Genomic DNA, 72,089 nt, shown 5'->3' with positions numbered 1-72,089 from the left:
CCAGTGAGACAAGAAAGAAGGGGAGGAACAGAAACCAAGATGGATTTGAAATATCTGCAAACATCAACCCCTCACCCTGGTTGCTGAGCATACTTCACCTTACTTCTATTTGACAATCCTCCAGTTTAAGTTAACATGAAGTCATACTGGACTAGGGTGGGTCCTAATCCAATACGAATGGTGTCCTTATAAAGAGACACAGAGAAACACACAGAGGGAAGACGGCCATGTGAAGATGGGGACAGAGATTGAATTGATGTATCTACAAGCCAAAGAATGCTAAGAATTTTCAGCTATCACCAGAAGCTAGGAGACAGACATGGAACAGATCCTCCCTCAGAACCCTCAGAAGGAATCAACGTGGCCAACATTCTGATTTTTAACTTCTAGCCTCCAGAACTGTGAGATAATACATTTCTGTTCTTGTAAACCACCCAGTTGGCGGTTCTTTGTTACGGCAACCCTACTTAACTAATGTACCAGAGGTGGTCTGTAGATGTTGACGGACAAACGCATATGTGCAAAGTCTTCCCAGATTAACTTGAATTTTAACAGTGGCCTTTAAGAAACAGTACTTTAACCCAAAAGTTTAAAGCTAATGGCAGGGACTTTAGGCACAAGGTAAAGGTGGTGAAACAAGCAATGCAGCCAGCTGGCTTTTCAGAGACCTTCGCATCACATTAGAGGAGTAATTGTCTAAAGTCAACTTTTCCGTAGGATTGGATTTGCTGACAATAGCTCCTACAATTTCTACATAATATCTAAGGGTCAGTGAACCAAAATGTAAGAACCAGATGACTGCTTAATGATCTTGGCTGATCTTTTGGCTGGGTATATTGGGAAGCTTAACTGATAACATCTTCAAAGATTCTATTTCCAAATACATCTTTTTGCGGACACAATTCAATCCATAACATCTGGCCAGAGCTATGCTACAGGTGCGGTCCCCCAAGGGCAGGACAGGTTTTTATCAACAAATATGAAACAGAAAACACTCTTGCAAGAGAACACAAGCCACAACGGGTTAAATTAACCCAAACGCTGAGGGTCCAGAAGGACACTTGGGGAGTGGTCAAGAGTGAGAAGAGAGGAATCAAGGCTTTGTAGATGTGATTTTTTGAACCAGGTCTTGAAGGAGGGAAGCCAGATAAGTAACCAAAACTCCACCACTGTGCAGAGTTTTATTTTGGTAGACACTTTATGCTCACATAAGGCAAACGTAGGTTTTCTGAATCTTAGATTTGAAATTTCTTCTCAGGAGCTGGATGATGGTCAAAATAGTGGCAAAACATGCCTGACCTTGCCTCAGAGCTCCATGAAGGGGTGGAGGAAGAGTGTGTGTTATGTGGGACTTTAAAAAGGGAGCCGGGTTGTACTCAGAAGAGCCTGGGAGAAGACTGCAGATCTGGGTTCTAATCCTAGTATCTTCCCTTGAGATCTGAGTAAACTCGGACAAGTTTCTAAACTTCTTTGGGCTTCCCTCATCTGTGGCTGGTGTAGATAGCCTGAGCTTCAGGAGCCTCTGACCATAGCTAATACATGTACATTGTGTCAGGTGTGAGGTATTTGTTAGTTTCGGATTTGTTGTGATTGTTCTTTAGGTTTTTCTGTGTATAAGGTCATGTCATCTGAAAACAGAGATACTTTTACTTCTTCTTTGCTAATTTGGATGCCCTTTATTTTTTTTATCTAGCTTAATAGCGCTGGCTAGGACCTCCAGCACAATATTGAATAAGAGTGGTGATACTTTGGAAATCTATCTGGCGTTTTCCTAAAAAGTTAGAAATAGAACTACCATACAACCCAGAAATCCCACTCCTCGGAATATACCCTAGAGAAATAAGAGCCTTTACACGAACAGATATATGCACACTCATGTTTATTGCAGCTCTGTTTACAACAGCAAGAAGCTGGAAGCAACCAAGGTGTCCATCAACGGATGAATGGGTAAATAAATTGTGGTATATTCACACAATGGAATACTACGCATTGATAAAGAACAGTGATGAATCTGTGAAACATTTCATAACATGGAGGAACCTGGAAGGCATTATGCTGAGCGAAATTAGTCAGAGGCAAAAGGGCAAATATTGTATAAGACCACTATTATAAGATCTTGAGAAATAGTATAAACTGAGAAGAACACATACTTTTGTGGTTACGAGGGGAGGTGGGGAGAGGGTTATTTACTGATTAGTTAGTGGATAAGAACTACTTTAGGTGAAGGGAAGGACAATACTCAATACACGGGAGGTCAGCTCAACTGGACTGGACCAAAAGCAAAGAAGTTTCCGGGATAAACTGAATGCTTCGAAGGTCAGTGGAGCAAGGGCGGGGGTTTGGGGACTATGGCTTAAGAGGACTTCTAAGTAAATTGGCAAAATAATTCTATTATGAAAACATTCTGCATCCCACTTTGAAATGTGGCGTCTGGGGTCTTAAATGCTAACAAGCAGCCATCTAAGATGCATCAATTGGTCTCAACCCACCTGGATCAAAGGAGAATGAAGAACACCAAGGTCACACGACAACTATGAGCCCAAGAGACAGAAAGGGCCACATGAACCAGAGACTTACATCATCCTGAGACCAGAAGAACTAGATGGTGCCCGGCCACAACCGATGATTACCCTGACAGGGGGCACAACAGAGAACCCCTGAGGGAGCAAGAGAACAGTGGGATGCAGACCCCAAATTCTCATAAAAAGACCAGGCTTAATGGTCTGACTGAGACTAGAAGAATCCCGGCGGTCAGGGTCCCCAAACCTTCTGTTGGCCCAGGACAGGAACCATTCCCGAAGACAACTCATCAGACATGGAAGGGACTGGACAATGGGTTGGAGAGAGATGCTGACGAAGAGTGAGCTACTTGTATCAGGTGGACACTTGAGACTGTGTTGGCATCTCCTGTCTGGAGGGGAGATGGGAGGGTAGAGAGGGTTAGAAACTGGCAAAACGGTCACGAAAGGAGAGACTGGAAGGAGGGAGCGGGCTGACTCATTAGGGGGAGAGTAAGTGGGAGTATGGAGTAAGGTGTATATAAGCTTATATGTGACAGACTGACTTGATTTGTAAACTTTCACTTAAAGCACAATAAAAATTATTAAAAAAAAAAAAAGAAGAATGGTGATAAAGGGCATCCATGTCTGGTTCCTGTTCTCAAGAGGAATGCTTTCAGTCTCTCTCCATTTAGGATGATATTGGCTGTTGGCTGTGTATAAATGCCCTTTATAATGTTTAGGAATTTTCCTTCTATTCCTATTTTGCTGAGAGTTTTTATCATGAATGGGTGTTGGACTCTGTCAAATGCCCTTTCTGCATCAATTGATAAGATCATGTGGTTCTTGTCCTTTGTTTTATTTATGTGATGGATTACATTGATTGTTTTTCTTACGGTGAACCATCCCTGCATACCTGATATGAATTCCACTTGGTGGTGGTGAGTTATTTTTTTTATATGTTGTTGAATTCTACTGGCTAGAATTTTGCTGAGGATTTTTGCATCTAAGTTCATGAGGGATATTGGTCTGTAATTTTCTTCTTTTTTGTGGAGTCTTTACCTGGTTTTGGTATCAGTGTTATGCTGGCTTCAAAAAATGAGTTTGGGAGTATCCCACCCTTTTGTATGCTCTGAAATACCTTGAGCAGTAGTGGTGTTAACTCTTCTCTGAAAGTTTGGTAGAATTCTCCAGTGAAGCTGTCAGGGCCAGGGCTTTACTTTGTTGGAAATTTTTTAGTTACTTTTTCAATCTCTTCTTCTGTTATGGGATTGTTTAGTTGTTCTGCTTCTGCTTCTGTTCGTTTAGGTGGGTAGTGTGTTTCTAGAAATTTGTCCATTTCCTCTAGGTTTTCAAATTTGTTAAGAGTACAACTCTTCATAGTACTTTCTTATGATTCTTTTAATTTCCTTTGGGTCTGTTGTGGTATCGCCCATCTCATTTCTTATTCGGGTTATTTGCTCCATCTCCTGTTTTTCTTTTGTCGGTCTGGCCAGTGGTTTATCCATTTTGTAAATCTTTTCGAAGAACCAGCTTTTCGTCTTGTTAACTCTTTCAATTGTTTTTCTGTTTTCTATCTCATTTAATTCTGATCTAATTTTTATTATTTGCTTTCTTCTGGTGCCTGAAGGTTTCTTTTGTTGCTCTCTTTCTATTTGTTCAAGTTATAGGGATAATTCTTTGATTTTGGCCCTTTCTGCTTTTTGTATGTGTGCATTTTTTTTTTAAATATAAATTGACCTCTGAGCACTGGTTTCGCTGTGTCCCAAAGGTTCTGATAGGCAGTGTTTTCATTCTCATTGGATTCTATGAATTTCTTTATTCTGTCCTTAATTTGTTCTATAATCTAATCGTTTTTGAGCAAAGTGTTGTTCGGTTTCCATGTGTTTGATTTCTTTTCCCTGATTTTTTGGTTATTGACTTCTAGTTTTATGGCTTTATGGCCAGAGAAGATACTTTGTAATATTTCGATGTTTTGGATTCTGCTAAGGCTTGCTTTATGAACTAATATGTGGTCTATTCTAGAGAATGTTCCATGTGCACTAGAAAAGAAAGTATACTTGGTTGCTCTTGTGTGGAGGGTTCTGTATATGTCTATGACGTCAAGTTGGTTAATTGTGGCACTTAGCTCTTCCATGTCTTTATTGAGCTTCTTTCTGGATGTTCTGTCCTGCACTGAAAGTGGTATGTTGAAGTCTCCTATTATTTCTGTGGAGCTATCTATCTCACTTTTCAATGCTGTTAGAGTTTGTTTTATGTATCTTGAAGCCCTGCTGTTGGGTGCATAAATATTTAATATGGTAATATCCTCCTGGTATATTGTCCCTTTAATCATTATATAGTGTCCTTCCTTATCGTTTGCGGTAGATATAAGTTTGAAGTCTGTTTTGTCAGAAATTAGTATAGCCACTCCTGCTCTTTTTTGATTGTTGTTTGCTTGATATATATTTTTTTCCATCCTTCGAGTTTTAGTTTGTTTGTGTCTTTAAGTCTAAGGTGTGTCTCTTTTAGGCAGCATATAGACGAATCGTGTTTTTTAATCCATTCTGCAACTCTGTCTCTTTATTGGTGCATTTAGTCCATTTACATTCAGGGTGATTATAGATAGGTATGAGTTTAGTGCTGTCATTTTGGTGCCTTTTTTGTGTGTTGTGGACAGTCTCATTTTTCCACTGATTTTTTTTGTGCTGAGTAGTTTTTCTTTTAAATTGTGGGTTCTTCTTTTTCATCGTAGTTGCTTTTGCTTTTGCTGAGTCTTTATGTTTTTCATGTTTTTTATTTTGATGTGTAGGACTGTTAGTCTTCTTTATGGTTACCTTAATATTCACCCCTATTTTTCTAAGTTTAAACCTAACTTGTATCTCCCTATATTGCCTTGATTTCCCTCTCCACATGGAAGATCTATGCCTACTTTATTTAGTCCCTCTTTATTGATTTAATGCTGTCATCTTTTACATAATGACATCCCTGATTCCCTGTTTTGAGCATTTTTTTAAAAATCTTAATTTATTTTTGTGATTTCCCTATCTGGGTTGATATCTTGTTGCTCTGTCCTGTGTTCTAGTGTTGGGTTGATAACTGATATTATTGATTTTCTAACCAGAGAATTCTCTTTAGTATTTCTTGTAGTTTTGGCTTGGTTTTTGCAAATTCCCTAAGCTTCTGTTTATCTGGAAATGTCTTAATTTTGTCTTCATATTTGAGAGACAGTTTTGCTGGATATATGATTCTTGGCTGGCAATTTTTCTCCTTCAATGCTTTATATACGTCATCCCATTGCTTTCTTGCCTGCATGGTTTCTGCCAAGTAGTCTGGACTTATTGATTCTCCTTTGTAGGTGACATAGGTGACATTTCACTTATCCCTGGCTGCTCTAAAAATTTTCTCTTTATCTTTGGTTTTGGCGAGTTTGATTATAATATATCTTGGTGACTTTCTTTTGGGATCTACCTTTTATGGGGTTTGATGAGCATCTTGGATAGATATCCTTTCACCTTTCACAATGTCAGGGAAGTTTTTGCCAACAAATCTTCAACAATTCTCTGTATTTTCTGTTATTCCTTCCTGTTCTTGTATTCCAACCACTCACAAGTTATTCTTCTTCATAGAGTCCCACATGATTCTTAGGGTTTCTTAATTTTTTTTTAAGTTTTTATTGTGCTTTAAGTGAAAGTTTACAAATCAAGTCAGTCTCTCATACAAAAATTTACATACACCTTGCTATATAGTCTTAATTGCTCTCCCTGTAGTGAGACAGCACACTCATTCCCTCCACTCTCTCTTTTCGTGTCAATTCAGCCATCTTCTGACTCCCTCTGCCCTCTCATCTCCCCTCCAGACAGGAGATGCCAACATAGTCTCATGTGTCTACTTGATCCGAGAAGCTCATTCTTCACCAGAATCATTTTCTCTCCCATTGTTCAGTCCAATCCGTGTCTGAAGAGTTGGCCTTGGGAATGGTTCCTGTCTTGGGCTAACTGAAGGTCTGGGGAACAGGACCACCAGGGCCCTTCTATTCTCAGTCAGACCATTAAGTCTGGTGTTTTTAGGAGAATTTGGGGTCTGCAACTCACTGCTCTCCTGCTCCCTCAGGGGTTCTCTGTTGTGTTCCCTGTCAGGGCAGTCATCAGTTGTAGCCGGGTACCGTTTAGTTCTTCTGGTCTCAGGCTGATGTAGTCTCTGGTTTATATGGCCCTATCCATCTCAGTTTTGTAAAAAAGTCTTTTATCTGGTATTTCTTCAAATATATTGTTGCCAAGTGTTTTATCTTCAATCTACTAATTCTGCCTTCCACTTCCTCAATTCTGCTCCTCTGGCTTTCTATTGTCTAATTCTGTAATTTTATTGTTAATCTTCTGAATTTCTGATTGCTGTCTCTCTACAGATTCCTGCAGCTTATTAAATTTTTCATTATGTTCTTGAATAATCTTTTTAATTTCTTCAACTGCTTTATCTGTGTGTTCCTTGGCTTGTTCTGTGTTTTGCCTGATCTTGTTCCTGATGTCTTGAAGAGTTCTGCATATTAATCTTTTGTATTCTACATCTGGTAATTCCAGGAATATATCTTCATCCAGGAGAGTCCTTGATTCTTTGTTTTGGGAGTTTGTTGAAGCAATCATGGTCTGCTTCTTTATGTGATTTGATATCGACAGTTGTCTCTGAGCCATCTATAAGTTATTGTATTAATTTATTTTATGTTTGCTCACCGTGTCCTAGCTTCCTGCTTTGTTTTGTTTTAATATACCCAAATAGGCTACTAGAGTGAGCTAACTTGATTACTAGAGCTGTTGAAGCACTAATGTCCTGTTACGAGATGGCTAGAGCTGTTACCAGGTATATGAGCCTAGGAGTTCACTCACTGTTCTTCTATGGATTCAATTCAGATGTCCTGATAGTCGGCCACCTAGAGTGTGGTGTAGGCTCTCACCTACTATCTTAGAGGAGCAGTGGTGGTTGGTGTATGCACAGGTTTCTGGTAGCAGCAGGGGGTCATACTCTGAGGAAGGCAGAGGGCTGACAACCTTCCCCAGAGTTCCTGTTCTCTAGAGCACTTTGGTGGGTGGGCTTTGCAGGTGTACCATAGGCACCCAATGCTTTTAAGTGTAAGGACTGGTACGCACCATTTGGAGCTCTTTTGTGGGTGGCTAGGTGGCATGGTCAGAGCCTCCATTCTTCAGACCCCTGCTGTGGGTAGGTGAAGGCCCTGTTTAATAGGCAGAGCAGTATCAAACATCCAAAACCTGCCTCTCCACTGCACAGCTGAAACAGTTAGAGTCAGCCCTCAAACAGATTTGCCCTTGCAATATAACAGCCAGACTCTATCTGGTGTGGTGTAGCCACCTGGATCCATGCAGGGGTGAAAGACAAAGCCTGTGGATCGCTTGTGCCTGGACTAGAGCTGCTTCTGCTCTGAGTTTCCAGATTAGGGGAGTCAGCAGAGTATTTTTCCCCCATTTGTTAATTTGTTCCTTCTCCAAGGCCAGGAGAATGGCTCAGGCAGTGCAGCAGGACCTATCTCACACCCAGGGAAATCAACTGTTAATGAAGCTGGCTAGGGCAGAGGGAGGAGGGATCAGATAGATAGGAGAGGGTTCTTTCAAAAGGAGGAGCTATTAGATCTCCATGATAAATTAGACAAGATCACTTATCTTGTGCTGAAAGCACTGTTTTATCTCAGATGCCAGAGGTGTGTGTAGCCTGTGTGGGCTGGCTGGGTCCCCGCCGAGATCACCCCAGGGGGTTTCTTTCACTGAAACTGCCATGTCCTTAACACCATGGCCAGCCCTGCTGCAGACACCCCACAGGGTCAGAGGCGCGGCACTTTGCTTGCCTTCTTTTGCTGATGCAGCTGTGTCCCCCAAAACTACCATCAGCCCCACAGCAGTCACACTGAGGAATCAGGGCTGGAGCACTGCCGCGGGCTCGGCAACTCCTTGCTGCTTCTACACCATCTCTCTCTCCCCTGTCACTCAGTCCGATTTCTTAACTTTGCCTTTGATGCTCAGGGTTCCTAGCTTGTCATATAATCGATTCACTTGTTTCCTCTGGTCTTTGTTGTAAGAAGGATCACCAGAAGCATATGACTATTCCGCCATCTTGGCCCCACCTCCCATGATTGTTCTTTAAAACCACCCCTTAAAGCTGATGTTTTGCCCACCTGGATAAGATCTATACATCATAATTTCTTATATGGCATAAAGTTGTGAGGTCAACAGAGGGATGAAATTTCAATGATTCACTACTACAAGGGTAGAGTGAGTTTGAATAACGGGAAGGCAATGATCCCAAGGTCAGTCTAGTGAGAGACTTTGAGTGTCTGCACCAGAAACAAAGAAACTCTTCTGTTTGAGAGTGTGCCTGAGGTGTCATCACAGATATAGTTTGCAGTGCCACTGGGGACAAGGACAGCATTGTGGATAGGAATGTGGCATAAGGAAAAATACAATACAAAGTGTGTGCAAACAGAATGTGGGAGATGCAGAAGGATTGCATTAGTCTATGGAGGAAGGTTGTGTCATAGAGAAGGGATCTTATTGGGGGACTGAATAATTCACTGAAGATTTTTTTTGATGGACTACATCTTGAGCCAGAAAAATGACACTATGACAATAGGGTTAGGAGTCGTTCTGACAGACATGGGTCTACAGCTCTAAGGCTCTCTAGTCACATTGGGAGCTGACTATCTCTGTGATGGTGGGAGACACTGGGACTTGATATTCCTTCCGTATTTTTTTTTTTCAAAAACAGACTCAGAAATATTCATCTAGGACTCCCTTGGCCTTGGGATGGCAAGAAATTTCTATTCATATGCTAATTCAGACTAATTAGCATCAGTTCCCTGGAGTGTTGTGATGAGTGGGGCTCTAAGGCAGATTCAGGGTTCATGGGCAAGAAGACTATTATGGATCAGTGGTGTCCTACCTACGGTGGCAAGTGTGCTGACTACATTACTGACCTTGTGAAGACGCCAGAGCCCTGGTGATAAGCCTCATAAGTTGGGGGTACAGACTTCTTCTGCTTTGTTTCCTGATCACTTGCTTTCTTGTATATTCTGCTGTTGTCTAGTTCCAGCCCACCCTCTCCCACTACTTCCAGCTCACCTTTCTCTTAGCTCTTATCTGGTAATATCTTAATTTCTCCTTCATTCTTGAAGGATAGTTTTGCTAGATATATAATTCTTGGTTGAAAGTTTTTTTTCCCCAGCACCTTAAATATGTTGTCCCTCTGCCTTCTGGCCTCCATGGCTTCTGATGAGAAATCAGCTATTAATTGTATTGAGGGTCCCTTGTATGTGATGGTGAGTCTCTTCGCTTTTACTGCTTTCGAGATGCTCTCTTTGTCATTCACTTTCTACAATTTGATTATAATGTGTCTTGGTATGGACCTCTGAGTTTATCCTGCTTGGAGTTTGTTGAGTTTCTTGGATGTGTAGACTTATGTCTTTCATCAAATATGGGAAGTTTCTTCAATATTTCTTCAAATATCCTGTCTGCACCTTTTTCTGTTTCCTTCTGGGACTCAATGTATATTTTGGTCTGCTTTATGTTGTTCCACAGGTCCCTGTTAACTTTTCTTCATTCTTTTTCTTTCTGCTACTCAGGCAGGAATTGTTCTATCTTCAAGTTCACTGATTTATTCTTCTGCCTGGTCAAATCTGCTGTGGAAACACTCTTGTGAACTTTTAATTTCAGTTATTGTACTTTTCAGTTCTTTTTCATAATTGCTATTTCTTTCCTGATATTCTTATTTTGTTCATACTTTGTTTTCCTGGTTTCTTTTCCCCATGTTTTCCTTTACCTTTTTGAGCATATTTAAGACAGTTGATTTAAAGTGTTTGTCTAATAAGTCCAATGTCTGAGTTTCCTCAGGAATAATTTCTGTAAAATTATTATTTGTTCCTTTGAATGGGCCACAGTTTGCTTTTTTCTATGCCTTGTGATTTTTTTGTTGAAAACTGGGTATTTGAATATTATACTGTGGTAACTCTGGAAATCAGATTTTCTCCCTTCCCCAGGGTTTGCTGTTCTTGATTGTTGAAGGCTTTAGTCATCTGTTTGATTAGTGAGTTTTCCAAACTATTCTCACAAAGGTTGTATTCCTTGTCATGTATAGCCACTGAAGTCTGTTTCTTAGCTTGTGTTCAGTGTTTTGATAGAGATTTCCTTGAATACCAGGGGCTAAAAACAAACTCACAAGAAAACAAAAACATAAAAACAGCTCTCCCAGTCTTTTCAGATTGAGTTTGTACTGTGGCTCTCCTTTAACACTTAGTCAAATGATTTACAACTCTGCCTCAGCCTTCACTTCATGCTGGTACTGAGTCTAGAGGTCAGCCAGTGGTGAACACACAGAGTCCTCTCATGTATTTTCTGAATATGTGTCCTGTCCTGGGCATACTTGTGGATTTCTAAATTCTCCAGTATACACAGGCACTTTTGAGTGCTCTAATTTTCCCAAAAAACTCTCTCCCTGGGTTTTCCTTCCAGGTTTTAAACAATCTATTGTATGTCTCAATAGTAATCTTTTGCACCAGGTGGCTGCAAATTTTCCATTCACCTTACAATGCTTTCGAGCAATGTCTGCTGCTTTTCCATCCTGAGCGGGCTCCGAATTAGATGAAACAGAGATAAGCTATTCTATCAGTCCTTTGGGTAACCTCTAGAGAGGTTAAAACAGAAAAACACAATGATTTGCAAACAAGCTCTGCTCTGCTCCCTCCAATACCAAGGATCAGGGTCTCACACTGGGAACACAGGGCTGCCATCTTCAAGGTTGCTGCAGAGCCACGGAGAGGGTGGGACAAGGGCAAGTAAAATGCTATAGAGCTTTTCTTCCAATTTTAAGTTTCTTTTTTCTTGATTCAGTGTTCATTTGGTTGCTGTAATCCTTTGGCTGTTTTCCAGGATTCTGAAAAAGTTGATTCTGACAGATTCTACTTGTTTTTTGACGTTTCTGTGGAGGAATGGGTGCTTGCAGCTGCCTACTCCGCTATTTTGTTGACATCACTCCCCACAATATGTCTTTTATATTCCGTGTATCTGTTCCTGTGGGAACTCAGGTGGGGAGGCCAAGGTTTCTACCTGCTATTATTTCAAGAGGAGCAAAACTTCTCAGACTTACCTATAAAACTCAATTCTGTGGATGTCCAGAACCAGTTACCAGATGGCAAACATCAGCCCCTACCCAGTCATACACACTTTCTCACTTTGGAAATTGGAATAGTATTTGGACCATATGCTGTGGTCTTCTTCCATCCGTAATTCCCATCGCTCTGGATGGCCCCTAAGTTGGCTAGTATGATAAAGCAGATGGTGGGGCAGGGGAGAAGCCAGGAGGAGACAACTTATCCCTTTACTATCTAATCCACATACAAGGGCTGATCAAATGCACTGTCAATACCTAGACCAGTGATTGTCAAACTTTAGTGCACATGAGTACCCCCAAAGGGCTTATTAAAACACTGATTGATAGGCTCCATCCCCAGAGCTTCTGATTCAGGAGATCTGGGTGAGGCCTGAGAATTTTCATTCTTCCCCAGATGATGCTGATGCTGCTAGTTCAGAAACTACACTTGGAGAACCCATGACCGAGGCTGTTGGTTTTTAACTTTGGCTACATGTTAAAATCACCTGGAAAGTCTAAAAAAGAAAAAAAAAATATCCTACAGTTAGGTCATATCTCAGACCAATTTCAACAGAATCTATGTGGGCGGCATTAGACATCAGTATTTTTAATGATCCCCAGGTGATTCCAACATGCTACCAAGGTTGAGAACCACTGATATAGCCTCTTGACGCAGAAGCCTCTTAATGTAAGTATAGTGGATAAAAATCAGTGGCACCAAATGTCTTTTACCCTTGGTTCTGAGGCAGGATACTCTTGAAGTCTGGGTATCTTTCCTTGGGATGAATGTAGCTGGCAATGACTGTGATGGTAATTGACTCCTCTTGGACCATGGCTTGCACAAACGTTTGAGCAGAGTAAAGAAAGTTGAAACGATAATCATGGAAAATGGTAGACAAGCTGTTTACAGAAACAGAAAATGGTTTCTAAGCAGTAGTGAAAAACCTCTGTGAGGTAAAGACCATGGATTTATCCTGAAGCTCTTCTGGAAAATGTATGGTTCTTTCCACTAGCTGTTAGCAGCCTGGGCAAGGAAATTGAACATCTGGATGGATCCAAAGTTAACAAACTTCTCAGGCAGTTGCAGACAGTAAGGCAAGGAAGTTAAGGAAATTGGTAAGAGTGGCTAAAGTGATGAACTCTGGAGACTAGGGCCTAATTCCAATGACAAACAAAAGAGAACGTGTTCCTTTCTGCTGAATTGTGTACTGGATATACACACAACATCCCCTTCTGAGGGGAGTTACTCCCTTCCCTGTTCCTCAGGGTTATAGTGGGACAGACACAGAAGCCGGCCCTCACCATTGGGGCAGACAGGTGATGCAGGCTTGAGTAATCATACCACCCCTTTCCTTTGAATACAAGGATTGGTCCAGGGATATGCACACGACCCAAACAGGGCCAATCATAGTTCTTCCCTGCGATCGATACATGAGAGGGGTGCTGTAGTTTGAGAGAACATTAGATAGGATGGACGGCCTCTCCAAAGCAGTGACATTTAAACTGAAACTAGAATAAGAAGAAGCTTGCTGTGCAAAGAGGAAGGGCAGAGGAAGTAACAAGTACAAACGTTTTGAGGCAAGAATGGCTAAGCTTATTGAAGGGAGATAAGGTCAGTGTAAAGTGCTGTTCCCATTGCTGAACCGCTCTCCTCACTCTTGTTAGCTGCCTTTCAGTTGGCCCTAACTGAAGGTGACTCCATGCACGACGGACTGTTGTGATCCATAGCGTTTTTGGAAAGCAGACCGCCAGGCATTTCTTCCAAGTCTATTTGAGTCTGGCAGCGCCACTGGAACTTGTTCAGCATCACAGGGACACACAAGCCGCCAGTGACTGAAGGGTGGTGGATTTGCTTGAGGCGCACTGACCGAAAATCCGGGGCTCCCGCATGGAAGGTGAGAATTCTACCGTTTAACCACCACTGCCCTCCCCTCACTCTTAACCTAAGGAATTCCTGCTCGCACCTCAGACTTCAGCTCGCATGTCACTCCCTCAAGTAAGGCCTCCCAGATGGCAGGGCATGTCTCCCTCCGCCTGCAGCAGATGACAGGCTTGCTTCTAGGGTCTAGGTGTCTGTGTTTACCAGACCCACGGAGGTCGGCAAAAGGTGTGACGGGACAAGAAGATGTGGACTGAGGGCACGAAGGGGGTCGCACAAACCTCCTTGCGGGAAAGCGAAGGCGCCTTCTGACTCCTGGACCCCAAAGCAGCGCGTTGAGAGCGACGCCAGCGCGCAGAGCGGCCGCTCACGGTACGGAAGTGCATCCCCGGAGCCCCTCTAGGAAATCCGGAGGACCCGGCTTGTCAGTGATCCTGGGGCTGAAGCGGACAGGGCACGGCGCACAGGACATTCCAGGGAGCCGACTCGGTAGGAGGAGGCTAGGTGGGGCTCGTGTCGGGGCGGGAATCCGCAAACAGCAACGCCGGAAAAAGTGAGGGGGTGTTGGCAGGATCGACCACCTGTTCCTCAGCGGCGTGCGGCACCGCTTGATTGGCTGAGAGCCCCCCGGGTACCGGAAGTGGCCGATGCCCGTCGCCCGTGACACCGAGACAACAGCCGCGGGCTCGGAGAGAGCGGGCGGAGCGGCGCCAGGAGCCCGAGCGGACTGAGCGTGGGGCGATACGGCCTGCGGTGAGCTCTCCTGCCGTCCCGGCCCGGGGGGAGGAGGGCGTTGGACTCCCGACTCCCCGGCCCGCGAGCGGAGTGTAAACCCCACATTTAGATCCGTTCCTGAGCCGAGCGCGCCGTGTGACCTTGGACTTCATGGTTCCCAGGCCACCATTTCCCCACCTGCACACAGAGGGTGTGGGGCCTGCACGTTGCCAGGGCCTGTCCCAGCTCTGGTTCTTTGCCTGGCAGCCGCAGAAGCGGGGGACAGCCCGTTCCTCGGTCCTGACTTGGGGGCCGATGTGAGCTGTAGTTTCTCAGACAGTCCATCCTCAGGTGACTCACGGGGACTTAATGGCGGGGCACTGTCAAAACTTAGGGCCCCAGTGGCAGGTTGTGCCCTGTTCTGATTTATGAGGGTTAGGTATGTAAATGAGACAAGTTTGAACACTGTTGATAGAGAGCCCTCTTGATTGCGGGAACGGGGCGCGGGGGAGCGGGAGGAAAGGAGGATAACATCATTAAATATCATCCAAATGGGGAGAAGGAACTTATTTTTACAAATAGTTATTGACACCAGCTATGTGTCAGAGAACGCCCTAGGTTCTTTAGATACCAAGATGATTGAAATCTCCAGTTAGTCATCAAGGGTATTACAGACTAGTTGCATAGATAAGACATTTACACAAATTAACAAACATTTGCTAGGTAGTGGGAATACCACATCATCCTTGCTCACAGTCTAAAGAAGAAAACAGACAAGAAAATAAACTGTAGCAGCATAGTGGGGGTTCGTACAAGGTGACAGAGCTGTCTCTGTCTTAGGGGCTGGAGTCAGGGAAGAAAATAGAGGTGTCCATGCTTGAGGTGAGTCCTGTAGATGTTTGTTAAGTGCACAAGATGCGGAATAGTATTTCAGGAAGTGGGAATAACCTGTTCTCAAAGGCAGAGACGCTTTAAAGAATAGGGAGTATTTGAACTGCAGGCAGCTGAGTGTGACTACAGCTTCTTACAGTCATTGGAGATTGTAGGACAGGTGATGGACAAGGGAGACATGGGCCTAACTTGGAGGGCAACAGGAACCATGTTAAGAAGTTTTTATTCTGTAGGTCTTGGGGAGCAATAAACAGGAAGTGACGTGATAACTATTATACAAAGAGATGAGAGAAGGGCCAGTGAAATCCTGGTTCAAAGGACCGAGAACTTCCTTCCTTCCTGCAGATATTAGTGGAGACTTTGGGAGGATGTAATCTTTGTACTAAATATTGAGTGTTTGGTAGGATCTGGTCTTTCAGAGTTAGGGGAAAGCGTTTGTATCTGTTAGGATGAAAATGCTTTAGTCTGTAAGTAACAACCCAACTCAAGCTGGCTTAAAAATATGCAAGGGTTTAAGCTCACATAGCTAGGAGTCAAGAGGTATAGCAGTTTCAGGACTAACTTAATCTAGTGTCTCTGGCTCCATTTCCTCTCGATTTTCTTAGCTTTTCCTGCCTTCATCCATAAGCTGCTAGTGAGATGGCAGCAGCAGTTCCAGGCAACAATATACAGAGGAAGTCTTTTCCCGTGGCTCTCTCAGGATGCAGTAGACTATTCCCAGAAGCTCTCAACAAACTTCCTTAGAATATCATTGACCCAGATGAAGTCATGTCTATTCCTGAACCAATCCCTGCTGTTTCTCAACCAGTCACTTAACAAGAGTTGTTGTTAGGTGCTGTTGATTTGGTTCCAACTCATAGTGACCCTATGTACAACAGAATGAAACACCGTCCAGTCCTGTACCATCCTCACGATCACTGCTATTCTTGAGCCCATTGTTGCAGTCACTGTGTCAGTCCATCTTGTTGAGGGTCTTCCTCTTTTTCATTGACCCTCTACCAAGCATGATGTCCTCCAACAGGGACTGATCCCTCCTGATAAAATGTCCATTTACAAGGGGATGGTATTAATTTGACTCAATAGGGGCTCACTTCTGGAGCTCTTGAGTGAGGTCAGATCTCTTGCAAACAGAGCAAGGCCTCTGTAAACTTTTTTGCTCAAATACCCCACAGAGTAATTTTGAAAGCTTTGTATCTCTGTACACATCGGTAAGCTCCAAAATGTCTCATCATTTTTCATCATAAGGTTGAATAGTTTCAATGGATGTTATATATTTTGACATTTCAAAATAAAATTTTCAGGTTTTCATGAGTTTAGTTTTGAAGAGTAACCTCATCACAATTTCCTGGATACTTTCTCTTGGTTCTGTGTGTTCATCACATTCTACTCCTTTCTGTACTCTTCATCTGTTAGCAACCACTGTATACACACGCGCACGGGCACACAGACTTCATTTACCTCCCTATCTCACTCAGTCATCTCAACTATGTCCTGGCCAACATCTTCAGGTCCTCACTCCTTCAGTCTTCCACATATCTTCCCAGAGTCCCAGCCTGCTTTGGGTCTGCCAAACATGCTGTTGGAGAAAGCCAGGAAACCATGCCGATATGCCGATAGGCTCATCTTCTCATACTTGTCTCATAAGGAGATTGCAAGGATTAAACAAGAGAAATTCCATAAATCGCTTAGCACAGAACACATAGGAAGTGCTCAGCATGACTCCTCACAGTAAAACATCCGTGCATCTTCACTTATCTTCTCTCCTTTCTTATCTATCCCAACCTTGCACATGCTACACTGAAGTCAAAATGTTCTTCTCTCTTTTCCTTTTTTTCCGTCTTCTGAACTTTCTGGCCTCAGAGGCTTTGGTTACCCATTCTTCGTTTAGAATACTGTAGTGCCACAGTCTTCAAGCTGGAGTATGTGGAGGAGGCACACAAACACTTTCTGAAATATTCATGGGTACCCAGATTGTTGAATGGAAATCGATTTCCTGATGCTTGACTTCAGTTTGTATCCTTGCCTACAATTTAACTGCTTGAGAATGGGCCTGTGGCCTGTAGGTCTCTTCTTACCTCCTCTTCCACAATTGCTCTTTTCCTCCTTTACAAAAGAAGACAGACTTCTCACCCACCCCATCTTAGTTTTACTATGTACATCATCATAGGGTGAAATTGTCCCAACAAAGGGACAATTTGTTGGAGTCCCAATCTTTGCTTTCAACAAAATTTAAAGAAGACCCAATCAGACTATCAGATCGTAGATCATTTATTAATATTTTTACTACAAATCACAATGTGATTTTTGGCATATGGCTCAGATAATATCAAAGAAATAAATGATATTGCTATCACAAGGGATCGCTGTAAATGCTGATTCAGGCAGTTTGAGCAAACTCGGGTCCAGTCAGAATGGCTAGAGTTAGGCTAGCATAACAAATGTGATTTTTAACTCAGAAAAGGGTATGTAGTCAATTGTATTATATCTGTCCTGTGTGTTCTCCGAAGTCTAGGATAAGAGGGGCAATCAAGATGGAGGGTAGAAAGAAAGAAGTCTGAGCAAGAATTACGATGTTTCTAGAGTCCTGGTGCTTGATCTGCTTGTAGACCAGAGGGAGGATGGAGATGGACCAACCAGATTGAGAGTGTGGTAACTGCAGACATTAAGACTGACTAACACAGTGGTTTCCAGACCTGATTGGGCATCAGAATCACCTACGGACTTGTTAAAAATGACCTTACCCCGGGGGTTCTGATTCTGAGAGATCTGAGTTGGGACCTGGAAATTGTTATTTTAAACAAACTTTCCAGTTGATTCTTATGCAGCTAGCTTAGACCCAGGCCAAGAACCATTATTTAAGAATCACTAATCTAAATAGATTTTCCTGCTGTGATTGCAGGCCTACCAAAGAATTTTTAGAGCTTTTTTTTTTTGATTGATTTTCATCCAGCCAGTGTGTTTGTTTTGAAGTTTTATTTGTAATTGTTAATTAACAGGACTTTCTGGTTTATACATCAGTATTTTGTGACTGAGGCTTTCTGAGCTTGCTCTCCTAAGGCGCATTGAAAAAACAAATCCACAACACTGGGCAAGCCAATACAACTTGACCAAGGCAAGGTCATGGAAGCTTCATAGACGTATCCAAACTCCATAAGGGACTGAATTACTGGGCTGAGAGCTGGGGACCATGATCGCAGGGGACATCTAGCTCAATTGGCAAAAGTTTATAAAGAAAATGTTCAATATCCTACTTTGGTGAGTAGCGTCTGGGGTCTTAAAAGCTTGTGAGTGGCCAGCTAAGATACTCCACTGGTCTCACCCCATCTGGAGCAAGGGAGAATGAAGAAAACCATAGATACAAGGGAAAGATTAGTCCAAAGGACTAGTGGACCACAACTACCACAGCCTTCGCCAGACTGAGTCCAACACAACTAGATGGTGCCTCGCTACCACCACCAACTGCTCTGACAGGGATGACAGTAGAGGGTCCTGGACAGAACTGGAGAAAAATGTGGAACAAAATTCTAACTTACAAGAAAAGATCAGACTTACTGGTCTGGCAGAGACTGGAGAAACCCTGAGAGTATGGCCCCCAGACACCCTTTTAACTCAGTACTGAAGTCACTTCTGAGGCTCACCCTTCAGTCGGAGATTAGACAGGCCCGTAAAACAAAACAGGACTAAATGGACACAACAACCCAGGGACAAGGATGAGAAGGCAGGAGGGGATAGGAAAGCTAACAGTGGGGAACCCAAGGTCAAGAAGGAGAGAGTGTTGACACATCATGGGATTGGCAACCAATGTCACAAAACAATATGTGTATTGTTTAATGAGAGACTCATTGCTCTGTAAACCTTCATCTAAAGCACGCATGCACACACACACACACACACACACACACACACACACACAAAACTAAACAAATCCCGGTCTGCAAAGCTGAGGAGACTCTATTCTGAACAATGGTGACCCAGTAGAAGTCTGCTGCTTGTCCCCAAACTGAAGACCAAGAATGGTCAACCTCTCCTCCTCTGTTTTATCTCTCTCCAGAAATAGCTAATTTCAGATTTAGAAAAGTGAATAAGTGAGAGACAGATAGGAAATTGTGGCTGAGAGTTTGCATTTAAGCAACGAAAAGTGGAGTGTTTTCATAGGAGGGCGAGGTCTAAGATATGGCTGGGCCTTTGGGAAAATGAACCAAATGAAGATTAGCTTTGACTTGTCTATGAGGAGATACCTATAAATGATATTCAACAAATGACATTTAATATTGTGTCACTGGCAAATAAATGCAAAGGAAAGGAATGGGAATGATTAGAAGCAGCCAGACTTAGTTGGGAAAGACTTTCTGTACTTGAGTTTTGAACCAGATTTTCTATTGTATCTTGTTTTGCTGCGGACAAATGATTTTCCATAAGGTGTGGTGCAAACGTAGGTTCTGTGAAGGCTGACTTTGTAAAGATGGATACGAAGCAACTGTAAGAGAGAAGATAGATAGGAAACAACTATAGGGACATGAGAATGAAAAGGAAAGGCCAGAGGAAGTTGGAAGTAAACTTGTTCTTAGATGGGTATTAGAGAGAAATTCATTTAAAACAGTACTTCCGAACTCAGATAGTACCATACATAAAGATAACAGCCGAATTCTCTAACGTGGATACATATTATCTATAATTAAAAAAAATTTCAATAAAAAGGAGAAATCCGGGTTTTTAAATTTGCTGGTGCTACCAGAATTCAGTGGGGTGCCCTCTCTTCCTCCATGGGAAAATTAGCGAAGGTGCTAAGGGGGGAAAGTCGAAGATTCAAACCCGCCTTGAAGGGTAGCATGAAGAGCTTCCAAGAATAGGAGATCAGGTTTCTTTCAGATGTCAGGGGTTGTGATGGTTAAGATTGTATGTCAGCTTGGCTGCGCCATGATTCTCAGTGTTTATATATAATCACTCCCATGATGGGATCTGCTGTGAGTAGCCAATCAGTTGAAAGGGAATTTCCTTGGGTGTGTGGCCTGCATCTGAATATAAGAGGACGGTTCTGGCTTTTGCCCGTGCTGGATCCTGCAGCTGGCTCCTGTTCGTCTGATCTCCGGTTCGTGGGACTTGAGCTAGCAGCTTACGAGCCAATCTTGTTGATCTTCACAGATTGTGAGCAAGAGCCCCGCTCTCTGACCTGCCGATTTTGGGTTCGCCAGCCCCTGCGGCTACATGAATCAGGAGAAGCCTCTATCCTGGTCCGTGGACTTGGGACGTTCTAGCTTCTAGCCTCTACAAATCGCATGAACTGTTTCCTTGATACAAATCTCTCTCTATATATACTTATATGCTTTACTGGTTTTGCTTCTCTAGAGAACCCAGCCTAAGACAAGGGAGGAGAGCATTACTGATGGGTGACTAGAGAGACCACAGGGTAGGATGATGGTAGTTACCAACGCCCTGTGAATGTCTGGAGGCTGAGCAGAGAAAAGGGGCAGTAAAAGGTCACCCACTTCCCTCTCTCCTCACCACTTGACTCGAATCCCTCCTGCATCTCAGGGTCTTCATTTCTTCACTAATTTCATCTTTCCTTCCTCTCAATCTCTGCTTGCTACTCAGACCATCCCTTCTAATATAACATGTTCAAATCTCTCCCATTGGAGAATATCCTTCCTTGACCCAGTAGCACACTTGCTCTACTGTCCATCTTGGTCCCCTCTTTTCATCCAGTTTCTTTTTTTTTTTTTTGAAAGATGCAGCAAATTCATTATTCAGTTCACTGTCACCTGGCTTCTGCTTCCACCATTCCATGGAATCTGTTTTCATCATGGTCATCTGTGAGCATCTAATTGTCTGAGGAGACATTTTCCAGTTCCTATCTTACTGGATCTCTTAAGTGCATTTGACACTGTTGTTAATTCCCTTTGTCACTGTCCCAGTGACTTCAGTGACACTGTATTCTGGTTCTCTTACTACGGTAACCACTCTTCTTGGCAGGCTTCTCTTCCTCAACCCACCCCTTTATTATCAGTCAGAGCCCCAGTGGGAAACAGATAGCTCACTCAAGCTAGACAATTTGAGGAGGGTTTATTTAGAGAGGGCTTAACTATAAATTATAAAGGTATAGGTAAGATATTGAGGAACCTGGGGCTGACAACAGTTGAATGGTCCCACCCCTGGGCCTGAAGGGGCAAGAGGTAAGAGAGGTTACTGGGATCCAGACAGTGAGAAGATTAGGTAGAATAGACTCCTTGAGAGGAGTAATGACCTTTTATCAAGGGATACCACCAACCCAAGCAACCTCATAGGAAGGAAGTAGGAGAATAAATACCCTCACCCTACTGTCCTCCTTACTTCCAATCTGCTGGGGCTCCACATTGGTGGAATGTACCTAGAAGCCAGAGAGCCTTTTGATGTATGCTATACAGGTTAGTCTTTTGGGGCAGAGAGCAGGGTGGAGAAAAGTAGAGAGAAAGTCTGGAAGGGGAAATCTGTATGCCTAGTACTGAGGAGCTTGAGACCCATATGTTTTGGAGATTCCTTGATAACCTCTATGATATTCTGTCCAAAATAGCTCATCCATCACCTTCCATCCCAAACTAGCTTTTCGTCCAGTATTCCCAATCTCATTTGGTGGCACTGCCATCCATCCGGCTACCACCCCTCAAAAGAAGACTTGGGCACCATCTTTGGCTCCTCCCTCTTCTTTATACCTTTATTCAGTAAGTCACCAAGCCTTGCTGAATTTGACCTTGTAAATATTCTTCCGGTTAGTCTCTCCCTCCTTATCCCCAATGTTGCCCTAATCAGATCTCATCACCACTTGCCTTGATGATTGCATCGGCCTCCTGACTGATCTTCCTGCTTTCTAGTTAGCTACTAGGTACTTTCTAGGTTAGCTACTAAATGGCCACCAGTGCACGTCTACCCAAAATGCTAATGTGAACGTGAACCATGTCACTTCTTGGCTTAAAAACCCATGACTCTCTTGTTTACAGGATGAAGTCTCATAACTGCCCATTCCCCCTTGAGAATCATCTTCCACATTAACACTTTTACTGATGAGAGCATTGTATTCCTCAGAGTGTTGTAGTGTACAAATACACTGCCCTAGGCAAAGGGCCACATCAATATTAGCTCCAGGTTGCTTACTACCTGGACAGAGGCCAGGCTTATTCTCCCACTTCTGTGATGGGGACAGCTAGATCTCTGGGGCCATTGTATCAGCTAGGAGTAGGTTTGGCTGCATATAATAGAAAAACATAATGGCTTAAGCAAGGTAGAAGCTTATTTCATTTTTAGACAAAAGAAATCTAGAGGCAGGATTTCCAGGGCTGGTATGGCAGCTCCATGGAGTCATCAGGGACTCAGGTTCCTTCTAGCTATGATTCCCAGCCCTAGGGTATGCTGGTGCACCCAAGGCCCAAGATGGAGCTCCAACCTCAGGCACGAGAATGGAAGAAGAGAGTGAAGAAATGCATCCACTCACCCGTAAGGAGCTATGATTCCCAGCCCTAGGGTATGCTGGTGCACCCAAGGCCCAAGATGGAGCTCCAGCCTCAGGCACGAGAATGGAAGAAGAGAGTGAAGAAATGCATCCACTCACCCCTAAGGAGCCTTCCCAGAAGTGTGTTCATTTGCATCTCACTGTCTCATTGGCCAGAACTTGGTCACATGGCCAAACCTAGCTGCAAAAAAAGTTAACTAGGCTTATTGCCACACTAAAGACGTTCATTTTTCTGTTGCTGAGGAGGTAGGGAAAAATGGATATTTGGGATAGTCAACTAGAAATTTTTTCTGTAGTATTACAGAAGTTTTAAAAAGTTACAGGTTTTAAGATCCATAAAAGTATTAAGAAAATTCTATAAAGGAGCTGATTACAAAATTAGTAGGTAAAAATGAACAGCATTGCTATATGTATAAATAATAACCAGTAAGAAAATATGGTAAGAAAAACTCACACTAAATGAAAAGACATATGGAGACATGATGGATATAAAAACAACATCAGGATAATTTTGGAAATTTTATAATGTTATTCTAAAATTTACTTGAAAAATGTGAGGATAGGATAGATATGAAAAAGAAGACTAATGAGAGATAACTTTATCAGATATTAAAAATTTTAGTTTGGTATTAGACAAGGAATAGGCAGATCAATAGAAGTGAATGGAATTTAGAAATTGATGAAATATATATGAACATTAAGACTATGGTATGGGTAGCATTTCAAGTCAGTAGGGAAAAGAATTATTCAGTAAATGGCATAGATAAAATCCACTAACCGTCTGGAGAAAAATAATGCTAGAACCTTACTTCATCCAAAGCCAAGGGGTAGTTACTTCTGTGCTAATTGTAGCTAAGTCACACTAACCTTTTGAATGGGTAAGGTCTACATATACTATCCCTGATCTGTAGAGCTAGTGAGTACCACAGGACTGGACTAACAGTAGCTCCTCTATGTCTTAGTTATCTAGGGCTGCTGTTATATAACAGAAATACCATAAGTGGGTGGGTGGCTTTAACAAAGAGATACTTTCTCACAGTTTAGGAGGCTGGATGTCTGAATTCAGAGTGCTGGCTCTAGGGGAAGGCTTTCTCTTTCTGTCAGCTCTGGAGGAAGGTCCTTGTTTCTTCAGCATCTGTTTCTTGGTTCCTTGGAGATCTCCGTGTGTCTTGGCATCTGTCTCCTCCTCTCTACTTGCTTGCTTGCTTGTTTAATCTCTTTTATAACTGAAAAGAGACTAACTAACCTAAAAAAGACAACCCATTCCCAAGTGGTATTATAACCACAGGCATAGAGGTTAGAATTTACAACACATGTTTTTCAGGGACACAATTCAGTCCATAACATTCCACCCTTTGGCCCCCCAAAATTCATGTCCTTGCCACATGCAAAACATATTCACCCCATCACATCAACCCAAAAGTCTTAAATCAACTCTAAATCCAAAATCTCGTCTTCCAAATCATCTAAATCAAATATAGGTGAGACATTAGGCATATTCCTTCTTGGGGCAAAATTTCTTTTCATCTATGAACCTGTGAAATCTAGACAAGTTTTCTGTTTATGAAGTGTAATGGTGGAACAGGCACAAGGTAGAGATTTCCATTAAAAATGGGAGAAATTGGAGGAAAAGAAAGGATCACAGATACCAACCAAGTCCAAAATCTAGATGAACAAATTACACAAGGTCTCAAGGCTTGAAAATAATCTTCTGTTCTCTGAGACCATCTGGGCAATGGCCCTGCGCTCCAGACTCTGGGTGTTGGCCATACTCTCTGGATTCTGGGTGGAGGTCCCTTGGCCCTGGGCTTCAGCTCTGCCTTCCAGGCTTACTGGGACAGCAACTCTGCTCTTGGCTTTGGGTACCCCATTCTCCTAGTCTACCCGAGTGGTGACTGTACCCTCTTGGCCCTGGCAGGCTCCATTCTTCTGCCCTTTGGGCGTGGCAGCTCTGCCCCCTGAGCTTTGGGTGGTGGCTGCATCCCCCTGGCACACCTCAATGGCAGCCCCACATTCCAGCAACCCTACACTCTGGAACCGAGTTGGTGAAGATCTGACTCTTTGAAACCTTGGAGGCTGTGGCCCCATCCTTTGAAATCCAGGAGGCTGTGTCCCCACCCTTTGAAACTGAGAAGGCTCTGCTTCCTGTGCTTCTTCCAACAGTTCTGCTGATCTCCGAGCTGCTCCAGGGATAGTCCTTTTCTTTTCTTGGAGGACAACAGATGTAGCTCCTTTGGCCTGTTCCCGGCCTGTAGAATTCCAAGAGGCAGACAACATTCTCTACTTTCATCCTTTTCTGTCCCCTCAGTCTAAGCTGATGGGTTTTCTGCTGTGGTAGTTGGTTGGATCCATCGGTCACAGGCTTAAGCTCTTTAACAAAAGATTATATAGCCACATCCTTGGTGAAAATCCTAGGACACATGTCCTTAGTTTGTACAGCAGAATTTTCTAAACCTTTAAGTTTTGTTTTCATTTTGCACAGTTCATTTTTAAGTCCATCTCTTTCCTCTCACATTTTACTATAAGCAGTAAGGAGAAACCACATAGCCTCTTTAAAATCTTGCATAGAAATCTCCTCAGCCAGATATCCTAGTTCATCACTTACGAGTTCTACCTTACACCAAACATTTGAACATAATTGAGGCAAGTTCTTTGCCACTGCATAAAAAGCATCACCATTCCTCCATTGTCCAATCACGTGTTCATCATTTTCTTTTAAAGCCTCAACACAAGCACATTTAACATCCACATTTCTAGCAACATTCTGTTGCTGGTGCCATATGTGTTCTCTAAGACGATGGAGACTTTCTTTAGAGCTTTCTTCACTTCCTTCTGAGCCCTCTCCAGAACTGCCTTTGAGATCATAATTGGAGATCAACCTCTTCAAGGCAATCTAGGCTTTTACTATTAAAAAAAATTTACTATTAGGTACCTTAAAACTCTTCCAAAACCACTTCCGCATTTTAGGTATTTGTTAGAGGAGCATCCCCAATTCTCGATACCAGATTCTGTCTTAGTTATCTAGTGCTGCTATAACAGAAGTACTGCAAGTGGATGGCTTTAACCAACATATTTATTTTCTCACAGCTTTTTAGGAGGCTAGAAGTCTGAATTCAGGGCATCAGCTTCAGGGGAAGGCTTTCTCTGTCAGCTCTGGAGGAAAGTCCTTGTCTCTTCAGCTACTGCTTCCTGGTTCCTTAGAGATCTGTGAGTGTCTTGGCATCTCTCTTACCTCATCTGTGCTTCTAGCTTGTGTTTAATCTCTTTTATATTTCAAAGGAGGTTGACTCAAGATATATCCTTCACTAATCCTGCCTCATTAACATAACAAAACAATCCATTCCCAAATGGGATTATAACCACAGGCATAGAGGTTAGGATTTACAACACGTATTTTTGGGGGATACATTTCAATCCATAACACTTTTTGGATTGAATTGTGTTGCCCCAAAATACCTGTCAACTTTGCTAGGCCACGATTCCCAGTATTGTGTGACTGTCCACCATTTTGTCGCTTGATGTCATTTTCCCATGTGTTGTAAATCCTACCTCTATGATGTTAATGAGGCAGGATTAGAGGCAGTTATGTTAATGGGACAGGACTCAATCTACAAGATTCTTAAGTCAATCTCTTTTGAGATATAAAAGAGAAGCAAGCAGAGAGACAGGGGAACCTCATACCACCAAGAAAGCAGTACCGGGAGCAGAGCAAGTCCTATGGACCCAAGGTTCCTGCATTGAGAGGCTCCTAAACCAGGGGAAGATTGATGACAAGGACCTTCTTCCAGAGCTGACAGGGAGAGAAAGCCTTGCCCTGGAGCTAGTGCCCTGAATTCAGCTTGTAGCCTACTAAGCTGAGAGAATAAACTTCTGTTTGTTGAAACCATCCAGCTAGGGTATTTCAGTTATAGCAACACTAGATAACTAAGACATACTCTGTAAACCCAAAAGTTATTTCTTTTAACTTGGCAGGTTTTTTTTAGTTGCAATAAAATTTACACAGCAAAACACACACCAATTCAACAATTTCCACATGTACAATTCAGTAGCATTGATCACATTCAAGTTTTGCTACCAGTCTCACTGTCCTTTTTCAAATTATTCTACCGTCATTCGTATAAACTCTCTACCCTCTAAGCAAAACCTCTCCTGCTCCCTCTCCCTCCTACTCCTATATTTTTGCTTATTTCGTATAAGCGAGATCATATAGTATTTGTCCTTTTGTGACTGACTTATTTCACTTAGCATAATGTGACTTGCCAGTCTCCCAACCTTTTCCATATGCCCATCTATTACTATGGCTACTGTTTTCCCTAAGCGTTTTCCTTACCAACCTCAGGATCCACCTCAACTCACTGTTAATTTTATGGAACTTTTATCGGCATCCCCTTGTAGCATCTGCTTTCTACTTCTCTCCTTAACTCTCTTCTCTCATCATTTCTCCCATCCTTTTTAGTCAGCATCTGCTCTTTGGTCAGCATGTGCACCATAATCCAAAATCTCTTCTCTTCAACAGCATCCTATCGTTTCATCAGGTACTTAGGGTATTTTTGAGTGGTGTCATAACTGTCAAAGTACCATACTCTAGGCATTAGCTTCATTTAAATATGACAGCCACTTTACATACTTCCCTTCTCTCATTTCAGATTTTGAGATGGGGACTCAGAACAAGGTGATTCCCAAGGAAGAAATTTCTGAAGAATATGAACCACATGGGGCAATATTAGAAAGACTTCCAAAGGTGGTTTACCAGGGTCATACGTTTGGCACAGCATGTGAAGAACACATGCTGGAGGGACATTCGAGAGAGTCCACAGAAGAAATTGTGGAGCAGCTATCTCCTCAAGAGAGAGACTTTGTATCAGAGTTGATTATCTTTAAGAAATCACCCTCAAGTGAGAAAGACCAGGAGTGTAATGAAAGTGAGAGAGGCTGCAGTCCCAGCCCAAATCTAGTTACACATCAGGGAGATACGACAGTAGAGGGAGTTAGTACATTTGTTTCCTCTGGTCGAAATTTCATAGAGAATTCAGAACCTAACAAAACCCAGAAGAATTCTGTGGGAGAAAAGCCTCATATGTGTAAAGAATGTGGGAAAGCCTTTAATCAGAACTCCCATCTTATCCAGCACATGAGAGTTCACAGTGGAGAGAAACCTTTTGAATGCAAAGAATGTGGAAAGACATTTGGAACTAACTCAAGCCTTCGAAGACACCTGAGAATTCATGCTGGAGAGAAACCCTTTGCTTGTAATGAGTGTGGAAAGGCCTTCATTCAGAGTTCACATCTCATCCATCATCATAGAATTCATACTGGAGAGAGACCATATAAATGTGAAGAATGTGGCAAAGCCTTCAGTCAGAATTCAGCCCTTATTCTACATCAGAGAATCCACACTGGAGAGAAACCATATGAATGTAATGAATGTGGGAAGACCTTTAGGGTTAGCTCACAGCTTATTCAGCATCAGAGAATTCATACTGAAGAAAGATATCATGAATGCAGTGAGTGTGGCAAAGCCTTCAAGCATAGCTCAGGCCTTATTAGACACCAGAAAATTCATACTGGAGAGAAACCATATCTGTGCAATGAATGTGGGAAAGGCTTTGGTCAGAGTTCTGAACTTATCCGGCATCAAAGGATTCATACAGGAGACAAGCCCTATGAGTGTAATGAATGTGGGAAAACTTTTGGTCAGAACTCAGAAATTATTAGACATATTAGAATTCATACTGGTGAGAAGCCTTATGTATGTAAGGAATGTGGGAAGGCCTTCAGGGGCAACTCAGAACTTCTTAGACATGAGAGAATTCACACAGGAGAGAAACCCTATGAATGCTTTGAGTGTGGAAAGGCTTTCAGACGGACTTCTCACCTTGTTGTCCATCAGAGAATTCATACTGGAGAGAAACCCCATCAGTGTAATGAATGTGCAAGAACGTTTTGGGATAACTCTGAGCTGCTTCTCCATCAGAAAATCCATATTGGAGAGAAGCCTTATGAGTGTAATGAGTGTGAGAAAACATTCAGCCAGCATTCCCAACTTATCATACATCAGAGAATTCACACTGGAGAGAAGCCTTACGAGTGCCAAGAATGTCAGAAGACATTTAGTCGGAGCTCTCACCTCCTCAGACATCAAAGCGTTCACTGTATGGAATGATCTACAAAATGGGAAAGATTTCTGGGGAAACACTTCAAACTACTAATTTGTTCACAGTCTGTACCCCAGGTTTTCAGAATGAGAACATTCTCAAGAATCTCTTCTGTCCTTCCACTGATTTTGATCTAAACAGTTGGTTGAAAAGGATGAGGCGCTTTTATGAACTATTCATTGAGAAGTTTCAATGTACTGAATTTAATCATAAAAGCTGTTTCAGGCCTTAATTCTCCTCCTCTCTCCCATTTTCACTCCCTTCCTCCTCCTTCCCCAGTGGAGTATATAACATTAGCGGTCTGTACCAGCCATCTAGCCTAAATCGTCACTTCTCAGGAAAAATGGGGAATATGATTCCGCCACTTCCTAAGAATGACAAAGTTGACTCACTGAATGTTATTCCCTGAAATGTTAGAAAGTCATGGCCTAGAAGACACATCTTATGCTTCTATTCACTTTGTAGCATTGGATAGTGTAGTAAGCTTTTATTAGCCTCAAAACCTTCCAACCATGCTATCAAGTTCCTTTAGAAGATGTCAGCATTAATGAAGAAGCAGGAATCTTGGCCCATTTTACATCTCCTGGCGGGTTCCCTCATTCATTCGAAGATGGCAGATGAAGGAAACTCACAGGCAATTGACAGGATTGTAAGTGAAGGCCCTTAAAATTCAGAGGGGCTTATTAGACAAGGCCAGGGGATAAATACATGATCTCAGACTCCTCAGCAGTGGGCAGAAACAGTTCCTTAGCAGCCGTTCCCCACTTCAGGGCTGCCCAGACTGACTGCACCCAAGAACCCTGCTGCATTGATTTTTGGCCCCAGGTCCTGCCACTGCTGACAGATCCCATGTCGGGATGTAGCAGAGAAGACTGTGCAGCTTCACCTTCTCCAGGTACCTGGGTACAATGATGAGCCCGTTCACCAGAGTGACCAGGGCCTGGCCTTGCCAAAGCACTTAAGCTCTCATAACCTGGACCCCACTGCTGTAGGCCCTGGTTGATGATAGGCCAGGATGTGACAGCCCCTTCTCCATTTGCCCATTGACTTTGGAATTCTCTTCAACATCTCTACATGATTTTTCTGTTTTCCTATGTGTTATTTCTCCTTTGAGGCAACACATCCTTGATTTTTCACGCGTCCGCATTTCTGAGGCAGTGGGTAGTAGTGGGAATTGCACTAATGGATTCAAGGAGGCCTGGGGTCTGGCCTTAGAGCTACATCTTGATTAGGCACTTCATCTGTCTGGTCCCTAATTTTCTTAGCTGTAGAATGAGACTTGAACTTAATGATCTCTGAAGTTTCAACCAGGCCAATAATTTCTTGATTTAAAAAAAAAAAATCTAACATTATGTATCTTCAGTGTTCTGTAGTCTGTTACACTAATGCTGATCACTAATAATTTATTGAGTGTTTACTGATGCCAGGCACAGTGCCACTTTATATGCATTAGGTTTTTTCATAGCATCTCTATGAGGAGGGCACTCTTTTAAACAGCTTTATTGGGGTTTAATTTACATACCATAAAATTCACCTGTTTTAAATATTCAACTGAATGTTTTTTAGCTGATGTACAGAGTTGTGCCACCACCAATGATGTGGTTGCCCATTTAAAAGGTAAGGAAGCTGAAGCAGGGACAGGGTGGGGATGTTCAGTAACTTACTTGTGATCACAGAGCTGGTAAGTGCTAGAGCCCAGACTCCACCCCTGGTCTATGCTCTTAACTGCTATGCTGTGCTGTGGATACCAGGATTTATTGCAAAGCTTATGTGAAATGTTTTGAAAATATTTTGATTAGTTATGACTAAACACTACTGGATTTCAGTCATGTCTTGGAAACATAACTAGGCACAGCTAAAATCCATAAAAATCCATAAAGTGGGTTTATTCCTTACTTCAATATAGGTGTTCCCCAGGTTCATACCCGTGGTTTGAAACAGGGCTGTACAAATGAACAATTGACTGCATACTGTTTCCACATCCTTACAGGTTCTCCTGCCTCTAGCAGTCACACCCTTAGCGGGGAAAGTTCTTTGACTTACCTCTTACTTTAGGGTGATTGGAGCCCTGGTGACGCTGTGGTTAAGAGCTTGGGTGCTAACCAAAAGTTCGAATCCACCACTCACTCCCTGGAAATCCTATGGGGCGGTTCTTCTGTGTCCTGTGGGGCACTATGAGTTAGAAATCGACTCATGGGCAACGAGTTTGTTTTTCTGTTTTGGTTTTAGGATGATTACGCGTGAGTTTGTGCCCTGCCATAACTTCCTCACTTCTTGAAGCCTGGGTGTCACCTATCCCTTTAACTTCTGGTTCCTGTGTTTGCATATTTTTACATATTCACCCCTTGCCAACCCTGATATAGAATGCGGCATCTCCTCAGGCTCCCTTCAAAGAGCCCACTCCCACAAACAACCATGAATAATTTAGATCTGACTCCAGCTGCTGTGTAAGAGGTGGAGAAGGGGGTTCACATTGTATATCCTGTACACTTTATTCTCAGAAGTCTCTTGTTGACCAAACCGCCACCGATGGTTTTTCTTTGTCCTCCCCATCACAGGCCTCAGCCACCTCCGCTCCTTTTTTCTTGCCAGGTATCCATCCCTCAGCTCAATTACATTCTTAACCCCTCACTGCTCAGCAAAACAAAAAACCCTTTAACAATCCACTCATTCAAACGTTGTCATCTGCCATTGAGTTGGTTCTTGGTTCCCATTCATAGCCACCCTAGAGGACAGAGTAGAATTAGGAGGCAATTTAGTGACTTTTATTGTATTTGCGAATGAGGGTCTCGTATCACATATCTCGAGAAGAATCTCCCATGGTATATACAGTTCTTTCTCAAGAGTAATTCTTAGATATACTGGAAACCTGGGTGGTGTAGTGGTTAAGAGCTACGGCTGCTAACCAAAAGGCCCTTGGAAACTCTGTGGGGCAGTTCTACTCTGTCCTATAGGGTCGCTATGAGTTGGAATCTACTCGATGGCTGTGGGTTTGGTTTGGTTTTTTGGTTTTAGGTACACTGCACACACATATCCTGTCACCTTGTTTCCTATCTTCTTCCACCTCTCACCCAGTTATCTCAGGAAGATTTTCCTTGTTTTTGTCACCTCCCTCTTCATTTTGTTTGGGAGCCAAAATCTGATCGTAATTTTGACTGGTAGGTATAATTTTCTGGAAGTAGAGTTCTATCAGGGGAAAGAAAAGATACAACTTTTCTTAATTTTAGACCCATTTAAAAAATCAGGCCCCACAATCTCAAAGTCCTACTGAAATACCCAGAAATACCCTTCAGATTGATTTGCGACTATGCTCACATACCTCTGCTTTCCCTAATTAAGCAATTTTACTGGTACACTAAAACTTTTAATAAAGCGTTTCTTTACAGTTTTACTGAGTTGATGTCTTTCCAATGTTTATTATCCCAAACTACATGATGTTTCATTATAGTCTTAATATGGCATATGCCAGTTTCATCTTCACTCTGTAAATTTCACTCTTACCCAATTACCCCAACATGCTGTGCTCTGTTAACCTCTGGTTTTCTATAAGCTGTGCCCTCTGCCTTTCTATTTGGGGAGATCCTTTATCCTTCATAGCAGGACAAGCGTTGACCAATTTTGTTGCACTTCCCCTGAATTCCTTAAACCAATGTTTTTCTCAGATCAGGGTCCAGGATTTTTCTGGAGGTGTCTGTGAATTCTAAGAACTATTTCTATGTTTATATCTATTTGCCATCTGCGTCAAGTTGGTTCCTACTCATGGTAACCTCATGTGTGTCGGAGTAGAACTATGCTCCATGTGGTTCTTAATGGCTGATTTTTCACAAGTAGGTCGCCAGGCCTTTGTTCCGAGGTACAAAGTGGGTGGGTATGCCAGTGGGTGGACTCAAACCTACATTTTGCTTAGCAGCAGAGCGTGTTAACCATCTGCACCACCCAGGGACTGACTGACTCTACACACACACAGAAGATTATACTTTTTCATGAGAAACAAGTTAACCTAACATATTCTGGGTCATCTGGGTGAATTATTTTTTTAATCACCTTACTGAGATTTCTCAGCTGGTGTTAATTTGTCCACGACTCTACTTACTCCACGGTCTCCTACGTGACCCCTGACCTAAGGCAGGGTCCTGGATCAGATCTACCCAGTAAAATGTGCATGCAGTTTCAGGAAATTCGTGGACCATCTGAAACCCATCCACGGACATGCACGTTTCTTAAAGCAAACTTTTTACCTTAAAGAAAAAAAAAAACTTCCGCAATAACCCCCCTCACCGCATCCCTCAGCTTTTGGGATGAGGCTGTGTCAGAACGACCTGCGTGGGTGTTCCCCTGGGAAGGGGCGGGAGCTGAAGCCTCGGGAAAAGCCCGTGCAAACGGGGCGGCCGCAGTAGTACCTAAACGGGAGATAAAGCAGGAAAGGGAGCTTCAGGAATGCAGGCCCGTACACGTTCGCTAGCCACTGCTGAGCGCCTACGACGTGGCAGGACCGGTGCTAGGCGCCGGGGTTTGCGCTAAGAGGTATTTGGGGACTTCAACAACAGTCTAGTGGCGGTTAGCGCCGCGGGGCAGGAGAGTCCTCCGTGCTCCGATCTGCAGGGGAATCGGCCCGCGTCCGGCTCTCCCCAGGCTCTGAGAGCTGGGAGGGGTGCACGGAAGGAAGCCTGGTGGCGAAAGAGGCGAAGCCTCTGCGGCCCAGACACGAACCCCAGGGCCCGAACGCACTCCTCCTTCCCGAGTCCGTGGTCGTCCCTCCCACGTCCCGGCTTCCAGCCCAAGGAATCGGCCGCGACTCCACTCTTCTCTTGCAGGGCTGGCTGACAAGAATACTCATTTTTACTGTTTTATAAAGCGCCCTGCAGATAGTTTTCCTCTCGTGGACCCAATTTTGCCGACACACGCCAGGTCTCCAGAGAACTATCATGTGCAGCCGGCCGCCAATCTGCCTCCGGGACGAAGAGCCCCACAGAGAGAAGCACTGACCCCGCGCGGGCGAAAGTGGAGCGGTCGCTGGGGCCGCTCTAGGAAGCCGGGAGGACCTCTCGCTTGTGCTCCTCCCGCCGCCGAGCTAGCGCGTCTCGACCGACCGCGGCCTTCCAGAGCGGAGCGCGGCGCGCGCTGATTGGTTGAGACCCGTGGTGCCTTTTTGCCCATGACCAATAGGATTGGGGGGCTGAGCTCGGGGGACGGCCGCGTGGATGCTCCGCCACGTGAGGCCGCTTGAGGCACCTGCTGAGACCCCGCTCGGCAACGTCCCGGGTGGGGGGTGGGCGACGGCTTGGGATCCGTGCCTTTGCTCTTAACCCAGTGTGAATTGTAGTTCTGTAGTTTTTACGTCTTAGGGTGAGATTCATTTAGTCCTTGCCACGGCCCAGCTTCTTTTGGCCTTTCAATCAGGCCTATTAAAATATTCATTTAGTAATCGATTATTCAAATTTATTTAGGTGGGAAAGAATAGACACAGGGTACGACGGTATGCAGGGTTAGCTTTAGGAAGAAGGTACTCTCCTCGGAGACTGAGGGACTAAAAAGATAGATGTGGAGATGATGCGTGCCCAGGCCCTCGGAGCTCATCATTTCAGGCCCTTCACTAACAGGGAGTGTGGTTAAGCGTTGGGAGTGGGCAGAGGTCTGGACAGCTCCTGCGCAGATTACCCAGGGAATCATCAGAAGTCCTTGCTGTCCAGTGGATTTCGATTCATAGCGACCCTATCAAGGAAGGAGCGAAGTGCTTCTGTACCCTTGGTCTACTGGTTATGTTGGGCAGTCCCTAAACTGGACTGATGGGAGGGGGAGTTACGGGGGTGGTGGGTTGCTTTATCAGAAAAGTCACTAAAACTCACATTCCACTCTGCCGAATCCTGGGCGTGTGTGTGGGGTGGGGGGGTGTCTTGGGAGTGCAATGACTATGAGAAAGAGCTAAGAGAGCTTCATGCCTTAGTAAGTGGCCTTTAATGTCTGCTGGAAGGCAACCGATGGACAACTGAAAATCAGCTGGGACTGAGAAAGTCAAAATCTGCCCTGCTATTTATCAAGTTGGGATAACAAACACAAATAAAATTAGCTGCAAATTTAACAGGAAACAATATTTCTCCCAAAGATATTCTGCAGCTTTAGAGGCATAATGACATTCTTCTTTGAGTGACTACTGCATTCTTATCATTCACTGAGAAACCTTAAAAAATCAGACTCCCCGAAACTTTGCTGCTTAAAATTCTATCAGTAAGAATGAAATGTCCCATTCTTGCCCGGAGGATCTAAGTCACTTTGACAGAGGAGCAGCTGGGATTTCCATCCCAGGTGCAGAACTTCAGATAAGGGATTGCAGGACATATTATTCTACATCTGTTTTAACTTTGAAGTTTCCAAGGAGAAGAGGGAGTGATCTGAAGGACCAAAGATCTACTAAGTTGGGCCCTGAGGGCTCCTCAGAGCCCTGGGACAGTTGAATGCTGGGAAGTAGAACAGGTGGGCAAAAGTAAGCACTGTACTGCCTAGAGACTGGAGGCAGCCATGGCCTCTTGTCCTCAGCATGGTAACTTGACAGCAGGCCAAAGCCAGGGCTTTTATCCTTCCTCCCCTTTTGTGTCATATCTTCCCCAAACCAAAGTGCTGTGACTTCTTCTTATGTTTGCCCTCTGCCCTCACCTCTAAACTCAAGTTCTTTTCCTTGATACCTCTCCTGATTTCATTTGTCCCTTGAGAGCTGTCATAACTGAGCAGGCCTATCTCTTGCAAAGAGGCTAGTGGTTAAGTGCAGGCTCTAGAAGCAGCTACCTTGTATCAGATTTTAGCTCCACTTCTTGCCCACCTCTTTGGGAAAGTTGTTTGATCTCTTTATACTTCAATTTCTTCAGCCATCAAATGGGGGTTGGAGTCCCTGGGTGGTGTGAATGCTTAATGTGCTTGGCTGCTAACCAAAAAGTTGGAGGTTCGAATCTACCCAGAGGCATCTCAGAAGGCCTGGCAATCTGCTTCTGAAAAATCTGCCATTGAAAACTCTATGAAGCACAATTCTACTCTGAGTTGGAATTGACTCAATGGCAACTGTTTCTTACAGAAGAGAAAGCTGGATCTCAGAGATATTAAATGACTTGCCAAGGTCATTACAGCTAGTGAGTACTGGATCTGGGATTGGTACTGGCTGCCTGCCTCAAGAGGCCACTTCTACTAAACTGATTACTGCTACTAAGATGGGTTCTACCAACTATAACACAATGTGGTTATTAGGTGGAGACTGTATAGTGCAAAGGCTGCTGCTTGATAAATATCTGCTTGAACAGAACAGAAAACGCTCTAACCTTTGCAATATGTTCCAGGAAAGATCTGTTGCGCTCTCTCCATCCCATCCCACACCCAGCCAGTCTGTCTACACAGGGGCAATTTCTGATGAGGCTGCCTACTCAGTGGTCACAGCCCAGAAAACCATGGTGCAAGAGAAGCTTGGCAACGGGAAGATGGGACAGGGAGAGGCTCCTGCTGTGTATCAAATGCCCAAACTCCTTGGCTCAACCTGCACGCTCCTTTACTAGCAGCTTCCTTTACTAATAGCCCACATCTTCATTCCAGGCAGGGATTCTTGGCCCCTCCCTACTTCTAAGATTTTTTGGTGGAGCCAAAGAAACAAATGCCATGGAAAAGTGCTGACCTGAAACTAAGATCTTGTCAACGAAACTGTTCCAACTGCAATTATTCCCTGACCTTGATTTCGTTATATTAAAAGACTTGGCTCATGATCCCTGAAGAAGGGTTCGGCAACTGATTGAAGTTTACATAAATATAATCTTTTTCTGTGGGTATGAAAGTGTCTTGCTCACATGTGCATTTTGCATTTCCCTCTGATAGGAGAGCTTTCCCCAGGTGTGTAGCTGAATAAACAAGATGCCCTGTACCTGTCAGAAGATCTTTTGTCCATATTTCTTACCAACACCAGTGGTCTCTGCCCTCAGAGCATCTGGTACCCACTTCCTCCAGACCAGGTCACTGATATCCAGTATAGGATCTGTTGTGAAAATCTCCATTAAAGGTGTTTTTGTGGCATCCTTACGTTTGACCATAAGCTTCCTGAAACCAGGAACACTCTGTTTCTTCGTTTGTCTCCCACTGTAGACAAAAGGCACACCCTTGTTAGCAGGTATAAGCTCTTCTGTTTTTCACTCAGCTGCACAGCTGGGGGAAAGCTCCTGTTAAGTGATTTCCCAAATGTACACGTGAGCAAGGCACTTTTATATATAGGGATAGGAACAGATTACAAGTACAGCACATTCGGCTCTGAGCCCCCCTCAAGGATAAGGAACTCATTTCTGTCACATAATAAAACTAAGCACTCAGAACATCTGTGGTTGGGAGATGTTTTTTCGTTTTGTCTTTTAAATAATATTGTGTCTTAGGTGAAAGTTTACACAGCGGATTAGGTTCCCATTTAACAATTTTTGTACAAATCGTTCCATGACATTGCTTACAATTTTCACAACGTGCAAGCATTCTTGTTATTTCCATTCTGTTGGTTCTGTTTCCATTGCTCTAGCTTCCTTTCCCCTCCTTGCCTTCTCATCTTTACTTTTGGGTAGATGTTGACCATTTGGTCTCACAGTTGATTCTTTAAGGGAGCACATTCCTCACAGGTGATATTGTTTATTTTATAAGCCAGTCTATTAATTGGCTGAAAGGTGACCTCCAGAAATTGCTTCAATTCTGAGTTCAAAGAGTATTTTAGGGCGATAGTCTCAGGATTTCTTCTAGCCTCTATCAGTCCAGTAGGTCCGGCCTGTTCTAGGAATTTGAATTTTGTTCTACATTTTTCTCCATTCTATCCAGGACCTTCTGTTGTGCCCTCTCCACTACTGTCAGAATGGTTGGTAGTGGTAGCTGGGCACCATCTAGTTCTTCTGGTCTCAGGTTAGAAGAGGTCATGGTTCATGTGGGCTATTAGTCCTATTTCTTCTTTGAGCCTTTGATCTCCTTCATTCTCTTGTCTTCCATACGAGTGGAGACCAATAGTTGTATCTTAGGTGGCCGACCACAAGCATTTAAGACCCCAGAGGCTAATCACCAAACGAGGATATAGAACATTATCTTTATGAACTATGCCAGTTGACTAAGTTGTCCCACAAGACTACAGTCCTAAGCCTTTTAACCCAGTAAACCAACTCCACAAGCTGGGAAGCCCCTGTAACTATGCCTGTATGTGCTTTGTTATATCCCTGGGTTTATATGCAGCACACACAAACGTAAATACACACATGCTTAAAGATACACCTATATATGCGCGTGCATTTACTCGAATATGCCTTCCTATACACATACATGCATACGTAGCTACCTATGTAACCGCACACATACTTTCTGGTTATTACTGTTGTTGCAAAATTGTATATGTTATAGCATTTACCGAAATTGTCCCTTATTCTTGCATACTTCTTAATGTCTTCATTTACCTTGGTCAGGTAGTACAGACTTCACCCATATCTGGTATTGCCTTTCACATCACCAAAAATAAGAAGTGTCTCCTATCTAGAAAGTGATTGCCCCTCCCTCCCCTTCCCTGGAAGTTTCTTTTGAACTAACGAAGACAAAAGGGATGATTTCAGGTCATATTTTTTTTTTTGCTTATAAAATATTTTATGGTTTTAGCTCTTCTCAGAGGCCTAATACAAGATATTGCAGACAGACTGATGGCTATTTCTGGCGTGTCCACCACCAAAGCTAGAGCCCTAATCCATACCCTTGACCTTAAGTCCCCATCCTCTCCTTCCCAGGATCCTGCTCTGCCCTTCTTCTGGGAGCATGACTCCTTCCCTGGTCAGTTAGTCACACTGGGTTGAAGAAGTGGGGAGTGGTTTCTAGGGGTGGAGGACTACTCATTGTCTCCTTGAATCTATTCTCCCCTTCTCCACAGTTGGGCAGTTCAGCCTTCCTCAAAGATAAATGTGGCCATGTGACCAAGCTCTCACCAAAGGATTGGGGTACCTTCCATGACACTTGCTGAAAAGGAAATAGTCCCTGTGACTATTATGTCCGTCTTCCTAGAGCTGGACTATGGATATAGTAGTGGTCCAGCTTCAACCATGCAAACAACATCCTGGCCCAGGACATAGAACAGCAACAAAATCAATGTAATGTGGGTTCCAGAAAGATCTGGTGAAACTGAGCTTCCCCCTAGACCAGGGTTTGGCAAACTTTGGGGCTAGATAGTAAACATTTTAGGCTCTGTGGGCTGCTGTTATAGATTGAATATCTTTCCCTAAAATGTGTGTCAACTTGGCTAGGCTATGATTCCTAGTTGTGTAGTTGTCTTCCATTTTGTGATCTGATGTAATTATCCTATGTTGCAAATCCTAACCTCTGAGATGTTAATGAGGCAGGATTAGAGGCAGTTATGTTAATGAGGCAGGGTACAATTTACAGGATTAGGTTGTATCTTGAGTCAATCTCTTTTGAGATATAAAAGAGAGAAGCAAGCAGAGTGGAGAGGGACCTCATACCACCAAGAACAGCCAGGAGCAGAGTGTGTCCTCTGGAACTGGGGTCCCTGAACTGAGAAAATCCCAGACTCAAGGGAAGACTGATGACAAGGACCTTCCCCAGAGCCAACAGAGAGAGAAAGCCTTCCCCTGGTGCTGACACCCTGAATTCAGACTTCTAGCCTCCTAGACTGTGAGAGGATAAATTTCTGTTTGTTAAAGCCATCCACTTGTGGTATTTCTATTATAGCAGCACTAGATAACTAAGACAGCCATGTACAGTCTCTGTCACATAATCTTTGTTTTCTCCATTCTTCACATCCCTTTAAAAATGTAAAAACCATTCTTATGGGCTGCACAGAAACAGGTCATGAGCAGGATTTGGATTTGGTCTGCAGGTTGTGGTTTATGTGGACATTTATGTGAAAAAGAGATAAACTTGTATCATAGAGCATGGAAAGCCTTCTCTGAGGTGACATTTGAATATAGACCTCAGTTGAAGTAAGGGGGTGACTTCTGTAACTACTTACGGAGAAAGTATGGAGTGGGAAGGTAAGGAGCAAGAACAAATATCTTGAGGTGTAAATAAGCTTGAAGTGTAGGCCAGTTACTAATTTCTTTCCTCTTGGCTCTAAATCCACTCTTCTTTGTACTACTTTGTGATACCAGAGCTGGACCCTGTAAATACTTTCCCCTTTGCCAGTTGGCAGTAAAGGGTGTGGGAGGGACAAAGCAAAGAGGAAGAGGCTTCTCTTCCTGGTTTGTTAGTTTTTCCTTCTTGTTCCTATAGCACAGCTGCCAGTGGTGTGCAGACCTAGTGGCACACACCCTCCAGTCAGTTTCACTGGCACCCCAGCCGGGGGTTTCCTGCTCATCGGCCCTGGCCTGCAGCACTCAGTGAACATCATCATCCAGCACGCCACAGCGGTTTTGGTAGATGTTTAACAAGCACGATTTGTAGCGCTTACTTATTTCTGTGGTGTCAATACTCCCACCATGGCTGATGTACAAAATTTGCTCTTGTAAGCCAGTACAAGCTGGCTTCACCATGTCACTGGAACAGTCATACCGTCTCCAATAACATCTTAATTTCAGCCTTGGTGGAGGTAAGGGGGGAAGTTTTCTTCCCCATTTGCTTCTTCCTTGGTTATTCTCCCTCAGCCCTAGAGGTAGTGACAACTCCCCACCTTCTGTTATTCCTATATTCTTTAGTGATCTCTTCAACTCCTTTAACATATAATCCCCTTTTACTAGTTAATGCTTCTTTCTATTAAATTTTCCTTGTTCAAATTACTAGTGTGATTTCTGTCTCCTGCCTGCACACATGCAGATGTAACCATCTAAAGGCAGATATGTATAGGTGTGAAAAGGGTCAGGACCAAAGAGCCACCCATAATAAATAATAATAGCTACCTCTGCTTGAGCAGCCGCTCTGTGCCAGGTCTGGAACTCTAATGAGGTAGACATTCCTATCCCTATCTTATCAGTGGGGAAACTCCACAGCTCATATCTTGCCCAAGGTCATACTAGAAAGAATCAGGATTTGGCTGTTATTTATAGCCAGTTATTGATAAACCAGTTGTTGTCGAGTTGATTCCCATTTATGGTGACCCCATGTGTTTCAGAGTAGAACTGTGCATAGGATTTTCAATGACTGTGACCTTTTGGAAGTAGGTTGTAAGGCCTTTCTTCCAAGACACCTCTGGGTGGATCAGAACTGCCAGATTTTTGGTTAGTAGCCAAGTGCTTAATCATTTGTGCCACTCAGGGACTCCATAAAGTTACTGATACAACCACCTTAATAAAAGGACATGAAGTAAGTGATGACTGACAAGTGAGACCAGGTAAGCAGCTTTTTCTAAAGCAAGAAAAGTACAGGAAAAACTTAGGGTGTTATAACTTCTATGGGATCTAGTCTTAAAACAGACAGACAAAAGCTCAAGTCTGACTGGAGACTTTCTCACCTTTATTACACTGGGAAGGCTCTTCTCTGGTGTGAACTCTCTGATGTCTAATAAGCTCTGAACTCCATCTGTAGGCTTTCCCACATTCTTTACATGTAAAAGTTTTCTCTTCATTGTGAATTCTCAGATGCTGACTTAGGTATGGGCCGTAACTGAAGGCATTCCCACATTTATTACATTCGTAGGTATCTCTCCTGAATGAATTCTGTGATGTTGAACAAGATAAGCATTCCACCTGAAGGACTTTCCATATTCATGACATTCATAGGGTTTCTCTCCAGTATGAATTCTCTGGTGTATAGTAAGATCTGAGTTATAAAGGAAGGCTTTACCACATTCACTACGTTCATGTTCTTTCTTCCCTATGCGAGTTTTCTTACCGGTGGCATTCACCTGCCTGAAACTTTTCCCCTGGGCAAGGGACTTCCTCAGTCTCTTCCCTTTGGAGTTTCCTTGTTGCTGCTCTAAGGTACCCTCAATTTCAGAGGCAGCTTTGAATGCAGAGGTGCTGACAGCAAGTTTTTCTGGAACCTGTGTTTCCACTTCAGCAAAGGGTGATTGCAGCAATGATCCTTTGTCCTTGGGCTCTGGATCGTCATCTGCAACAACTGATGGAAAATACAAATATATCTCTTGGAGGTGTATGGAGAAATGACACTTCGATTAGGGTTTACATTTCTAGGAAGAACATAAAAGCTTAAAAATATTCAATATACATATGACAAAGTCTGTAAAGATATTTACTCAAATATTAACAATGGTTATCTCTTGGTGATGGGATGGTACAGGGGACAGAGTTTCTTCTTTCTCTCTCTTTAAAAATTTCTCCTGCTTATCTGTTTTGCTTGCTTACTTGTTTGCTTTTCCCCTAAAGGAACACTACAAAAAAGTTATTTGAAAAATAAGTTTTAAAGCAGGCTATTCTTTTTAGGATTTACTCTTTAAAAATAAGGAAAAAAGTCATATCCTCAAGGGATTTGGGAGTGGTCAACAGATATTATGAAGAAAGGAAAAAACAAGAAAGATGAATCATTAGGGTCAGGGAACGGGTGTTCCTAAAGACAGAAAGAGTCTTCCCTACCTGGTTCTGTAACCCTCACCATTTCCCTGCCCCATAAATCTAGAGCTACTGTACAGGATCCCCAAGAGCTCTCTCCTATAGCAGGGTGGACTGCCAGTTCCCTGCCTTCTATCTTCATGGTGCCCTGTAGTCTTCCCTCCAACCTCCTCCCTAAAAAAGGAGGAAAAGAGTGCTGACTTTTTTTTTTTAATGGCATGTCCATAACTCTATATTCTTAGATAAAAAAAGCAATTGCTTTAAGACAACTCAAGACCATTTAAGAAATTAACTTTTTTTTTTTTAAATGGGTTAAATGTTTGTGGTTAAAGAAATCTGCAGCATGCCCACTGTTAAGCAAACAATAGTTAACTTTTTTTTTAAAAGTGAAGTATCAAGTTGATAAATGAGAAATGAGATAAATGATAAATGAAAATGAGAAAAGAAAAAGTCTGGAAGAAAGGCAAGCCAATAGGTAAAAACATACTTTTGGAATAGACTCTGAGATTAATCTCCATTTCTAATCTTTCCCATTTTCTTGCTAACAAGAATTCTGTTTTCAATTGCTTTCATTTGGTGGTGGGGATGGGGGATGGTGAGGAGTTTGGGGTGTCAAACCAAATATCACAGAGAATCTTTCTGATGAGCAGCGTAATGACATGAGCATGGTTCATGATGTTACAGAGGTCAACAAGGACAGTTCACAGTCCTGAGGCTCTAACTCTATTGACTCCAAGTCTAATGGTTGCCATTAGGGGAGAGGCAAGGATATCTGTAGGGATGTATGCAGGCTGGGAAAGAAGTTTTTGCAGAAAATCTGAAGTGCAGAACTGCAGATAGTGTTTCAAACAGGGCTGTTTAGACGGGGAGGATAGGTGATAGATAAAGGTGCTGACAGCTGTGTCTCGTACAGGAGTGTATTATGGCTTAAATAGTGTGTTTTGATGGGAGTCTTAAAAGCTTGTGAACAGCCATTGAAGATACAGCTATTGGTATCTACTTGTTCAGAGAAAAAGAGTAAGAAGGAAACCAAAGACTCAAAGAAGAAAATAGTCTATAGGACTAAGAGTCCACACGTACCATGGCCTCTTCCACCCAAAGACTAGAAGAGCTCAATGGTGCCCGACTACCACTACTGACCATTCTGATCAGGGCCACAATGGATGTGCCATGATAGAATAGGAAAAAAATGTGGAACAGAACCTCAAATTCCTAAAAGAAAATCAAACAAACAAAAAACAGACTTACTGGACCAGTAGAGACCGATGGACTCTCTAAGACTATTACCCTGAGATAGTCTTTAAACCTTGAACTGAAACTAGCCCCTGAGGTCACCTTTTAGCTTAAAAACAGATTGGCTCACAAAACAAAGAATATCATCTGTGAGTACTGTGGTCCTTCAAAAAATCATCTATATGACACCAAACAGTCAACAATGACTTTCAAACAAAGATGAGAATGTAAAGGGGCAGGGAAACTAGATTAATGGGAAACAAAACAAAAAACAAGAAGGAAATGGTCATGTGGTTGTAGAGGCTGGCAAGTCCCAAGTCCATGGGTCAGGTGTCAAGCTGGAGACTTCTCCTGACTCATGTAGCTGCAGGGGCTGACGAACCCAAGATCAGCAGATTAGATGGCAGGCCACTGGCTCACAGGCTGTGAGGTCAACAAACCCCAAGATTGGCAGGTAAGACAGAAGGCTGCTGGCTCAAGTCCCAAGAACCAGAGGTCAGATGATGATGAGCTGGATGCAAATCCAGTGCAAGTGACCTTTGCCAGAATGTCCGCATATATTTTGGATGCAGGCAATGCCCCCAAGGAAACTCCTCTTATAACTGATTGATCGCATCAGATCACATCACAGAGGATGACTACATCATTACATAACTGCTAAATTACTTCATTACATAACTGCCAGTCTACATCATTACATAACTGCCAAACCACTGAAAATCGTGGCCCAGCCAAGTTGACACACAACCTTAATCATCACAGTCCTCTCCTTGTCAACTTGGCACCTGTACATATCTCCTTAAACCATGCACAATCTCTAAACAAAGCCAGTTACAAAGTCATACTTGCACATAACATGATAAAACTAACATGTGTACAACCAAAAATGCACTAGCCCCGTTTACATCTTATATTTTGTAAGGGAAGAAAACAAAAATATTTGATGCACACATACAAGGAAGGAATACTCATAACAATTTCAGTTCTTGTTTCTGCAACTGGTCATGTGGTCGTAACTGGTATTTAGAAGAATTATCTTCCACCACCCATTCCATATTCCCTTTTTTTTCAGTGAGCACCTCAGCTGGTTGTGGTTCTTTACCTGGTGGGGTGACCCAAACTTTCACTCCTGAAGTCTGGACCGTTAGTAATCATGTTGGGATAGGGTTGTTGTAGTTTTCCATTGACTTTAATCATAGGGCATGGTAGTACTAAGAGACACCCTAAGGGATCTCCTGCATTCCAGACATACTCTTCTTTACTTCCATTATGTAATACCAATCCAATTTCCTCTTGGTAATCAGAATCAATCACATCAGTCAGTATGGTAACTTCCTTCTTTGTCTGTTGATCCCGAGACATAAGGAGCCCAAAGTGGCCAGGTGGAATTCTTAGCTTCCAGTTCAATGGAATCAGTGATGGGTCTCCAGGTGGAAAACATTCCACCCTTTGGAACTAAGATCTCTAGACTCACAGAAGATAAAGTTGAGAGGACAGGAAGCAAAAATCTTGTGAGTGGGTCATTAGGGGTAATAGTGAGTGGTGCCACTCCCATTTCTACCCCTTGATTCCTGGACCCATGAATCCTGACTATGAGAGAAAGAGCACCATATACTGGATGTTGACTAGAGCATATACAGTCTCCTGGAGAATATTGTCCCAACACTGCAAGTGTTGCCACCTAGCTGGTGTAGTAATTGTGTCTTTAGAAGGCCATTCCATCATTCTATCAAGCCAGCTGCTTCAGGATGATGGTGAACATGGTAAGATCACTGAATTCCATGACCACGGGCCCACTGCTGTACTTAATTTGCTGTGAAGTGAGTCCCTTGATGCGAGGTGATGTAGTGTGGGATACCATGACGATGTATAAGGCATTCTGTAAGTCCACAGATTGTAGTTTCGGCAGAGGCACTGAATGAAGGGAAGGCAAATCTGTATCCAGAGTAAAGTGTCTATTCCAGTAAGAATGAAACACTGCCCCTTCCATGATGTAAGTGGTCCAATGTAATCAACCTGCCACGAGGTCACTGGCTGATTGCCTGGAGGAATGGTGCCATATCGGGGACTCAGTGTTGGTCTCTGCAGCTGACAATGCCCTGGGCTATATCTCAGACAGACTCTTCAGGCACAGCTGGGTTAATGTTATCAGGTGTTGGTGGAATGGATAATGGTTTTACTGGGGAGGGTCGCTTAGCAGACAAAGATAGAGTGATCTCTTCAGATGGGAGCGAGAGGGCTGGTTCTGTTGGCGTGAGTGATTTAGCAGAATTTAGGGGCTCAGTGTCCCCGGCTACCTGATTATCTGCCCATATGTCCCCACCCCAAGTTTCAGGATCCCATTTCTTCCCAATCAATGCTCTCACTTTAACTTCAGACACCATTTGAGATTGAGAATTCAACTGGCGTTGTAATTCAGCCACTCTTACGATAAGACTCTGGGTTTGGTTTTTGGTAATATCAGCTCTGTTATTACAAGAAATAAGGCTTCCTTTCAGGGCACAAGTGGCAATTTTGAGGTCTCTTATGCAGCATTTGAGCTGTGACTCCAAAGCCCTGAGCTCATTTCTTTCTTTCACCACTTTGTCTAGTGAAAGTAGGAACAAACAACCAGCTTCCACACACTTCTCATTCTGAGAAAATTGTAGAAAAGTATCAAACATGTGGTCACCCAGAGCCTTGCTTCTCACCAACTCTTGATCTATTGGTGGTGGTATTTTGTGTATTAATATTGCCACATCATGCCATGGATTAGCACTGCTCTCTTCACTACTGGAGGCAGAATCATCAGTGCTTTTAAAACTAGTTAGACATGAGAACCAATTTAGAATACTCATTCTTACAATTTTGTTTCTCTAGAACCACTCAGAACCAAATATCTTAGGCTGGATTCTCTCAAGAAGCAAAACCAGTGAAGCATGTGTACATATACATATGTACACACACACACACATACATATTTATATATAGTTTTGTTGTTGTTAGGTGCTGTCATGGATTGAATTATGTCCCCCCAAAAATGTGTGTATCAACTTGGTTAGGCCATGATTCCCAGTATTCTGTGGTTGTCCTCCATTTTGTGATAGTAATTTTATGTTAAAGAGGATTAGGGAGGAATTGTAACACCCTTACCAGGTCATATCCCTGATCCAATGTAAAGGGAGTTTCCCTGGGGTGTGGCCTACACCACCTTTTGTCTCTCAAGAAATGAAAGGGAAGCTAGCAGAGAGTGGGGGACCTCACACCACCAAGAAAGCAGCACCAGGAGCAGAGCGTGTCCTTTAAATCTGGGGTCCCTGCTCCTGAGAAGCTCCTCTACCAGGGGAAGATTCAGGACAAGGACCTTCCTCCAGAGCCAACAGAGAGAGAATGCCTTACCCTGGAGCTGATGTCTTGAATTTGGACTTTAAGCCTATTTTACTGTGAGGAAATAAATTTCTCTTTGTTAAAGCTATCCACTTGTGGTATTTCTGTTATAGCAACACTAGATGACCAAGACAGGTGCCATCAAGTCAGTTCCAACTCATAGCGACCCTCTGTACAACAGAACAAAACTTTGCCTGGTCCTGTGCCATCCTCACATTCATTGTTATGCTTGAGCCCATTGTTGCAGCCACTGTACCAATCCGTCTCACTGAGGGTCTTCCTCTTTTTTGCTGGCCCTCTACTTCACCATGCATAATGTTCTTCCCAAGGGACTGGTCCTTCCTGATAACATGTCCAAAGTATATGAGACAAAGTTTCATCATACTTGCTTCTAATGAACGGTCTGGCTATACTTCCTCCAAGACAGATTTGTTTGTTCTTCTGGCAGTCCATAGTATATTCAATATTCTTCACCAACACCATAATTCAAATGCATCAATTCTTCTCAGTCTTCCTTATTCATTGTCCAGCTTTTGTATGCATATGAGGCGACTGAAAGTACCATGGCTTGGGTCAGGTGCACCTTAGTCCTCAAAGTGGTATCTTTCCTTTTTAACATTTTAAAGAGGTCTTTTGCAGCAGATCTGCCCCGTGCAAAACATTGTTTGATTTCTTGACTGCTGCTTCCATGGGCATTGACTACATGTAGATCCGAGGAAATGGAATTCTTGACAACGTCAGTCTTCTCTCCTTTTATCATGATGTTGCTTACTGGTCCAGTCATGAGGATTTTTGTTTTCTTTATGTTGAGGTAAAATCCATACTGAATGCTGTAGTCTTTGATCTTCATCAGGAAGAGCTTCAAGTTCTCTTCACTTTCAGCAAGCAAGGTTGTGTCATCTACATATTGCAGGTTGTTGAATGAGTCTTCCTTCAATTGTGATGCTGCATTCTTCATATAGCCCAGCTTCTCACTTATATTCATACAGAGAGAGAAAAAGAGAGAGGGAGGGAGGCAGAGAGGGAGAGGGATTTATCTTAAGGAAATGACTCACACGGTGGTAGAGGCTGGCAAGTCCCAAGTGTGGGTTGCGTATCAGGCTGGAGGCTTCTCCTGAGTCACGTAGCTGCAGGGGCTGATGAACCCAAGATTGGCAGGACAGACAGCAGGCCACTGGCTCACAGGCTGCAGAGGCTGATGAATTCCAAGACTGGTAGGCAATATGGCAGGTTGCTGGCTCAAGTCCCAAGAACTGGAGGTCAGATGATGATGAGCCAGATGCAGGATCCAGAACAAGCAAGTGAGCTTTGCCAGAATGTCCATATACATATTGTATGCAGACCACACCCTCAAGGAAAGGTCCCTTACAACTGATTGATTCAGATCACATCATGGAGGATGACTACATCATTACATAAGTGCCAAATTACATCATTACATAACTGCCAAACCACTGAGAATCATGGCCCAGCCAAGTTGATGCACAACCTTAACCATCACAGTCTCTCACTAAGAAGTAAGAATAGTAAAGCCAGGGTGATGATAGCCACTATTTGTGCACCTATTCTGTACCAGTTACTGTGCCCTTTATACTCCCTCTCTGTCCTCTCCATCCCTGCAGAATTCTGCTCCTCACCACTTTCTGGGAAAGTCTGGTTCTCCTTGGGCTGGAGCCAGGTGTTCAGTGCGTCCTGGCCTACTCGTGAAGGTGCCTTTTCCTCCCACAGCCCTTTTTGTGCAGGTCCATGGTCAGGGTCTGGGACCCTGAGGCAATCAGGAGCCACTCAATTTATGTGAGACCGAAGTTTCCAAGGAGGCTTGAGGGAGCCTCCTCAGAGTCAGTAAAGGAAAAGGAAGAGGAGCCAAGGTCTCATCAGGCCTTGAAGACAAAGAAGACAGAGACAGAAACACATACTAACTGTTCTACCTAGTTTGAATTTGGAAACTCCCCCCACTGCTGCCTTTCTTTCCAGATTGAAGGTCATTGATCCAGCTCCCACAGAGATCACACATCCCCCTTCCCACCTGTGGTCCTGGTTCATCAAGTTCTGTCTCTATATCCTCCAGCATAGTCACAGCCTCTTCTCCACTCTTAGGGCGATGTCCCTGCATCCAGGTCTGGAGCTTCTCATGTAGGATAGTAAGGAATTGTTCCAGTAGCAGCAACTCCAGGATCTGCCCCATGGTGTGCCTCTCTGGCCTCAGCCACTTACAGGAGAGCACCCACAATTGACTCAGGGCCCACAGGGACCAGGCGTCTCTTGGTAGCAGAGTTGCCTACAGTGCTGGCAAAAGATCTCTTGACTGGCAGAGGGGTTCCTCTGTAGTCTGGTCTCATACTCCCAAGCCTGTTCCCCTTCCTTTAGCTCCACCATCATAATCTTCTCTTGTTCCCGTGGGTCCTGAAGGGCCAGAATTTTAGCTGCTGTTAGTGATATAGACATCCTAGAATAGACTAGCTTTGCGGAAGGCCCATGCCAGCTGTAGTCTTTCAGGGGTATCCTGTAACACAAGAAGAAATCATTCTTTTTTTTTCCCCCCTGTTCATTGAACATATGCTCAGGAGTTTCAGAGAGCCAGACTCTGTACTAAGCTCTTTACACTCTTCCTCCTCACCCTCTTCCCAGAGTCCTGCTCTAATGAATCCCTGCCTTTGAGAAACTTGCAATCTTGTGGGGACAGACCCTAAAGTGTTTTTCTACCACTAGATAAATGCTATAAAAAGGGGGGAAAAAACAAAACAAAACAGAAAAAAAGTGCTCTGAGAACCAAGGGGAGGAAATAACAATTGGGAAGAAACAAGCTTGAAGCAAAAACTAAGTGACCAGATACAGAGCCCAGGGGTCAGCAACTTTTAGTGTGAGGTGGCTTGCCTGTCTTCAGTTTTTGACCCTTTCAAAGGTATTGGAGAGGTAGCCTTCTCCCATATGGCTCCTCCACTTTTTCTCAAATTCCTTAAGTAGTGGATAGAAGGCAAGAAAAATTTAATTGCCCCAGAAGCGGTTAGATCACATTCAAACCGCAGGATTTGTAGCAGGGCCCTGTTTAAAAAAACAAACAAAACCATTGCCGTCAAGTCGATTTTGACTCAGCGACCCTACAGGACAGAGTAGAACTACCCCATAGGATTCCAAGGAGGGCCTGGTGGATTTGAACTGCCGACCTTTTGGTTAGCAGCCATATAGCTCTTAACTACTATGCCACCAGGGCTTCCAAACAGGGCTGCTATGAGCAAGACTTGATACTGGTAATGTACCTAGTGCTTCAGGAAAACCTAATAGATAAGGAGGTGAAAGGAACCCGGAGACCATGAAGGGAGCACAGTCAGGGGCCTTTGGCCAAGAGGTCAAAGGAGGGGCCAAAGACAAACACAGAACCCATGCCTCTCAGCGTGATGCCCGGCAGAACCAGCTCTCTGCTGAAATTCTAGCCTGGCCATGGCAGGTACAATGTGGCCCTGGAGAGGGGCCGTCGTCCAGGCCAGTGACAACTCCCTACCGCTACCCGTCACACTCGTGCCCCCATCTTGGAGTTTCCGACCTTCCACAAAGTAACCCATGTAGCTTGGGTGCCATGGTGACTGACCCAAACTCCTCTTCACTCAAGCATGGGAGCCCTGGCCTTGGTTCCTCACAGAGCTGCCTGTGGAGCGTGGTCACTGCAGGAACTGCCACTGCTTCGGTGACTCGCAGATGCAGCGCAGGTCAAGGAGCAGGACACCCGGGTGGCCGCCGCTGAGTCCCACCTCTCAGAAACTGGAACTTCCATCTGGGCACTGCCGTGCACAGGGTATGCTTGCAGCTCCCACACACTTAACGCCTGTGCAATCCACAGCCTCATCACTCATCTCCCAGAACCCTCTGTGCTGCCAAGTTTCACCTCTCCAGACTCTGGCCCCTAAGCACCTTAGAAGCTTGGAGGCTGAAGGGCTCAGGCCTGAAGCTTCACCTACATGTGAGTGGAGTAAGATGGCAAATGCTACGCCTTTACACATTGACTTCAGGTGGCCAGGTCACCTGGAGGCCTCTGGGAATTGCAGTCTTTGGACAGATGGAGGTGGGGCCGGTTCCAGCAAGTTATTTGACTAAGTCTTTTACAGGCCTTGTTTCTGTCTCTGTTGTGCTAGACCTTGGGGGGCTAGACCAAACTTATAGAAAGGTCAAGGAAATTCTAGCTCCGTGGCATGGTTTGTCGTGACACTTCCCTCCTGTAAGTTTCATTTTCGAGTTCTTTATTCCTACACTTGATCAGAGGGTCACAGCCCGGGAAGACTTGGTGAAGTGTAAAGGAGAAACTCTTTTCACCTGAAGCTGCCACTGAGGCTTCCCCTGCTCCACCATAGTTCCCCCCGCCCCTTGCAGAAAGCCAAGCCACAGTTTCTAACTGCAGTTTGGCCCACCCTGCTGCGGGCCCTAACAGAGGTTTGAATTTGGCACTGAAATCCCACCCATGCTCAAAACAAGATCTCACTGCATGTGGAGGACCTGAAGAGCCCTGGCCTTGAACTTGACCCTGGACCTGAACTTTGCCAAATAGGAAGATGTTCACCTACGAGGAAGATGTTCAAGGCACACAGCTGCCACTGAGCCCAATTGCACAGCGAAATGTCCCTTCCTTTGCTAAATGACTCAGGACCTGGATCTCCAAATATGGACATGGGAGGAATTGGTGTGCCAGATTTTGGGTGCCAATCCCACCCGCTGGGGACTGGAGGGCATAAAAGCTCCAAGCTCCCCTGGGGCTGGGAGCACACAGTCTTTTGGCTGCTAGACCCCATGTTGTTCCTTGTTTTGCACAAACATTAAACCCCACTGCTGTTTCCCTTGCAGCTGGTGGTGTGATGTCCGTCTTATTCAATCAGCTAATACGACAGGACAAGAACCCTTGTTCACTTACACAACCACTGACGTACCCCACGTCCACTGGTAGATAAAAAACAATTCCAAAGGTCTCCTGGGGAATAGGGGTAGGGGAGGAGAAAAAAGAATTCAAAGGTTCTCATTTTACTGGGGTACCAAAAACCAAAAGCAAACCCAGTGCTGTCGAGGCGATTCCGACTCATAGTGACCCTACAGGACAGAGTAGAACTGCCCCACAGAGTTTCCAAGGAGTGCCTGGCGGATTCGAACTGCCGACCCTTTGGTTAGCAGCTGTAGCACTTAACCACTACGCCGCCAGGGTAGGGGATATAATTTGTTTATAGAGGAAATGATTGCTATCTTGTTTTCTAATAATAATAAACAGGCACCTCATTATGAGAATGGAGAAGTACAGTAAACTCACTGCCATTGAGTTGACTGGATTTAGACTCACAGCAACCCTACAGGACGGAGTAGAACCACCCCATAGTGTTTCCAAGGCTGTAGCCTTTACAGACACAGACTGACACATCTTTCTCCCACACAGCTGCTGGCGGATTCAAGCGGCTGACCTTTCGATTAGCAGCCGAGCCCTTAACCACTGTACCACCAGCGTTCCTTGAAAAGTACAGTAGAATGTCCAAATTATCTAGAGAAAAAATAGAATGCACAAGAACTTGAGCAAACCAGCAAAAAAAAGAAAGAAGTCACTTGGATCAAAAGAAGAAATCAAAAGCAAAATTTCGAACTAGCTAGGAGGCAATGAAAAGAACACTTCATACCAAAACCTATGGGACGTAGCAGAAAGTGCTACAGAGGGATTACATTTAGATGTAGTATGAAGCACTGCCTTCAGGAAAACAGAACATTCTTAAAATGGCAATCATTCAAATACTCAGCTATGTGAAAGAGTATTCTAAAACTAAGGGGCTTGACATGACTGAGGCTTTTGACTAAGTTGTAGGCCAAACGCCATTTTGTCTTTTAAGTTTTTACTTCTGCCTTATCATGTGATCTATAATTACAAGATAGAAATTTTTACAAGACATTGTGCATACTAAAATTAGGTCATGCTAAAGAACGTGATTTTGCTTGCCCGCATTTTTACTTGCACACTGTTCCAGGAAAGATATTAAGAAAAAGCTCTCAGGAGACGTTTGTTCAGACTGTTCGCAGGAAATATGGACAAACCTAAGATTAGTTTGAGAAAATATAATAAATGGCTTTAAAAAATGTAACAAAGACAATACATTGATTTATTAAAACGGGTTTTTTGATATGGCCAAAATTCTTATTTGCTGCAGGTAAAAGTTTGAGGGGTTAATTTGTGGTAATTTTTAAGAGTTTTAATGTAAATAGCAAAGAATTAAGTTTCTTGCTTTTAACAAAATTTTCCTTGATTACTTAGGTTGAAGAGTTAATTTTATTCTTTGTGTAATCTGCCTTGAAGGCAAGAGTTCAGCAGAATAAATCCCTGAGTCAAAAACCAAGCTGCATGGCTTTGAAAAAAAGCAAAGATTTTTATCTTTAAGATCTTTAATTAAATAACTCAAGTATTGTTTCTCAGTGACCTATGACAAACTGACAACTTTGAAACTTGCCTGGAAAGCCAGAAAAGATTTCTGTTTTATAAAGAGAAAAATGCTTTAAAAAGGTTTACTTAACATGCTATGAATTACATAAAACCATGTTGTCAAATCAGGAGAAACAACAAATTTTCTTTGAGTTAAAATTTATGTGTCAGTAATGTTTGCCTGATGTTAGACAATAGGTGCATAATATTATGTCACAATTTTATTATTTCAATTGCTAGTTCAGTTACAGCTTTGTTTCCTTTGGATCTAGCATTATCAACGCCAGTGGTTTTAACTGGGGTATTCACATCATTTACCCATTGAGTTTTTATTACTACTCAAATATTTAGAGCCTTGATAATCTTGGTATATTCTTAATATATTCTGACTATTTAGTATTATGTCTCCAGACCATTATGTGTTATACCTGAAGCCCTTTGAAAATAAGATTAATCATTATGTTTAGAGATTTTTTTTTTTGTCTAAAGTTTCTTTTTAATTGACTTATTTGGGTTTGTGTTGCTTCTGTAATTAATTCCCATCAGGTCTTTCACTCTTAAGAATTATTATTATAAGTTAACTGTGGATGTTTTAGTTGTCATCTGCAGGTAAGTTTTACTTTGCTGATTCACTAAAAACGCTTGTGATGGTTAAGATTGTGTGTCAACTTGGCTAGGCCATGATTCTCAGTGTTTATATGTGATCACTTCCATGATTGAATCTGCTGTGAGCAGCCAATCAGTTGGAAGAGAGTTTCCTTGGGGGTGTGGCCGGCATCTGAATATAAGCAGACATTCTGGCTTTTTTGCTCACTCTGGATCCCGTGGCTGCCTCCTGTCTGCCTGACCTCTGGCTCCTGCGACTCGAGCTATCAGCTTATCTACAGGTCTTGGGATTCGTAGGCCTTCATGGCTTGGGAGTGGGAGCCCTGCTCTCCAAGCTGCCAATCTTGGGTTCACCAGCCCCTGCGGCTATGTGAATCGAGAGAAGCCTCTATCCTGATCCATGGACTTGGGATGGTCCAGCCTCTACAATTGAGTGAGCTGTTTCCTTGATATAAATCTCTGTATACATTTTATATGCTTCACTGGTTTTGTTTCTCTAGAGAACCCAGCCTAAGACAACACTTGACCAAAAAGCCTTTTATAAACAAGAATCAGACCCCAAGACCTACCTAACAACATCCCCCCAGGAAAAGTACATGTATTAGGAAAGACATCAATTGAAGAACTCATTGGAACCCCACTAGAAAACACCATACCTAATACTGCTCACTAACCCCTATACAACTGAATTAAAAGGAGTTAAGCCTTGAGTTCATTTATCTCAACTAGAAAGAGCTAAAACAACTTTTTGGACTAATCAGTCCTCTGGAGACTTAAAAGCCACATTCAAATGCCCCTGCAGCCAGAAGCAGGTGACATCTGAGGTAGACAACTACTTCCAAGATCAAGGAACAAGATTACATGCATCTTGCTGAATTTTATGGGCTTTCCTTTATAATTGTAGCTATTCATATGCTCTGACATTATTCCATACTTGTGGTCTATTTCCTTGGTAATCTTATTAATATAAAGAACTCGAATCCAGAAAACAGACCCTATATCTGGGCCTTGCCTTGCTTAGATGATTGGCATATAGAAGGGCAATGCACACTAAGCTTTCTAAAAGTACCATTGGATATACACTCCTGTAATGGAAGTATACACTGGACTAATGATTTGAAAATATTTACATGGACAAGGAATAATAAATCAACCTCTGGGCCTTCTTACCTTGGCACAGTGTTGTTACACTTGCTGAAACTGTCGATGACATTGCCAGTGCCCAACAGAGATCTTTATATAAAGTAGTATTAGACTATAGAATTACACTTGACTTCCTTTTAGCACAACAAGGACGAGTTTGTACCATTGCTAACAATTCTTGTTGCACTTGGATAAGCATCACTGGAAAAGTAGAACAAGATATTAAAAAAAAAAAATCACCAGAGGCTACCTGGCTATACTCACTACCCCCATGCCTGATTCCCCTTTCTTAGATATTTTTAGTTGGTTGCCCAATGGCATTGGTTCTTGGCTTACATTCTGTGTTACAAACTAGATTAATCATTTTAATTGTTCTTACAATTATCTTAAAAAAAATTGCCATTGTGTTGATTCTGACTCCTAGGCCTTGTTGAATGTCTAATATTTATAATCAACCAACTACTCTCCTTGCTATGCAATGAATTATGTGCTCTGAAAAGACTACCTACCCAAAAGAGTTTGACCTTATGCCTTAGTTAGACGCCTTCTCCTTGTCAAGTTGTTCCTTCCAATTTGGCCTTGCTATACTCATGTCCCCATCCTGAAAGATCACTGAAGCAGAATATTCAAGCTATAGTACGGTGAAGCAACTGACTACAACCCCATCTTGAACAATGAATATCAGGTCAGCCCTAATAGAGTCCAAATAGAAGAAAATGCTCTTGAGTGTAATCAAAGAATTCCTACTGCAATTATTGATCAAAAGTGTGTGTGGGAGGGGGGTGTGAAAGAGCATTCCAGAACTAAGTCACTTCACATGACTGAGGCTTCTGCCTAAGTTGTAGGCCAAACTCTATATTTAAAGAAAAAGTTAGCAGTTTAAGTGGTAGGGACTCTGAACCCTATAGGAGATTGGGAGGGCTTGTGATACTGGACCAGGGCTTAAAGGATGATTAAGATTTGTTAGATAGCAGAAGAAAGAAACAGCATAATCAAAGGTCAGGAGTTAGCACAATGCAATACCTGATTAGTGATAGTAATTAGACCAGCTTAGCCTGTGCTGGAGAGTTTCACAGAAGTGAGAGACAAGGTAGTGTAGGTCCAGAGCATTTTCATATAAACTATGTTATGCCAATTGAGCTAGATGTTCCTCGAGACCATGGTCCCCACAGCCCTCAGCCCAGCAATTTGGTTCCTCAGGAAGTGAGGATACGTCTATGGAGCTTCCATGACCTTACCTTGTACGAGTCGTGCTGCCTTCCCCACTATTGTGTACTGTCTTACCCTTCACCAGAGTTACCACTTATCTATTGAGAAAGGTGAACATTAAAAAAAAAAAATTTTATTGTTCTTTAAGTGAAAGTTTACGTATCAAGTCAGTCTCTCCTACAAAAATTTATATACACCTTGCTATATACTCCTAATTGCTCTCCCCCAATGAGACAGCCTGCTCCTTCCCTCCGGTCTCTCTTTTTGTGCCGATTCTGCCAGCTTCTGACCCCTCTACCCTCTCATCTCCCCTCCAGATAGGAGATGCCAACACAGTCTCAAGTGTCTACTTGATCCAAGAAGCTCATTCTTCACCAGCATCTTTTTCTATCCCATTGTCCAGTCCAATCTCTGTCTGAAGAGTTGGCTTTAGGAATGGTTCATGTCCTGGGCTAACAGGAGGTATGGGGGCCATGACCACCGGGGTCCTTCTAGTCACAGTCAGACCATTAAGCCTGGTCTTTTTTACGAGAATTTGAAGTCTGCATCCCACTGCTCTCCTGTTCTCTCAGGGGTTCTCTGTTGTGTTCCCTGTCGGGGGAGTCATCAGCTGTAGCCAAGCACCATCTAGTTCTTCTGGTCTCAGGCTGATGTAGTCTCTGGTTTATGTGGCCCTGAGAAAGGTGAACATTTTTGAGGCCAAGTATAATGGCAATGGAAGACCAGGTCTGAGAGAAACCCTACTGCACCTTTGGTCTTAGGATCCAAAGGTGTTGTCAGATCTAACCCAGAGATTCTCTATGCTAAGAGGAAAGAAAGTACATGGGAGTACAGTCTTATCAATCACACATCCACAAAAATGGTCAGTAGTATCTTTCAGACCTAATCAGAAGAAATCATTCACCCAAGATTCTAATCAAATTCCAGAGACAGAGATACCAGTCCTTCCAGGCTTGTCCCCTGCTATTCAAGGTGCTTTTCACCATAAGGCTTAATCCATGCTTAACCACACAGGACATGGTCATAAGTCAGATCCTTTACCAAAACATCAGGTCTTCTAATCACATGAACTTCAAAGGTAGGCAGGAAGTCCTCCCAAATCTTTATTTCATCAAAAACTTAGAAGCTGGAAGGAGAAATGATTTGCAGCCTGGCTACAGCCAAAAACCATCAATGTATTTACCTAATGTATTATTCAATATCCTCAACTGATGTATTCAGACCCATCCTGCCTCACAGAAGAGATGGTTTGGAAGAAGGGAGTAGTCAACAATAAATGTTTGGAACTGAAGCTGCATAAAGAATAGATTTAATAACATGAAGGTCACTAGTATTTCTGGTGAATGTAGAGTTGGTAGTGTTGGGAGACACTTGGTTGAGGAGCAGAGATAAGGAATTGGAGACGGTGAGTGCAGATAACACTTTAAATAAAAATTTGGCTACAAAGGGAGATGATATAGAGTAAAACATGAAGGCAAGGGAGGTGGGGTTGAGTCTTACTTATTTTGATTTTAGGCTGGAAGACACTTGAACAAACTTTTACTACAGACGGGTAGGGGCAGTGAAGAAGATGGTTGAAGATACAGGAGATGGGATAACTGGATGAAGTCAGGTCCCAGAATGGGTAGAAGCCAGTGCAATAGGTGGAAAGATATGCCCTAGAAAAACAAAAGGGCAGTTCTTCTATTGAGAAGGTAGCAAATATGGGGATGGATGTATGTATGTGAAGAGATGGGTAAGGGATGAGGATGCGAGAAGAAAGTTGAAGATGTTTCTATGTGAAGGTCTCTAATTTCTCTGTAAAGTAATAGATCAGGAGCTAAAATGGGGTGGTGGGTGGGAGGTTAGATGTTTAAGGAAAGAGGGAAAGTTTAAAGTAGTCATTATAGACAAAGGGAGAGAATGCTCACTAGAGATTTCTTGGTAATGTTGAGTGCCTGCTATGGATTGAATTGTGTCCCCACAAAATAGGTGTTGAAATCCTAGCTCCTGTACCTGTAAATATGATCCTGTTTGGAAATATAGCTTTCTTTGGTTATGTTAATGATGTCCTACCAAAGCAGAGTGGATCCTAAACCCAATCACTTCTGAGTTATAAAAAGAGCAGAATAGACAGAAACACACACACAAGGGGAAGAAAGACAACAAAGAACACGAAGGATTACTGGCGGACACCAAAAACTAGGAGATAGGCTCAAACAAGGCATTGCTGATTTGGACTTTTAGCCTCCAAAACTGTTAGAAAATAAATTTCTGTTCTTTAAAGCCATTCCATTTGTGATATTTTTATTATGGCAGCACTAGATAACTAAGACAGTGCCCAAAGGCATATATTTACTTAGTTGTGTGAGTTTCTTCTTCATCCCAGGTGTAGGCTTGAAATGGAGGGCAATTAGAATTTCCCATGGTGTGTTTTTGTTTGTGGTATTACATGGCAGTTGAAGGACTATGACAGGAAAAAGGTAAAGGAAGCAATGGGGATATGGGTAAAAGAGTGGTTTAAGTGTTAGACAGTGGTGTCTATTTGGGAAGGGTAAAAGCCGGAAGGGAATGATGGGTAGGACAAAGTAGAAGGATCACTGGACTGGAGATCCTGGTGAGTTATTAGAATGCAAAGATTAACCATACAACAGTGCCTTGGCTCTTTTGAAATAATTCAAATAGTCCAAAGACTCTTTCCTGACTCTTTGGACTATTCAAATTATTTCAAACTTAACTTTTTCATGTCACTTGTCTTTTGATATGAAAAAGTTTACATTTCTTCATCCTCTCTGATTATTACCTTCTCAAAACCAGTTAAATTACACCTACAGCAATTAAAATTGTCGATGGCAGTGGGTTTTGGGGTTATCAAATGGTAGTGCAGTGGTTAAGAGCTACGGCTGCTAGCCGAAAGTTCGGTAGTTCAAATCCACCAGCCGCTCCTTGGAAACCCTAGGGGGCAGTTCTACTCTGTCCTATAGGATCGCCATGAGTCAGGATTGACTTGATGGCAATTTTTTTTTTAACCAAATGTTCAGGGTATTTATTGATCCAATCTCTCAATCCTTTAATAAAACAGCTTAATCCTAGCTTTTCCAAGAAAAATCTTAATTAAGCTCTTTAGCACTACAGTAACAATTCTCAGATCAGTTACTAAATTTGTTTCTCCCAAGATGAAGCATCTTGGACAGTTCGTATGAATTCTCCCCCGGCAATCCTTGCCATTTATTTACACTAGGCCCAGCCCCCTCTGTATTCAAGCAGGATCAGGAAATGAAGAATGGTCCTTGTAATCTTTTAGCGGGGGGGAATATGTTGTCTCCTTTCCTTCGAAATGCCTTGGATAATTATTACCCACAGGGGCCACTGATGAAAATAGCTATAATTTGTTGTCTATTATGTACCTAGAACTGTGCTAGGTGATGAACGAAGTTGTTTCATTTAATCTTTACAATAGCCCCACAGTAGAGGTATCATTATCTTGATTGTACAGATAAGAAAACTTAAAAGTTTACTTAACATTACACAGATGTTAAAAAAAAAAAAAAAGTTTTTTTTTTTTTTTTACCTGAATTCAGTATGTCTGGCTCCAAAATTTCTGCTCTTTTTCATTTGCTATGCTTCCTTTAAATCCTACAGAAGAGAATCAGTTACAACTACCATCCTGTGAAAGAATTATGTAATTGTCCTCTATTTTGTGATCTGATGTAATTGTCCTTCATTTTGTGATATTGTGTAATTATTCTCCATTTTATGTATTGTAAATCCTAAACCTCGATATGTTAATGAGGCAGGATTAGTGTGGGGTGTATCTTGAGTCACACCTTTACTGAAGGGCATAACTCAGGTCATGCCCTTACTGAAGTCACTTTCTCAACTATCTGATGTAGGGGGTGTTTCCATGAGGGTGTGACCTACATCCAATATATATGGATGCTCTGGCAAAGTTCCCTCTTACTCTAGATCCTGCGTCTGGCTCATCATCATCTGACCGCTGGCTCTTGGGAGTCGAGCTAGCAGCCTTTCTTCTAACCTGCCAATTCTGGGATTTATCGATTTCTGTAGCCCTGTGAGCCAGTAGCCTGCCATCTGACGTGTTGATTTTGGGATTCTCCAGCTTTCGCAGCCCTGTGAGCCAACAGCCCATCCTCTGACTTGCTGACTGTAGGTTCATCAGCCCCTCCAGCCTCCAGCCTGACCCACAGGTTTGGGACCTGCCAGCTTCCACAACTGCACGAACCACTTCCTGGAGATAAATCTCTCTCTGTAAATGTACTTCACTGGTTTTGCTTCCCTAGAGCACCCACCCGAAGACACACCCGGACATGAAAGAAGACAACTGGTCCTATGACTATAATCCATTTTCTTTTCCTTACTAAATTAGCTGCTTCTGTGTCTAGTTTTGGTAGGAATGGTGGAATAAATTCAAATTCTCTAGTCTATACTGGCATTTATTCTAATGAGAAAAATCTCAGGTCTATTTCTAGACTTTTGGATTGGATTTTGTCCCAGGGAGGACCATTCATCCTAGAGTTCAGGATATCACACCCATCTTACTATACTCTGGGCACAATTCATGTTATGGATAAAAAAAGAGAGAAGCTATGAGATTCCTGGTGCTGCTGGATAAGACACACAGAGAAATACCTATGTCACATTGTTTTTCTACCTAGTTCATACAATTTTGTGATAGTGTAGGTACTTTATACACCAGTTCCTCCATTTGCAAGACTTTCCTGTGGTGTAGAATCTCTGATTATAAAGTAAGGGGTGAAGTGTAATTACTTTACCCCGTCAGGGTTTCGGATTTATCCTGTGGAAGGCATTTAGGAAACACAAATCTGCACATAACCTGAGGCTAAGTGCTCCAAACTGAATCAGATGAAAACTGCTCTTAGGAAGCTTTGAATTTTCCAAGTAGTTATAATACCTAACGATGGATACCTCAATATTAACATATACAAGTAGTATGTGCGTGTGTGTGTGTGTATACATATATATACATCTTTTTCATTACTGTATTCACAGGGTTGTGATCCTGTGTGGTTTCTCTGATGCTGGGTTAAGTCCTGACCACTGACTGAATGTTTTCTCACACTCATTACGTTCATGAATATTCTGATACCTAACAAGATCTGAACTCCACCTGAAGGCTTTTCTGCATTCATTACATCCATAGGGCTTTTCTCTGCTATGGACCCTATGATGTCGAATAAGGTCTGAACTCTGATTAAAAGTCTTTGAACATTCATTGCATTCACAGGGTTTCTTTCCACTGTGAATTCTTTGATGCTGAATAAGTTGTGAGCTCCCCCTAAAGGCTTTCCCACATCCATTGCATTTATAAGGACTTCCGTCCATATGCAGAAACCCTGGTGGCATACTGGTTAAGAGCTACAGCTGCTAACCAAAAGGTCGGCAGTTTGAATCCACCAGGTGCTCCTTGGAAACCGTATGGGGCAGTTTTACTCTGTCCTATAGGGTTGCTATGAGTCAGAATCGACTCGATGGCAACGGGTTTGGTTTTCCCCTGTATGGGTTCTCTGGTGTTCTGTAAGGATGGAGTTCTGTCTGAAGGCTTTTCCACATCCACTCATTTGTAAGATATTTCTCCAGTGTGAATTATTTGATGTCCAATAAGATCTGAACTGCCTTGGAAGAATTTTCCACATTCATTATATTCATAAGGTTTCTTTTCCCTATGAATTCTCTGCCGTCCATTAAGTTCTGAATCTGATATTAAGGCTTTATCACACTCAAGTTTCTCTCCAGCATGAAGTCTTCAATGCTTAAGAAAAGCTGTGCGCCCACTGAAGGCTCACCCACGTTCAGTGTATTCATAAAGTGTCATGGATTGAATTGTGTCTCCCCAAAATATGTGTTAACTTGGTTAGGCCATGATTCGCAGTATTGTGTGGTTGTCCTCCATTTTGTGATTGCAAATTTTATGTTAAAGAGGATTAGCGTGGGATTGTATCACACTTACTAAGGTCACATCCCTGGTCCAATGTAAAGGGAGTTTCCCTGGAGTGTGGCCTAAACCACTTTCTATCTTACAAGAGATAAAAGGAAGGGGAAGCAAGCAGAGAGTGGGGACCTCATACCACAAAGAAAGCAATGCTAGGAGCAGAGCAAGAAGCTCCTAGACCACAGAAAGATTGATGACAAGGACCTTCCTCCAGAGTCGACAGAAACAGAATGCCTTCCCCTGGAGCTGATCCCCTGAATTTGGACTTCTAGCCTACTAGACTGTGAGAGCATAAACTTCTATTTGTTAAAGCCATTCACTTGTGGTATTTCTGTTATAGCAGCACTAGATGACTAAGACCTAAGGTTTGTCTCCACTATGGATTATTTGATGTTGAATAAAGAGGGAACTCTGCCTGAAGGCTTTCCCACATTTGCTGCATTCATAGGATTTCTCCCCAGTAGGATTTCTCTGGTGAGTAACAAGATGTGAGCTCTGACTGAATGCTTTCCCACAGTCATTACATTCACAATGTTCTGTGATGTATAATAAGATCTGAGCTCTGACTGAAGGCCTTCCCACATTCACTGCATACATATGGCTTCCATCCCCTATGGATCCTCTGGTGCAGGATAAGGTTTCAGCTTCCCCTGAAAGCTTTTCCACATTGACTACATTCATGGGGATTTTCCCCATCATGAATTCGCTGATGCTGAATGAGATTGGAACTTTGCCTGAAGTCTTTGCCACAGTCACCACAAACATAAAGTTTCTTTCCTGTGTGGATTCTTTGATGTATAGTTAAGTTTGAGCTCCTGCTAAAAACCTTTGTGCATTCAATACACTCACAGGTTCTGTTTATCGTATGGATTTTCTGGTGCTGAGTGAATTCTGACTTCTGATTGAAGGTCTGATCACATGCCTTTCACTATAGGTTGTTTCTGCTGAAGAAACTCTCTGATGTGTAACAAGTGGGCTCATATCACAAATTCTCACTTTCTTAGTATATTCAAGCTTCCTATTTCCTATAAGGTTTTTTTAAGGGTAATGTTCACTTGGCTGAACCTTCCATCCTCAAAAGTAGATTGTTGCAATCTAGCCTCTGATGAGCGTACCTGTTGACTCTCCAAGATGTCCTCACATTCACTGACTCCTAAAAATTTAGATCTCTGGGGTATTTGTTTTGGATGTCCTAATTCTATTTTTTTATCAATTTCCTGCTTTAGCTTCCATCCCTTCGTTTCAGTTTTCTTTTCATTATCCGAAACATAAACTAAAAGTATAGATGGTTACCATCTCATGCTAGGTGAAAAGAAATTCTTGGAAGGGAAAGCAGATGATCAAGTAAAACATTTCTGTATGGTTTGAGCTTCTAAATTCTCAAAACTGGTTTTATCATCTGGGAAGGAGAAAAGCTTCTAAACTTGGTCTCTATGGTCCATAAAGGCAATTCCCAAACTTGGCTGATCATCAGAAACACATGGGATAGCTACCAAATCAGAGTCTGAATCTACTTCGTTCTTCTCTCTGCAGACTATCTTTCTCCATTATTACCTCAGCTCCTGAATTTTGAAATTTCCATTGTCTGAAAGATCAGCCCTGGCCAAACTAGTTCTAGCCTCAAAGTCTTAGGTACAGTGACAAGGAAGGAAGTAGGCTCATGGGAGGATCACATAGGATAAACCTGGATGCAGGGGGCCACCTCTGTGAGTGAGAAGGACAGCAAGCAGATCATGGTGAATACCATTAACTTAGGCTGGATTCTCCAGAGAAACAAAACCAGTAAAGCATATAAATATATATAAAGAGAGATTTATATTAAGGAAATGGCTCACTTGGCCACAGAGGCTGCAATGTCCCATGTCTGTGGGCCAGGAAAGAGGCTTATCCTGATTCAGAGAGCTGCAGGGGCTGGTGAGCCCAACATCAGCAGGCCAGAGAGCAGGGCTGTTTCTCACAGGCTGTGAAGATCAATGAGTCCCAAAATCAGCAGGTAAGCTGCTAGCTCAAGTCCCAAGAACCAGAGATCAGATGAACAGGAGCCTGCCGCAGGATCTAGAATAAGCAAAAGCCCCAGCGAGGAGAGAAGGAGAGCCAGGCGACAGAGGGTGGAGGGATGACGGCTGAGCGAGAGGGTGGTCAGCTGCCACAGGCCCTGCCCCTGCCAGTACCAACTCACAGCAGATCCCATCATGGGGGTGATCACATATCAAATCTCAACAGGAAAGTGGTCACAACATATACAACTGCCAAAACACTGAGAATCATGGCCCAAACCAAGCTGACACACAATCTTAACTGTCATAAGCATAGATATTTCAAAAGGTGTCTCCTACATCATTTTTGCCTGAGTGGTGAGTCCCTTAGTTACATTTCATCTTCTTGGTCATTTAGCGGATATAATCAACAAATGGGGGAAGAACAAGAAGCAGATTTTATCTGAAGTGTCAGCTCTGAAGGACTGATAGCAGTTGCCTGAAGTATTACACTGAAGATTCTGAGGCTGTCTCTGGGCTCAATAAGAAAAGGGTACTGTGATGGATTACTTAGGTCTGCCATGGGTGTCTGTGGAAGGATAGGGGGTAATGCAAGTAAAGGAAGGATGCTATCGGCTTGCCATGTAATTGCTATTCTTACACAGGAACAAAATAAATAATCCTGTAGAACTTGGAAAACAGGTTATTTTTAATAATAAACTAGTAATAACATATAACAGCTGAAATTATGCATATATAGCAGCAACCCAAAGAGCTAAGGAGATCTTGGAACACCAAAGTCCAATCAATGTTACCAGGACCTAGTTTCAGAGGGGCACACTGGAGTATGGCTGTAACTAAAAACCAAACCAAACCTGTTGCCATTGAGTTGACTGCGATTCATAGCAACCCTAGAAGACACAGCAGGACTGCCCCTTAGGGTTCCCAAGGAGAGGCTGGTGGATTCGAACTGCCAAACTGCAGACCTTTTGGTTAGCAGCTGAGTTCTTAACCACTGTACCGCAGACCCAATTAACTGTATTAAATCCCATCTGAAGTCTTTCTTCAGACTAGATTACCATCTAGAAAAGATGGTACCAGCCTGTGTCTCCGGCACTGATTCAAGGGGAGGACGCTCATGCCAGCTGATGGGAATATTCTGTCCTCCTGGTAGATCTCACCCCCCCAGCACCACCCCCCCGGCCCTGCTCCCAAGAGCAGGTGGATGGACCAAGTCATCAGAGCTGGAGGACACTTGTAACAGGTAACTCCTCTGTTTTGCTTCCATATCCACCAAGCAACCTTCTGATTAGAATTTAACTTCCCCTTTAGACTTTCCATCCCTGGGTGGCGCAAATGGTTAACGCGCTTGGCTGCTAATCAGAAGGCTGGCAGTGTGAGCCCACCCAGAGGCGCCTTGGAAAAAAGTCTTGGCGATCTACTTCTGAAAAACCAGCCATTGAAAACCCTAGGGAGCCAGTTCTACTCTGACACACACGGTTGCTATGAGTTGGGGCTGACTCCATGGCAACTGGTTTGTTTGAAATCCCTGAGCTGAAAGGTTGGTGGTTCGAACTCACCCAGTGGTGCCTCAGGAGACAGGCCTGGCGATCTGCTTCTGAAAAGTCACAGACTTGAAAACCTTATGGAGCAGTTCTACTCTGCACACATGGGGGTTGCTCTGCGTTGGAACTAACAACAATAACAACAGGCTGTTGAGGGCAATGCTTAACTCTTCTCCACCACTGTTAAGCCTGAATGCAGCCGGCCAGGAGAACCCAGGTTCCTCGAAGGACAGTTGGTGTGTGTGTTTGAGATGGGCTTTAGGAAGAAAGATCCCAGGTCCAAAAGGTAAAGCTACAAATTTCTAGGAAAAGCCAGCAAGCCATCAGGGTGTCTCATCTTATTTGCTAGAGCCTTTGTTTGTTTGTTTGGACCGGACTTGGCAAGGGAGCCTCTGACCTTCTTGAGAATTATTTCAAAATAGGGAACAGAGGCAGTTCTATACTCCAGAGGTATTTAGAAGCCTGTGATTTCTGCCCGAAACTCAAGAAACCTGACACTCATTCAACCCAGGAGAAATTTCATTTTGTGAAGGTCAAAAGGTCCCCATGACTCACTGAAGTAACTCCTTACCCAGCAAGACCCGGCCTGCTTCACTCTGGTGCACTCGGTCCTTATAGAGAGAGATCGCCTTGTGCGTGAAGTGGTCGCCCAGCGTCCTACACCATCCCACACCGCACTTGGACACCGAAATAACTGTTCTCGAGGCGCCGGGCTAGGAAGAGCCACCCGGCAGGTCCTGGGCGAGGCACCTGCGGCTCCGGGTGGAGCAGCGCCAGCGGACTCCCGGGCCGGGCAAGTGCGCCAGGAGGCCCGAAAGCTGCAGGGCCGGGATGGTGGGCGATGGGAACCCAAGTGACGGGGACCAGGCCGGATGAGGGATCCTAGCGGCGGCCAGGTAGGCAGAACCAGAAAGCCGGCACTCGGGTGCCCAGCTCTGCGCGCTCGGCCACTAGGGGATCTCACACCCAGGCTGCCCTCAGTCCCCCCTTCACTCGGCGCCAACTTCGCGGCTGCGGCTCTGAGGTCCCAACCCAGCCGGTCAGCTGGAGCCGCGGGTCGCGCTCGGAGATGCTCACTGAGGCGACTCCCCGCCCCGGCCCTCTCAGTCCGCAGCCACCAATCGCCCACCCTCCCTTCCCCTGGCCTGAGCGCCACCGAGTTGAGTCCTGCTTTTTTCCTAGACAAGCCCGGAGGGCGCCGAACTTCCGGCCCCTGCGAGCCTCGCCTAGCTTGGCGTTTGAGGGTCGTGCTCCTCCTCCTGGCGATCACTGAGCGTGCAGAGACGAAAAAGGCCCAGGCCCTGTCCGGAAAACGTGCACGGGCTAGGAGGCGACGAGTAAATCACGGTGCTGTGGTGTCTGTGGTCTGTGGGAGCACAGGGGAAGGAAGCACCTGATCCAGACTGGTGTGTATCGGGGAAGGCGCCGCAGAGGTCTGTCTGCAGTGAAGGAACTGGGAGGCACGATACCGTAGTCCTTACGAAAATGGGCTTTGGAGTCAGGCAGCGCTGGATTTGAATTCCAGCTTCTCGCTTACTAGTTGTGGGTCTTTGGGCAAATTACTTTGCCTTTCCTAGACCTTAGGGGTCCATGGGTGGTGCACACAGTTAAGAGCTTGAAAACTAACTGAAATTTTGGTGGTTCAAACCCACCCAGAGGCGCCTGGGAAGAAAGGCCTGGTGGTCTGCTTGTCTGAAAGGCCATGGCCAAGAAAACCCTGTGGAGTGCGGCTCTCTACTCCGCACACATGGGGTCGCCATGTCAGAACGGACTCGACTGCAGCTGGTTTGGTTTTGGGATTTAGGCAAGGAAGGAGGGCACATTCCTGGCAGAAGGAACAGGAAAAGCTACCGGGCAAGCAGGTGGTGCCTAGGTCCCTTAGAAAGGAAAGTTAAGTACTTCTCAGAAAGCCCTCCCATTGAAGTATCACATATCAGTATCTCCTTTGTGGCACTTGTCGTGGTTGAGATTTTACATTTGTGATTCTGATTAATCTGTTTTAAGTTCCACCAGGACAGAGACTGGTCCATTTCTGCTCACCCCTCCTACAAATTTTGTAGCCTGTAGTGTCTTGACACATATTAGAAGCTCAGTATTTACTGAATGAGTGGGTTAATGGGGCCAGATCAGAACGTGTAAAAAAAAAAAAAAAAAAAAACCCAGTGCCATCGAGTCGATTCCGACTCATAGTGACCCTATAGGACAGAGCAGAACTGCCCCACAGAGTTTCCAAGGAGCGCCTGGCAGATTCTAACTGCCGACCCTTTGGTTAGCAGCCGTAGCACTTAACCACTACGCCACCAGGGTTTCCTCAGAATGTGTATGTCATGTTAAAGATGCTGGACTTCGTGCAGAGGTTAATGAGAAGCGACTGCAGAAGTTTGGAGAGGGGGTGGCATTTGTTCTAAAGAAAGATCGTTTAAGCTGCCTATAGAGAAGGAGTTGGAAGTAGGGAAGCGGGTTAGAAGGCTGAGATAATAATACAAGCAACATGCCGATGCTGGCCTCACTCTAAATAAGGACATAAAAAACTGAGAAAGGTAGACTAAACTGGCAGGTGATTCGGAAAATTCCCTTCTTCCAAAGTGGTAAAACAGTCTTATTTCCTATGAAGTATGTGTATGGAGAAACCTTTCTGACCCACATTCTAATCACCCCTCTTCCTGAAAGAGATTATCAGGCTCTGATTTTCTCTCAGCTGTGGTCCTCCTGGGGTTTAGGGTCTAATGAAGATAAACTTTTCTCTTTAGGCTTTTTTTTTTTTCAACGTTCCAACGCAGGCTGCCCCCTAACGGGTAGATCTTATTCTGCGGAATTCAGGTTAAAAAAGTGGACACTGCTATAGTCACTTCTGCTACCCGTAAAAGCTCTGAGTGGGCCTTCATTTCATGAATTGTCTGCTTCACTGAAGATGAAATCTTTGTCCTCCCTCAGCCCCCGCTGGCGTGAATGCTCCTTGATGAGCAAAGACCATCCTTCTCTAGCTCTGTCTAACTACAGCCTGTGGCACATATTAGATGCTCAATGAGTATTTGTTGAATAACTTTTAGTTCAACATTCCAGTTGAAAACATTTCCAAACAATTTGTTTTTACCCTCTGTTTTCAAAAGCCCAGTACACTTGACATAATTCAAGCTCTATCAAGGATAGAATAGCTAGTTTTTCAAATCTGGGATCTTCAAGCAATATTTAATATTCAAAAAAATCCAAGGCAAATTATCTGTTTGCCCACAAAACGGATTAAAAAGACCAATGAAAATGGTAAGTTATTTGTTTTCGCCTAGAACTTGAGCACCTTAGTCCAGTTATGTCATGCCAATCAGAAGCATGACTCGTGGTTATACATGCATCTGAATAGCAAACAATAGAACTAATTATTCCTTAATAAACAGTTAGGTAAACAAAATCTTTTAAAACATAGGGCACATGAAAGTAAAATAGAGGATCTTGATGTTTACAGAGTTGGAAACCACTGCATTCAGTCACCTTCAAGTCCCTTTCAGTGTCTGGTTATCCTTTTAAAAAATTATCTGGCCCATAGCTCTCATTATACAGCACTGTGAAGACAGGAAAAGGAATTGGAATGGGCTTCTTGGAACACATTTCCAATTTCTTTTATAAAAGTAGAATGCTAAAATGTTCCATTTAGCTAAAGATTTTGGTTAATTATAACCTGGGATAACTCAAAAAATTTATCTTCAAATTTTAATCCAGGTATATCACTGATGATAAAAAAAAAAAAAAAAAACTAGTGCCTACTCTGAATTCCTTTTGCTCCCCAAATGTTTCAAGATATCCTCATGGAAAAAGATTATTAGTTTATGTGGGATTACTAAAGAGCTAAAACTTGAGGCCGGTGATGGGGGTAGGCAGGCTTCTGGGGCCCCTGTACCACACATTATCTACAGGCAGCCAGCTTTGAGTGAGTGTGGATGGACTTTCCCTCTTCAAGATACCCACTGCTGTTCAGGACACCCTTCTGGGGAAGTCAGAGCCCCTGATGCTTTGAACTTTAACAGGTCACATTCCTTACACTAACAACAAAACACCACTGTATCTTATGCCCTTTCTATTCTGCTTATAAATGCTTCATCTTTTGTTTAAAAACTATTAAGGCTCCAGATGCCCCTGTATGTGTCAATAGTAAATTTCAGTTTTCTTGTGTAAACCTCACAGTTACCTCATGAGGTAGATTATTTTACTAATGAGGAAAACAAGGATCTGAGGGGTTAAGTGATCTGCTTCCAAAACCAAACCCATTGCGGTTGAGTCGATTCTGACTCATGGTGACCCTATAGGACAGAACAGAACTGGCCCATAGGGTATCCAAGGAGCGGCTGGTGGATTTGAACTGCTGACCTTTTGGTTAGCAGCCAAGCTCTTAACCACTGTACCACCAGGGCTCTGAGTAATTTAACAGGTCACTAACCCAAGAAGCTGAGATTCAAACCCATGTCTGACTGCTTCCAAAGTCTGTGCCCCCCCCCCCCACTACACCACATTGCCTCTCCTGAAACAGTTTATTACACTAAAGTTTTCTGTCAGACCCCAGGTGTCTCCTGGGATGCACTGCCACTGCCCAGGTCACACTGAAATCCTAGGTTCTAAGGGCCTCCAGTTGACTCAGCTTTGGCAATATTAACATTTTGGGTCAGACACCTCTTTGTAGTAGGGAGCTGTATGGTGCACTGTAGGATTTTTAGTAGCATCCTTGGCCTCCACTCACTAAAAAGCCTGTAATATTCCTTTAGTTGTGACAACCATAAATGTCTCCAGACATTGCGAAATGTCCCCTGGGGTGGGGGGCAAAATCAACCTCGTTGAGAACCACTGAGCTAGAGGAAAGGAGAGAGCCAGCGGGAAAAGCACGGCCCTCTTCCCTGCATCTCACAGGTTACTCTCACTGAGGAAAGATCAAGAGGTTGAAATTCTTACAGTGTCCCATACAGTAACTTTCTTATCTAATGACTCGTTTAAATTATTATACAATCTGCCAGCACTTCAGAGTATAGGAGACATTTGATAGTTGAATTAGATTGCACAGTATCAATTGCCAGATTAAATTATGACTGGCCTCTCTGCAGAATTCTGTTTAGACTCCCCAATCCTAAAGTAAACTGCCCAAGTACAAACCCCAGCTTCAATAGAAAAGTACTTTCCCTACAACCACCTGACCTTTTCAATTGGATGTTTTCTTCTAATTCCCACCAACTCACACCACCTAAATGCTCTGCCCTGGCCCTCAGTCTAATTCCATTCCCAACACCTACTGCTCTGTCTCTTGCTCTTTCATTTCCTGACACAACTTGTAGCCACTTCTCTTTCTCTGGAGAACACCTCCCTGGCTCCTGTAGCCTGGCCTTTACCTATCAAGTCATTTCTGTTTATTTTTTGTTTCCTATCAATTAGTGGATCATTCTCATTCATTTTATCACATAGGCATAAACATTTCTTGTAAGGAAGGAAAAAAGGAGTATGTATCAGATGCATATCTAAAGAGAAGAATTTATCCCAGAGAAAGATTTCATCACTCTAAAGTACTTAAAGCAGGGTTATACTTGCCATTGGACTAGGCAGTCAAGAATGAAATGGCTCCTTCCATGAAGAATTTAGTTTTGAGGTTGTTGCCAAAGTGATTTCTAGTGATTTAAGAACAGCAGAAGTCTCTCAAAAATATTCTCAAGTAATTGTATCTTTGGGACCAAACTCCAATAGCAACTTTGAGGCAGAAAAAAGACCTTTATGTCCAAGAGCTTTCCCATATGATTACACTTGTATGTTTCCCACCCGTTAGGACTTCTCTAATGTTTTCCTACCTTCAAATGGTTTTTCAAATAAAAACCCCATATAGTGCAAAAAGATGTGATTTCCATCTGGCTTTTCATACATTCATTAGGTTTTGTTACCTATTAGAATAAGTCCTGTTTGAAGATCCTCTCACATTCCTCCAATTCCTTTCCAGTGTGAAGTTTCTGATGTTTAAGAAAAGCTGTGTGCCCACTGAAGACTTTCCCGCAGTGGCTACATTCGAAGGGTTTCTCTCCAGTGTGAATTCTCTGATGATTAACAAGGTGTGAGTTCTGACTGAAAGTCTTCCTACATTCAGAGCATTCATAGGGTTTCTCCCCAGTATGAACACGATGGTGTTTAATAAGATCTGAGCTGCCCCTAAATGATTTTCCACATTTATTGCACACATAAGGTTTTTCTCCACTATGAATTCTATGATGCCTCATAAGGTCTGAACTCTGGTTGAAAGTTTTCCCACATTCTTTACATTTATATGGTTTTTCTCCTGAATGAATTACCTGGTGTCTGCTGAGATCTGAGCTGCCCCAGAAAGTTCTGCCAGGCTGATTATACTGACAAGCTTTCTCTTCT

General features: G+C 43.3%; 2 protein-coding genes across 2 annotated transcripts; one reads left to right on the top strand and one right to left on the bottom strand.

Moving 5' to 3' along the window:
• Positions 1–12,728: 12,728 nt before the first annotated feature.
• On the top strand, positions 12,729–32,128 carry ZFP3 (ZFP3 zinc finger protein). Its single transcript, XM_003416868.4, has 2 exons — positions 12,729–14,253; positions 27,232–32,128. The coding sequence occupies exon 2, from the start codon at positions 27,240–27,242 to the stop codon at positions 28,746–28,748; it is 1,509 nt and encodes a 502-aa protein (XP_003416916.1). The 5' UTR covers positions 12,729–14,253; positions 27,232–27,239; the 3' UTR covers positions 28,749–32,128.
• Positions 32,129–39,529: 7,401 nt separating this feature from the next.
• On the bottom strand, positions 39,530–50,230 carry ZNF232 (zinc finger protein 232). Its single transcript, XM_023556340.2, is given in 5 exon segments — positions 39,530–41,359; positions 41,362–41,802; positions 48,464–48,591; positions 48,839–49,073; positions 49,076–50,230. Coding segments are annotated over 5 exon segments (1,326 nt in total). The 5' UTR covers positions 49,383–50,230; the 3' UTR covers positions 39,530–41,144.
• Positions 50,231–72,089: the final 21,859 nt, after the last annotated feature.

Source organism: Loxodonta africana, chromosome 18, assembly GCF_030014295.1.
Source record: "Loxodonta africana isolate mLoxAfr1 chromosome 18, mLoxAfr1.hap2, whole genome shotgun sequence".
In the NCBI taxonomy this organism is placed as follows: domain Eukaryota; kingdom Metazoa; phylum Chordata; class Mammalia; order Proboscidea; family Elephantidae; genus Loxodonta; species Loxodonta africana.
The sequence above is the reverse complement of the archived record's forward strand: the minus strand, read 5'-3'. Positions and strand labels throughout refer to the sequence as shown.

Bases quoted from the DNA above. Each gene is read 5' to 3' on its own strand.
- ZFP3 (XM_003416868.4), top strand. From the start codon at position 27,240: ATGGGGACTCAGAACAAGGTGATTCCCAAGGAAGAAATTTCTGAAGAA.